The sequence below is a fragment of the Cetorhinus maximus genome, chromosome 10, assembly GCF_964194155.1.
Source record: "Cetorhinus maximus chromosome 10, sCetMax3.hap1.1, whole genome shotgun sequence".
Taxonomy (NCBI): domain Eukaryota; kingdom Metazoa; phylum Chordata; class Chondrichthyes; order Lamniformes; family Cetorhinidae; genus Cetorhinus; species Cetorhinus maximus.
This window is the reverse complement of record NC_135888.1, coordinates 123,988,556-124,060,644: the sequence shown is the minus strand read 5'-3', so window position 1 is coordinate 124,060,644 and position 72,089 is coordinate 123,988,556. Positions and strand designations below refer to the sequence as shown.

At 43.1% G+C, this 72,089-nt stretch overlaps 1 protein-coding gene and 1 long non-coding RNA gene across 8 annotated transcripts; one reads left to right on the top strand and one right to left on the bottom strand.

The window, feature by feature from the left end:
- Positions 1–8,035: 8,035 nt before the first annotated feature.
- On the bottom strand, positions 8,036–19,366 carry LOC144685983 (uncharacterized). Its single transcript, XR_013577829.1, has 3 exons — positions 19,239–19,366; positions 10,676–10,953; positions 8,036–8,313 (listed from the first exon to the last, which is right to left on the bottom strand). It is a non-coding gene; the product is annotated as an uncharacterized LOC144685983 (long non-coding RNA).
- A 14,090-nt stretch (positions 19,367–33,456) lies between these two features.
- g3bp1 (GTPase activating protein (SH3 domain) binding protein 1) lies at positions 33,457–70,442 on the top strand. 7 transcript variants are annotated; one of them, XM_078551075.1, is made up of 12 exons: positions 33,457–33,479; positions 37,053–37,169; positions 38,876–38,957; positions 44,426–44,599; positions 46,528–46,618; positions 50,745–50,838; positions 53,914–54,094; positions 55,758–55,859; positions 56,684–56,786; positions 67,168–67,311; positions 68,659–68,777; positions 69,276–70,442. In XM_078551075.1, exons 2-12 carry the CDS (start codon positions 37,075–37,077, stop codon positions 69,540–69,542), a joined length of 1,452 nt encoding a protein of 483 aa, XP_078407201.1. In that variant the 5' UTR covers positions 33,457–33,479; positions 37,053–37,074; the 3' UTR covers positions 69,543–70,442. The 7 variants fall into 7 exon arrangements, with proteins under 7 accessions (XP_078407201.1, XP_078407202.1, XP_078407199.1 ...); XM_078551076.1 differs by having other exon boundaries at positions 33,478–33,673; positions 67,183–67,311; XM_078551073.1 differs by lacking the exon at positions 33,457–33,479 and adding an exon at positions 33,486–33,673.
- The last annotated feature ends 1,647 nt before the right edge of the window (positions 70,443–72,089 follow it).

The following is a 72,089-nucleotide window of genomic DNA, read 5'->3' as shown; positions in this document are numbered from 1 at the left end:
GAAGCAGAAGGCAACCATTTGGCCCATTGAGTCTGCTCCGCCATTCAATGAGATCATGGCTGATCTGATAATCCTCAATTCCACTTTCTTGCCTTTTCACTAAAACCTTTGATTCCCTTACTGATTAAAAATGTGTCTATCTCCACCTTGAATATCCTTAACAACCCAGCTTCGACAGCCCTCTGTGGTAAAGAATTCCACAGATTAACTACCCTGAGAGAAGAAATTCCTCCTCATCTCTGTTTTAAAGGGGAGACCTCTTACTCTGAGATTATGCTTTCTGGTCCTAGGCTCTCCCACATGGGGAAACAACCTCTCAGCAACTACACTGTCAAGCCCCCTAAGAATCTTATACGTTTCAAATAGGTCGCCTCTCATTCTTCTAAACTCCAATGAGTACAGGCCCAGCCTACTCAACTTCTCCTCATAAGAAAATCCCTCCATACCTGGAATCAACCCAGTGAACCTTTCCTGGACTGCCTCCAATGCCAGTATATCTTTCCTTAGATAAGGGGACCAAAACTGTTCACAATATTCTAGGTATGGTCTAACTTATGCCTCATATAGTTTTAGCAAGACTTCCCTATTTTTATACTCCATTCCCTTTGAAATAAGGGCCAACATTCCATTTACCTTCCCTATTACCTGTTGAACTTGTATATTAGCTTTTTGGGATCCATGCACAAGGACTCCCAAATCCCTCTGTGCTGCAGCCTTCTGCAGTCTTTCTCCATTTAAATAATATTTAGCTCCTCTATTCTCCCTGCCAAAGTGCATAATCTCAAATTTTCTCATATTATATTCCATCTGTCACTTTTTGTCCACTCACTTAACCTGTCTATATCTCTCTGTAGACTCCTTGCATTACCCTCACCACTTGCCTTCCCACCTATTTGTGTATCATCCGCAAATTTGGCGATAGTACATTCACTTCCCTCATCTAAATCATTAATATATATAGTAAGTAACTGAGGCCCCAGCACTGATCCCTGTGGCACTCCACTAGTTACAGGTTGCCATCCTGAAAATACATCCCTTATCCCAACTCTCTGTCTTTTATTAGTTAGCCAATCCTCTATCCATGCTAATATACTACCCCCAACATCATGAGCTCTTATCTTATTGTAGCCTTACGTGCGGTACCTTATCGAACGTCTTTTGGAAATCCAAATATATTAATCTACTGGTTCCCCTTTATCTATCCTGCTAGTTACCTCCTCAAAGGATTCTAATAAATTTGTCAGGCATGATTTCCCCTTCATGAAGCCATGCTGACTCTGCTTGATTAGGTTATGTAATTCTAAATGCTCTGCTATTATATCCTTTATAACAGGCTCTAACATTTTCCCAATGATAAATGTTAAGCTAACTGGCCTATAGTTATCTGTTTTTTGTCTCCCTCCCTTTTTGAATAACATTGGTAGTTTTCCAATCTTCTGGGACTTTTCCAGAATCTAAGGATTCTTGGACGATTACTACCAGTGTATCCACTATCTCTTTAGCTACTTCCTTTACTATCCGAGGATGCAACCCATCAGGTCCGGGGCCTTTAGCCCCATTATTTTCCCTAATACTTTTTCTCGAGAGAAAGTTATTGTATTTGTTTCCTCTGCCTCTTTTGCCCCTTGACTATTTAGTATTGGATTGCTATTAGCTTCTTCTACCATGAAGACTGAAGCAAAGCATTTATTCAACTCCTCTGCCATTTCCCAGTTCCCCATTATTATTTCCCCAGCCTCATTCTGTAAGGGGCCTATGTCTACTTTGGTCTATCTCTTCCTTTTTATATATTTAAAGAAGCTCTTACTATCTGTTTTTATATTACTTGCTAGTTTACCCTCAAAGTTTATTTTCTCCCTCTTTATTATCTTTTTGGTCATCTTTTGTTGGTTTTTAAAACTTTCCCAATTCTCTGGCTTATCATTAATGTGTGGCTTTTCTTTCAATTTGATACTATCCTTAACTTCCTTGGTTAACCATGGTTGGTTTATCCCCTTCCTTGGATCCTTCTTCCTCACTGCGGTATAGTTGTGAGACATGAACTATTTTCTTAAACATCTGTCATTGTCCATCAACTGCTTTTTCTGCTAAAATCCCATCCCAGTCCACTCCAGCCAACTCTGCCCTCTTTCATTTGTAATTACCTTTATTTAAGTTTAGCACAGTTGTTTCCGATCCAAGTTTCTCACTCTCAAACTGAATGCTAAATTCTACCACATTATGGTCACTGTTTCCGAGGGTATCTTTTACTTTGAGATCATTTATTAAACCTGCTTCATTATACATTACCAGGTTCAAAACAGCCTGATCCCTGGTTGGATCCACAACATATTGTTCTAGAAAACTGTCCCACATACACTCTATGAATTCTTGTTTGTGGCTACCACTGCCAATTTGATTTTCCCACTCTACATCAAGATTAAAGTCACCCATGGTTAATGTACTGCCTTTTTTACATGCCCTCATTATCTCCTGATTTATTCTCGGTCCTACAGTATAGTTACTGTTCGGGGGCCAATAGACTACTCCCACCAGTGTCTTCTTCCCCTTGTTATTCCTTACCTCCAACTATATCCAGGCAAGTGGAGAGTATTCCATCACGAACCTGACTTGTGCCTTGTAGATGGACATGCTTTGGAGAGTCTGGTGGTAAGTTACTCGGTCCAGAATTCCCAACTTCTGACCTGCTCTTGTAGCCACAGTATTTATATGGCTGGTCCAGTTGAGTTTCTGGTCAATGGTAACCCCAGGAAGTTGATGATAGGGTATTTAGCGAATGTAATGTCATTGAATGTCAAGGGAAAGTGGTTAGATTCTCTCTTGTTGGAGATGGTCATTGGCTGGCACTTGTGGGGTGCAAATGTGGAGCATTGAGTGCAACTTGATAGGGCGAGAAGCTGGGAATTTGGTATGAGGGAATCTTAAGGGTTAATCTCTTTCTAAAAATTTAGTTTTCTTTGCATTTAACTAAAAATTACTGTTCAAGTTAAGTATAAATTTCTTCCAGTCTTAAGCAGGGATAAACAAGCTCTCTGCTAAAGAGCAGCTGTACTTAGTTAATTAGGTAGCAAGCTTAATCTGGTTTCTGTAGCTGTAATAGAGCTGACTCATCTGAGTCTCAGCTGGTATAAAACTGGGGTCCCAGCAAAACTTGCACTGAGTGCGACTTGCTAGTGTGAGCAGTTGGGAGCATGGTGAGTGAGGGAGTTTGGTGAAGAGGGGAAGGAGGTGCTCCTTTCTTTTTCTACATTTTTCAACCTCCAGTATTTGGTACTTAGTTTGGTACATGGGAAGAAGCTGATTGGTGAGTAACTGGTAAGTTATTCTACATGTCCTATGCATGGTAAATACCTTGTAAAGATATAGCAGGGCAGCTCAGCCAAGTGGAATGAGCATCCTGTTTCAAGTGGGAAGTCATGGATGCACCATGTGTCCTAAACAAACACATCTGCAGGAAGTGCCACCAGCTGCAGAAGCTTGAGCTCCTCATTTTGGAATTTGACCGATGGCTAGAGATACTGTGGTGCATCCGGCAGAGAATTATGTGGATAGCAGGTTTAGGGATGTGATCACACTGTGGGTTAGGAGCATGCCGGCCAAGAGGGAATGGGTGACTGCCAGGCAATCTAAGAGAACCAGGCAGGTAGTGGGGGAGTCCCCTGAGTTGATCTCACTGGCAGGAATGGGAACCTGAGAGGGAGCTCAGATTTGGGGGGAAGTAAAATTTGCAACAGGAAGTATAAAAGTAGTAAGCGAATTAAGGAGGCAGAAAAACCAAAGGCAAGCATCAAATAGGAACAGAATGCCAAATGTTAAAAACACAAAGTTAAGGACACTCTGAACACATGCAGAATTCACAACAAGGTAGATGATTTGAAGGCACAAATAGAGGTAAATGAGTATAATTTCATTGCCATTATAGAGGCATGGTTACAGGGTGACCAAGACTGGGAACTGAATATTCAAGGATATTCGTCATTTAGGAAGGATAGGCAAAAAGGGAAAGGAGGTGGGGTAGCACTGTTAATAAGGGACAAGATCAGTATATTAGTGAGAGAGGATCTAAGATCGAAGGATCAAGATGTAGAATCAGTTTGGGTGGAGCCAAGAAACATCATGGGGAAGCCAACATTGGAGGGAGTTGTTTATAGGCCACTAAGCTGTCGTGGTGATGTTGGGCATGGTATAAATCAGGAAATTAGAGCTGCATGTAATATGGGTAATAATGGGTAACTTCAATTTCCATATAGGCTGGGTAAACCTACTTAGCACTATTGCTGTGAAGGATGAATTCCTGAAGAGTGTACGAGATGGGTTTTTGGAACAGTACATTGAAGAGCTAACTAGGGGTAGGGCTATTATAGATTTAGAATTATCTAATGAAAAAGGACTAATTAATAACCTTGCTGTAAAGGAGCCTTTAGAAAATAGTGACCATAATATGGTAGAATTTTACATTAATTTTGAAAGTGATATAGTTACTTCTGAAAATAGGATCTTAAATCTGAACAAAGGAAATTATGAAGGTATGAGGGGCAAGTTGGCTATGGTGAATTGGGAAAATACAGTAAAAAATTTAACGGTAGACAGACAATGGCTAGTAACATAAAGACAGACTGTAAAGCTTCTTCAGGTATGTGAAAAGGGAAAGATTAGCAAGGACAAATGTAGATCCATGACAGGCAGAGACAGAATTTATAATTAAACTTAGGGAAATGACAGGAAGACTAGATAATTACTTTGTGTCTGTCTTCATGGGGGAAGATACAGAAAATCTCCCAGAAATACAAAACAATTGTGAAAATGAGGAACTGAAAGAAATTAGTATTAATAAGGGGGTAGTACTCAAAACATTAATTAGATTGAAGGTTGATAAATCCACTGGACCTGATAAGCTACATCTCAGAGTGTTGAAGGAGGTGGCTATAGAGATAGTGGATGCATTGGTGATTATCTTTTAAAATTCTATAGATTCTAGAATGGTTCCTGTAGACTGGAAAGTAGCAGATGTAACCCCACCATTTAAGAAAGGGGAGGATTGTGGGGGTGGGGAGAGAAATCAAGAACAACAGGCTTGTTAGTTTGATGGCAGTAAGGAAAATGTTAGATTGTATTACAAAGAATGTGATAACCAGACAATTAGAAAATAATGATATGATTGGGCAGAGTTGATATGGGTTTATGAAAGGGAAATCATGTTTGACAAATCTGTTGGAGTTTTTTAAGGGTGTTACTTGTAGCATACATAAAGGAGAACCAGTGGATGTGGTGTATTTGGATTTTATGAAAGCTTTTGATAAGGCCCCACACAGGAGGTTAGTAAACTAAATTAGAGCACATGGGATTGGGGGTAATGTACTGGTATGGACTGAGAATTGGTTAACAGATAAAAAACAGAGTAAAAATAAGCGGGTCAATCTCAGGATGACAGGCTATTACTAGTGGAGTCCTGCAAGGCTCAGTGCTGGGGCTACACCTGTTCACAATCTATATAAATGATTTGGATGTGGGGACCACATGTAATATTTCCAAATTTGCTGATGACACAAAACTAGATAGGAATGGGAGGAGTATGCAAGGAGGCTTCAAGGGGATTTGGACAGGTTAAGTGAATGGGCAAGAACATGGCAGTTGGAATATAATGTGAATAAGTGTAAAGTTATCCGCTTTGGCAGAAAAAAATAGAAAGGCAGAGTATTTCTTAAATGGTGAGAAGTTGGGAAATGTTGATGTCCAAAGGGACCTGGATGTTCTTGTTCATGAGTCACTAAAAGCTAGCATGCAGGTACAGCAAGCAATTGGAAGACAAATGTTGGCCTTTATTGCAAGACAATTTGAGTACAGGAGTAAAGATGTCTTGTTGCAATTGTATAGAGCCTTGGTTTGACCGCACCTGGAGTATTGAGTATAGTTTTGGTCTCTTTGTCTAAGGAAGGATATACTTGACATAGAGGGAGTGCAACAGAGGTTCACCAGACCAATCCTTGGGATGGCGGGATTGTCTCATGAAACAATTAAGGAAACTGGGCCTGTATTATCTAGAGTTTCGAATGTGGTCTCATTGAAACTTGAAAGGCACCCTTTGGGATTATTAAAGGTGAACATGATTATGCACTTTTTAGGCAAAAATCCATTGGAACTGTCCAGCTGTCAAGGAACTGTCCAGCTGTCAAGGGACTGTAAAAGAGCTAACGAGCAGCCAAGAAACTGTTGAGCTGCCAAGAAACTGTTGAGCTCTCAAGGAACTATAAAAGAGCTGTCCTGCTGTCAAAGCTATCCAGGAAGTGTCAAAGCTATTAAAGAACTGTCCAAGGATACTAGATGAGTTGGCATTGAGGGGCATAAAGGCAAAGGGTGGTGGATGGGGCACATGGGTTGACATGAGTTGGCACTAAGTTGGCATATGGGATATGGTGGCAATGGAGGTGGGTAAAGGGGCATTGGCTGGCATAGGTGGTATGGGGTCATGGGGTTGGGAGACATGGGTTGGCATGGCTGGGGCATGGGGAGTGTGTGAGGGTGAGGGGTGAGGGATGTTCTTTGACTTTTTTTATTTAAGCACAGTGCTGGAGTGCAGAGACAGACGTTGTGCCCCGCCTGTGCATTCATTTCGGGGTCGCCCACCCCGCCCTGTTTTTTAGCCCACCTCCCCAACCGAAAATCTGACCTGCAGGTGGCCATTTTTAAAGGTCGAGTTCGCCAAGCTGGGAAATGTCCCAACTCAACTAACCCGATGTGAGGACGAAAATCTGGGCTGTTGTCTGGGACTTCCACCAATTGCTGTGGCATGCTTGAAGATCCTAGCTGAGAGAAAAGTTGTGAATTAGCACTGGCACATTTAGAATGTTGCAATTCAGCATTAGGAAAATGATCAGTTCACGCGCTGCTGAAATCAAAGGTGACTGAGTGTTGTATGATAACAGGGCCGCTGGTATTTAGTGCTGGGAGATCCAAGTCTCCACAGCACTGATGGTCGGGACTGCCAAAATGCCATGATGCTCTAACGTTTCCTTCCCTGCGGTTATTAACTGGGACCATAAGACCATAAGAACATAAGAACTAGGAGCAGGAGTAGGCAATTCAGCCCCTCGAGCCTGCCCCGCCATTCAATACGATCATGGCTGATCTCATTTCGGCCTCAACTCCAATTTCCCGCCCTCTCCCCATAACCTTTCAGCCTGTTACTAATTAAAAATCTGTCTATCTCCTCCTTAAATTTATTCAGTGTCCCGGCATCCACTGCACTCAGAGGCAGTGAATTCTACAGATTCGCGGCCCTTTGAGAAAAGTAATTCCTCCTCATCTCTGATTTAAATCTACCATGCCTTAGCCTAAAACTATGGCCTCTTGTTCTAGAATGCCCCACACAATGCTCAGGTTCTCACCCCCTCTCCAGTGTTCTGTGATTTCATCTCCTACAACTGGGTGAAGAACAGATCTTTAAGTGACTACACTCTGAATTCCTGCAAACATTTTCCAGTGGAAGAAGTTCAATAAATTTTACTTACCTGCAATCAGGATGCCTGGTCCTGACGTGAGCTTTACATGAGGGGTGGTCTTCACCTCCACCAGGGGTGGCGAACCTGCCTGTGTTTGACCAGGTTGCCCCTTAGCAATTTAATGGCAGTCTGGCTTTTAATTGGCATGAGGTGGGACTTCCACACCCACCCGAGGGGAAGTCCCACCTCTCTTCCCAGTAGTGGCAGCAGGAGCATTGGCTGCTGCTGGGAATACACTGTGTGCCCAGAGGAAGAGAAACCGGGAGCGTGGAAGAAGGTGATTCCAGGGTCGTACTATGGCCAGGCTGAAAGGCGCTGGTAAGGAGGATTGGTGGGAGGGGGGGGATGGGGGGAGGTGGTGGGGGTAGGCGGCCAAGGTGGACAGAGCACAAGGAATTGGAAATGCAGTGCAGGGGGTGGGTGTCGGGGGTTGCTCCGATGGATTAATAAATTGAATTCATAAATCCAAGATTTATAGGTCTAAACAGATGTGTCAAGACACAATTTAAAAAAATGCAAACCTTTCTTGCCTTTGAATTTGCTATTTTATTTTGAAAGTTCGTCCATGGAACTACATAATTGATGACTTACTTTCTTCAGAGTGGTCTTGACATGTTGCTAGATAGTTAATTATGATCTAATCATCAGGAAAACATCATATCTGGAAGATCCTCAGTCAATAAAATGTGACAAATGTCCCATTACCAGGCCATGGTCTCTCAGGATTCTGGCTTGCCTGATCAAATGATGGTACCAATATGGGGACATTCCTGGTGGTATATTTTGAAACTGTCTCCCAAAGTTCCTGGGACATCTATGATAATAAGAACCATAAACATAATGGAAGTTAATTTGAGAACAACAAAAAAGGAGATTGAAGCAAAACAAAAAAATACCTGGAAAAACTCAGCAGGTCTGACAGCATCTGCGGAAAGGAACACAGTTTCGAGTCCGTATGACTCTTCAACAGAACTAAGGAAAAATAAAACAGAGATGAAATATAAACTGGTTTAAGGGGGGTGGGACAAGTAGAGCTGGATAGAGGGCAGCGATAGGTGGAGATTGCCAAAAGATGTCATAGACAAAAGGACAAAGAGGTGTTGACGGTGGTGATATTAGCTAAGAAATGTGCTAATAGGTGACATTCAGGGTAGAAAGCAGGACGAGCAAGGTACAGATAGCCCTAGTAGGGGTGGGGTGGAGGGGAGGGATCGAAATCGGCTAAAAGGTAGAGATAAAACAATGGATGGAAATACAATTAAAAATAATGGAAATAGGTGGGAAAAGAAAAATCTATATAAATTATTGGAAAAAAGGGGAATCGGAAAGGGGGTGGGGATGGAGGAGAGAGTTCATGATCTAAAAAGGAGATTGGCTATTTATCGTAATAATTACTTCTGCCATCCCTTTCCCTTTATAATTAGTTACTTGACTATGAATATCCAAATGCAAGGAATCGGACCTGCAGTTTCCTTGTGCTATAAACTGATCAGTGGTATTTTGACATAATGGTCATGCTTGTGTCAAGAAATGTGTCTGTGCATTGTTGGGTGTTTCAATCTGTACTTCATTACAGACCATAGAAATGGGCTGAGTATCTCTCACCTCATATATCAGCCAATTCAGCACAAACGGAGATTCAACGTGGGAACTCCCTAGTTTGTGTGACTCAGATACTCATTGGAACATAAGAGTTAAAATGTTTGGCCTTTCGAGGCTATTCCTCCATTCAGTTAGATCATGGCTCTTATGTACCTTAATGCTATCAGCCTACCTTGGCTTCATATCCCTTAATATCTTTACCCAAACAAATATCCATTATTCTCAGTTATGACATTTTCTATTGACCTAACCTCTGTAGCTTTTTGGTGGACAAAGTTCCAGATTACCACTATCCTTTGTGTGAAGCAGTGCTTCCTAGCATTATCCCTGAATGCAATTGCTCTAATTTTAAGGCTATGTCCCCTTGTTCTGGACTCCAGCACCTGGAAATAGTTTTTGTCTATTTACCTTGTAAACTTCTTTAACCACCTGAAACAACAAATTAGCTCAACCCTCAATTTTCAATATTTAAGCAAATACAAATCAAGTTTATGTAACTAGTCCTCTTAATTTAACCCTTTTAACCCTGGTATTATCCTCATGAATCTACACTACATCCTCTCCAAGGCCAATATATCCTCCCTGAGGTGCAGTGCCCAGAGCTGAACGCAGGTGCAGTCTGACCAGAGCTTTATACATCAACAGGATAACGTCTATCCCTTTGTATTTCAACCCACTTGAAATAAAGATCAACATTCCTTAATATCCATCATTTCATTTGCATTCATTGGCATGTAGCGATTTTTGTACCTGGATCCCTAAATCTCTCTGTTCCTCCACAGTTTCTAGCTTCTCACAAGTTTAAAAAAAACTCTGATCTAACTTTCTTAGGCGTAAAGAAACCTCACATTTTCCCACACCGAATTTCCTCTGCCACAGGTTCACCACTCTCATAATTTATCAATGTCCCTTTGAAACTTTCTGCTCCAACCTACACCTAACAGTAAACTGCCATACTGCCTTACCCTCTTAGGCAATTGATGGAGATTGGCATGAGTTTTTTTTAGCTTATTTAAATACTTTGTGAGAGATTTTTCAACTAAGTGAGACTGGTGACATTTTTCTGGAGTATAGGTTTCTACTTGCAATCCCTCAGTGAGATATGGATCTAGAAGGGGTCTTCTTGGGGAGAATGACAAGTTGATTTTGTCATGTTTCCCTGGAGTAAAGAGGGATGGTTAAAAATCAGGGCTTTGGCCACCTCTCCATTCTCACAGATTGCTTGATCCAGTTAGCTACAGTGGAACAAGTACAGTCTTGTGAACGGGAAGCTACTATCTGTCCTTGTTGCTCGGGGTATGAATGGGTGTGAACCAAAAATGGGAAGAATGCAACTCAGTATTTTTCTGTACTGCGGGTAGGAAAAGAACAATGAGATTCTAACTTTAGCTTTAAAATCCATTTATATTGGTGTTCAGTATACTGCAAACATCTAATTCAACAATGATGTCTTCAGCTATACCTATAATGAACAATTTGGTCTATTTTAAATTTGAAGGGAAGGGGAAAATGAAACTCTGTCATTCCATATTCTTGGATTTACATTGCTCCCCTCCTTCTCTTATATTCCTGACCTAGATTTGTCAGTGTTGAGAGGTGTGAATCTTGTTGAGCTTAGCTTTGTAGATCTGGTTGTACTGGATCCTGACGATCTTGATTTTTCAGTGGTCTCTGAAGATTCTGAACTTTTTTTGGACCCTGAAGATTCTGAACTTTTTTTGGACCCTGAAGATTCTGAATATTTTTTGGACCCTGAAGATTCTGAACTTTTTTTGGATGCTGAACTTTTTTTGAGCGCTGAAGATTTTCGACATTCACAGGGCCGAGATTCTCTCTAAAATGAAAGGAACTCCTGAACAAAGAGAAGATATAGCAATGTTCTCCTCTGATCAAGAGGTTTATACTACAAATTGTTTCTACACAAAGATGCACAAGTGACAACAAACCACACACAAATATAGCATTGTTTTAATATATTAACCAATAATTGTTGTAGATTTTGATCCCTACTTATCACACATAACAACTTACTTCCTTCTTACAGGTTCCTTTTTTAAGTCTAGGTACTAAAGGCTAAAAATTCAGTAAGGCTTGATTTCATGCTGCAATTTGCCATCTGCCCACGCCCTTTCCCATTGAGGCAGGCAGCATGCAAAACAGGGACTCAACAACATGTGAGGTTAGCACATGTTCTAGTTAGCCTCCCTCTCTTAAAGACAGTCTGTCCTTCTCAAAGGGAAGCTGCTCTGAATCAAAGGAACTGCTGCTGACTGTCGTTGCTTCAATTGGAGAGAATGGAAATGGCAATCCAGAGCAGCGAGAGGGATTTGCACTTCACACATGCAGGGCAGAAGGTCTTGGTCATGAAAATCCAGAAGAGGAGAGACACTATGCTTTTTCATTGGGCCAGAAGGCCCTCTGACGGAAATAGGAGTAGGTGAACAGGGTGGTCGAAGCCCAGAGTCTGATCCTGAGGATCTGGCAGCAGTACCACTAGATGTTTAATGACCTCCTATTGGTGGTCAAGGTCACTGAATGCATCTTCACAGGACGCTTCATAGCCACCAGAAAACTGATCTCTCATGCTGCTCAATGCACCACACTCCATCGTTTACGCACCAGCACTCCCTGGCCCTCAGGACTCACACCTCAAATTCAGGTACTCAACCTTACACATTCAATGAAGTCAAATTCACATCTAGCTCTCGTTGCCTCCACATATCTCCAGCTATTTGGCTATGGCAGTCACGTCGCCCAATAATAGCATAATCACAGACAGACTGCTCCCTCTTTTGCAAGACAAAGTGGCATGAAATACAAGTGGGCAGCAAAGAACTGGCAAGGGTCAAGTATGCCTGCATTCCCTGACCTCGAAGGAGATCATTCTCCGCATCATACGGTCAACTACCACAGAGCACCTGGAGTCACAAGAACTTTGAATATGATTGTATGTTCCTACCGTATGTCCCTTCTCAACTCCAACCTCACCCTTATCCTGCTATATGGCATGAAGTGTAAGCTGCAGATGGTGTGATTATGGACCTTTTGCTTTATAGTCAACACTCTCACCCCAACTCTCCCCTTTTCATTTTTTGCTTCCAGATACTTAAGAACTGCTGTCTGGCCAGCCACTGCAGTCTCAGGATGAAGACAGAGAGCTGCACTAGACCTCCAAGAAAGAAGCACTATCACTTGATCTGATTCCCACAGCCACCAGGTCAGATTCTGTGCAAACTTTAGAGGCTAGTCTACAGTCGGCATCTGCATTTGTTGAGTCACAGGACATGAGTGGGCTGCAGCCAGGCCAGAGGGAAAAGATAATTTGACAGGCAGCTCCCTGAAAACCAAGATCGGAGGTGAGTTCTGCTGCAGAGAACTCAGATGAGGACTAAAGTTATGCAGGGCATCAGCAAATTTTGCAGCCCATCTTTCCCAGTGTGGAAACTATGGTTAGCTCCATGGCAGCACTAGCGACCCAACCATGATGGTAGCTGCTGTCTCAGTTTCCATTTCAGAATGGGCAGAAGTCACCAAATGTGTCAGTGCTCCAGTGGAAGGTCAAACTGTGATCATGAGATCGATGCTGCCATGCGGGCTCAGAAGGGTCAAGGACCAAAGGATACCAATTTAAAGTGATTGGCAAAAGAACCAGAGCGAGTGATTAGGATCTGGAATGCATTGCCTGAGAGTGTGACTTTCAGTTGTGACTTTCAAAAGGGAATTGGATAACTATCTAAAGAGAAGAAAAAATTGCAGGGCTATGTGGTGAAAAGGTAGGGGAATGGAATTAGCTAAATAGCACTTACAAGGAGCCAGCAAGAACACAACGGGCTAAAAGGTCTTCTTCTGTGTTCTAACCATGCATTTATCATATAATTTTTACTTCAAAATCGCTATAGAGCACCACAAGACACAATGCCATCAAAATAACATGGGATTTGGTTCACAAATTGAAGTTGTCCATGGAAGCTTTAAATAAGAATGCTTAGGTGTAAACAAAACTCATAATATAATCTAGGGCGGAATCGTCCAGCCACATTGGCGGCGGGTGTCATGGCGGGCGTGAGCACGTCGGGAAACTAGTTTCAATACTTTAGCATCTCTTTATAAGTCCTGCTCACCGGATTCATGCGCCCATGTCAAATTTACCGCCCAAGTTGGCGTGACTTCAGAACGGCGTGCTTCACGATTGCCTTTGAAAGGTGTGCACCTGGCAAGCTGAACTTCGAAGGGAGCTCGGAGGTGAGTGCACACACCCTTGTGCAGCGCTCGCAAGTATCACCTGTAGGACATCAAGGAAGAGGCGCTGCACAGTCGGCTGGCTTTCAGTGCAGTGCCGGGGCAAGGGCTCCAGTGCGGGTGAGGCCGGGAGGGGGGGGCGGGGGCACAAGCAGCAAAGACTGAAGGAAGTGCACAAGCACATGCCAGCAGGAAGAGATGGGGATAATGGAAGCGGCCGCGCACTTGGAAAAGTTTGTCAAAAGTGAGCATTCTTCTGCAGCTGAGACTGTTCAGCAGCAGCTCCATTGACATGTTAGGAGTCGGGCCTCTGAAGCTTTACTGCCCACTCAAGCAATGCAGAATTATAACAGTACCACCAAATGCTCCAGACTGTAGATTAATGAGCATTTTAGGGGGCAGCAGAACAATTGGCTGACTGGGCAAATTGTAGAATCCCCTTGCAAAAGGCGGCCATGGCGCAGTCACTGGTGGAGGTGCTCAGAGTCTCTTTCAATGTCATTATTAAGGTTTGGACCAATATCCCTCATGGTTCAAGCTACAAGTGCAAACTTGCAGTGCGGGTGAGGAGAATTTCTGCGCCTCAGCTGAGAGCACAGCATGCAGTCCAATGGCTCTAGCTGCCGCCAATCGGTCAAGTGGAGTGCAGCAGAGGTGGATGGGGTTTCAGACAGCCATGAAGCGTACTACACAATGGCCATCCAAGTGGTGGCCAGCACTCTCCTGCATGCGTGATGGGGCCTTCAGATTTAATCAAGAGAGGTTCTGAGGACACAAATGCTAACCCAAGCATCTCTCTCTTTGGTCCTGCAGGAAGCGAACATCAGGATCGTGGAGCCTGGTGATTTAGCAGTATGCCTTGTGGCTTACAGGGGCTTACAGAGAAGAAGAAGAAGAAAAAGTGTGCAGTGGAGGCACCTGGTTTGGCAAAAGGAGAAGCACCTCCCTAGGGGCGTCAGGCCCTGCTGCACACGCAGCTGAAGATCCACAGAGAGCCGTCGCTCCTAGGCACTTCACTAGATCCAGGGTCTATAGACGGTGCCAGTCATTCCTGCAGATGACTGACAGCCAGTGTTGCTGAAGACTGCGCATGTGGAGGGAACTGGTCGGTCACATACGCCACCTGCTACAGGATTTGGCGTCACATGGACTTGGAGGGCATCCACAGCCAGTGGCCATTGAAAGTGACCATGGTGCTCAACTTTTACGCCAGTGGCTCCTTCCAGAGCTCCACAGGTGACCTGTGCAGGATCTCAGAAGCCTCCACGTACAAATGTATCCAAGAGGTCACGGACGCTATTTTGGCGAAGGCACAGAACTTTGTGTATTCCGACCGGGATCAGGAAAGGCAGGAAGCAAGAGCGCTGGGATTTGCGCAGATCTCAGGTTTCCTACTGGTGCAGGGTGCCATCAACTGCACTCATGAGGTGCTTAGATCTCCATGGCAACAAGCAGTCAACTACGTCAACTGCAAGTGCTTCCACTTGTTGAATGCTCAGCTGGTGTCCAACCTCAACAATTCCTACATCCTGAGCAGGTCTCAGATCCCTGACATCTTCCAGGGTCCACAAAAGCTGCAGGGTTGGCTCTTCGGGGACAAGGGCTACCCATAGAGTACGTGGCTGATGATGCTCATGCGGTCCTCAGACTGCAGCAGAGCGACAATATGACGAGGCTCATGCCGTGACCTGGACTTTGGTGGAGCAAACAATAGTCATCATGAAAATGAAGCTCCGGTGCTTCGACAGGTCCGGTGGAGCATTGCAATACAGTCTACCGGGGGTGTCGCGCATCATTGTAGCTTGCTACACGCTACACAACCTGGTGCTGCAACAGGAGGAGGACCTGGCCGATGGGAAGATGGAAGAGCTGCACGTCTCCTCCTCCGAGGAGGATGTGAAAGAGGATGGGGTAGGATGCCGGCGATGAGGCCATCACACTGGCCAGATGAGGTAGGCTCACTTGGGAGGCCCCAATAGCCAAGATTCATGAAGCATGATGATGAGATGCAGTGAGAACAGTCCTGACATCCTCACCTTGTACATCTGGGAGCAAGTAGTTTGTGCAGAATCCTTGGTGTGAAAAAATATTGTTCTGCATGTGTCACACCACTCCCTGTAGATTTTAGCAACTTTAAAGAGTTCTGAAAATGGTCAAAAACTCCACAATCACAGCAAGAACCTCTTGAAATCAATCAGCAATAAACTGAAAGTTGCTGATATTTCCTTTAAAATGCGCTGGTGGTGAAGGGTGGCGGCGAGGGTGTGGTGTTTCCTCCTGCTGAACAAGTGCTCAGCTTTGTGACATTATGAACGGCCATTAGCTAAAACATTAAGCTCCAAAATGGCAGTGCTGGTGTCAAATCAGCATTCCATATGGTCACTAAAATGGCACCCAGGGTAGCTAGCACCAGAAGCATATGCATGTGCCATGGACACCATTTTGAGGAAAAATGACACTTGTAACAGCAAATAACAGGTGCTACACGGCTGAATTACTGCCCTGACTCTGCCACAAAAGTTTCTGGTCTAAAAAAGACTGATGATGCTGTGCCTTAGCCTTGGGCATCCCCTATCCTGTTTGACTGCTACTCACAAAAGATGCTGCTCAACATCTGGTCCCCAGCTCCAACAACTTAGAAAGAAATAATGGCTTTACTAGGCCTCAGGTCTTGGTCTGTTCCAACTCTGTCTTGTGGATAGTAATAAAAGAACTTTTCATGACCTCAGGATATTCCAATACACTTCACAGCCAAAACAGAAATTGAAGGATCAAATCTGTTTATTAGCTTGACAGACACGATGAAACTTTGTTAAAAGTTCAATTTATCATTTCAATGTTCTTGCTTCAGTGCTTCAGCTGCCGAGATCCTAAGCTCTGGAATTCTCTCCCTAAACCTCTATGTCTCCACCACTCTTTCCTCCTTTAGGACTTTTCTTAAATCTACCCCTTTGACCAAGCCTTTGGTCATCTATTTTAATATCTTCCTATGTGGCACAATGTCAATTTTTGTTTGATAACGATCCTGTGAAACGTCTTGGAATGTTTTACTATGTTAAAGGCGCTATATAAATGCAAGTTATGTTGTAATTGTTGTAGTTGATTGACAGAGAAATGTTACCAGAAATGTTACTAGATACCAGTAAATGCATTAGTTTCAATTTTCCAAAATTCCCTAGATTCTGGAAAGGTCCCATCAGATTGGGAAATAGCGAATATGACTCCTCTATTCAAGAAAGGAGGGAGAAAGCAGGAAACTACAGGCTAATTAGCTTAACATCTGTCAGGGAAAATGGTAGAATCTATTATTAAGGAGGTTATAGCAGGGCACTCAGAAAAGCTCAACACAATCAGGCAGAGTCAACATGGTTTTGTGAAATGGAAATCATGTTTGACTAATTTATTGGAGTTCTTTTAGGGAGTAACAAGCAAAGTGGACAGAGGGGAGCCTGTGGATGTGCTGTACATAGATTTCTACAAGACATTTGACATGGTGCCACATCAAAGTTTACTAAACAAAATAAGTGCTCAGTAGGTGTAGAGGGTAATATGGATAGAGGATTGGTTAGCTAATGGGAAATACAGAGTATTTAATTATATTTTTACAACAATTATATTTAATTACAACAATTATATTATAAATGGGTCATTTTCAGGTTGGCAAGGTGTGATGACTGGAATGCCACAGGGATCAGTGCTGGAGCCTCAACTACTTAAAACTTATATCAATAACTTGAATGAAGGGACTGAAAGTATGGTTGCTAAAATTACTGATGATGTAAAGATAGATAGGTAAGTAAGTTGTGAAGAGGACATAAGGAGCCTGCAAAGGGATACAAGTAGGTTACGTGAGTGGGCAAAATTTTGGCAGATGGAGTATATTTTGGGAAAATGTGAACTTGTTCACTTTGGTAGGAAGAATAGAAAAGCAGTATGTTATTTAAATGGAGAGAGATTGCAGAAATCTGAGGTGCAGGTGGATCTGGGTGTCCTGGTACATGAATCACAAAAAGTTAGTATGCAGGTACAGCAAGAGATTAGGGAGGCAAATGGAATGTTGTCATTTATTGCAAGGTGAATGGAACATAAAAGTAAGGAGGGTTTGTTACAGTTGTACAGTGCATTGGAGAGACCATATTTGGAGCACTGTGTACAATAGGTTTTGGTCTCCTTATTTAAGAAAGGATATAAATCTGTTAGAAGCAGTTCAGAGAAGGTTCACTTGACTGATACCAGGGATGGGCGGGGTGGGGACTTATCTTATGAGGAAACGTTGAATAGGCTGGGCCTGTAACCAATGGAGTTTAAAAGATTGAAAGGTGATCTTATTGAAACATATAAGATCCTGAGGGGAATTGACAAGATGGATGCTGAAAGGATATTTCCCCTTCTGGAAGAGACTAGAACTAGGGGACAGAGTTCAAAAATAAGGGGTCTCCAATTTAAGAGTGAAATGAGGAATTTTTTTTCTGAGTGTCATTAGTCTTTGGAACTCTCTTCTCCATAGAATGGTGGAGGCAGGGTCATGGAATATTATTAAGGCAGCAGTAGACAGATTCCTGGCTACCAAGGGAGTCAAAGGATATTGGGGGTAGGTGGGAATGTTGAGTTCAGGCCACAATCAGATCAGCCATGATCTTATTAAATGGCAGAGCAGGCTCGAATGGTCTACTCTTGCTCCTGATTCTTATATTCCTATGTTCATATGCTGGAAAGAGCTCCCTTATTCTTCTTTGAACAATGATATGGAGTCATTTACATCGACCTGAGAAATCTATTTCCCAAGAATTAATATTTAAAAAGTGCTGTAGCATAATCGAGTAGCTCACTTGGTCACTTTAGAGAGCGGTTAAGAGTCAACCATGTTTCTGTGGGCCAGGAGTTAAGTATAGAACAGACGAGGTAACAATGGCAAATTTCCTTCCCTGAAGGCCATATTAGTGAACCAGTTGCATCTTTTCAACAATGCCCTTACTTGTGTTGGCTTTTTACTTATATATATTTAAAATAAATGGTTCAAATTCTTATATGCTGTGGTGAGATTTAAACATCTTCCTGCTCTTCTTCAAAATAGCATCATGGCTTTTATATCCACTTGAGAGGGCAGATGAGGTTTCCTTTTATGGTTCATTTGAAGCACAGCAACTCTGACGGCACAACATTCTTTCACTGGCATATCTGCCTAGATTTTCTGCTGAAATCTCTGGAGTATATCACTCGAGTGGAACTAGATCCCACAAACTTCTGACTCAGGGGCAAGAATGCTCCAATTGAGCCAGGATAGGACTACTGCACTACTTTACCCCTTTATGAGTTTTCAGCAGCATTAATCAACTATCAAAACACAGTAAGAGCCTTTTGTATGTACTCAGGAAGTTTGCCTTGAACATTTGATTAAAATTCTAATGTTTCACTTCAGTGCGTCTCCTTTTGCAACTCCCATCTAATTCCTGTTTGAACTTGCGTGATGTGATATTTTTCAGTATTTTTCAAACACAATTGTATCTATTACTATATTTTCATATCTAAAATAATAAGTTCGTTACCTAATAGGAATAACAATCTGTATAAGTCATGTTTAATTTGGATTTTACTGTAAAATATATTGTTTTAGCATTGAGTTAATAACAAAGCAAATCCAGATTGGTAAAATCCCAATGCATATCTTGGCATTCATTCTAACTTGATGCATCTGTGAAATACATTACCAACATCTGCAATCTTGAATTCTGTTGAACTGGGTCTATCTAGAGTTGACAACATTATTCAGTTTATCATCATCAATCTTTATTCTTCTTAGATTAGCATTTGTACAACTATAACTGTCAACAGTACCCAGAGTTATCTGTACATTTCCTGTTTCTACTATTATAAGGCTCAGCTAAAAGTCATCCTTACTTCCAATTGTTCCATGGCTGCAATCCTCCTGTCAAGGAATTGCTGCTTTCTTATGGCTTCCATGTGGAATGCTGCCATGCTCAGATATCTAATGGCTCATGTAGATCTGGTCATGAGCAAGGATGATCTGAAACTTTAAGTTCACATTGTTAGTCATTAACCAGTTGTTACTATAGTAACTGCAGGCAAAGCTCCATGTTTGGTTATTTTCTGATTTATGGTATCTCTTAGTAACTTAGTTTAAATTACTCTCCAGTGTTTGTTCATGAAATTCATAGTCCATGGAGAATTATTATTACCAAATGTCTAAATCAGATCACAGAATCAAACAGCACAGGAGGAGGCTATTCAACCCACAGTGCCCATGTTAAACTGTAACTAACATTTATAGCAACAATAATAGCACATGGGGGATTAATTCCTACAGGATGTGGGAGTTTTGAGTAGCAGATATTGACTTGGCCAAAGTGTGAGATTGTCTCCAACTGAAAGTATTTTCTGAGCAAGGGGTTAGAATTTGGACTGCACCATTTTCTGAGCAAGGGGTTGTGATTCACAACCTGTCCCATGCCCAGTGAGGTGAGAGTAGACAGCATGTAAATTTAGTGCTTCTACTTCATTTACCTTATTGTAGCATTGGGCTGAGGGGGTTCTGCAATTCTGGGTGCCTCAGTGTTCAGCAGGGAGCCAAACAGTGTGTGCTAATCACACATGGTATAGCCAGCCTTCTGTTCTTAAAGGCAGTTTATCCCTATTAAAGGGAAGCTGCACTGAGTTACAGGGGGCTGCTGCTGAATGCTACTGCTACAATTGTAAACAAGGAAAATGGAACACCAGGACAGAGAGGGGACTCCAGGGTTGTGGATGCAGTGCTGGAGGCCTTTGTGGTGGACCTGGACAGGACAGGTGATGCCATGGTTTCGGGGGCGGGCAGTCAGGAGGCCCTCAAGGGCCCCCTCAGAAGGGATTAGGAGCAGGTGACCAGGGAAGTCAATTCCCAGAATCAAGACATGAAGACCTCGCAGCAGTGCCACAAGAAGTCTAATAACCTCATACCGGTGGTCAAGGTCAATGAATGCATCCTCACATGACATCTCCAAACCACCACACCACCATCCTCTCACACTGCTCAATAAACCACAGCAGTGCACTCTGGTACTCAGGATTCACACCTAACATCCAGATAGTCCACCTCATCTACCAATGCTGCCAGCCTCACACCCAACTCTCAGTACTTTCACATACCTCCAGTTATTCAGTTATGGCAGGCACATCAACCAAATGCAGTGTGTTATAATCACTGGCATTCTTCCCTCTCTTTTGCAGGTCAAGGATGCTTCACACTTAAATGGGTGAGCTCTATCATTTGCAGTCCAGCCAAGCGTCCCAGATGCTTTGTTGTCTCCCAGGTTCTAGTGTAAGAGACATTTTAGAGCGACTTGCAATGATTATGGGAGGGGAGGGAGAGCAGCCAGCCTTTGTGGTCCCATTTAGGATGACAACATAACAAAGGGAAGACCTGAAATCCTGCAAAACTGGTTTAGGAAATGAGGAAGCAGATCCAAAAGTGTCAATCTGCAGATTACTTCCTCAGCTATGTATTAAAAGAGAGGATTGCAAAGCTATAGGGAGCTCAATGAACAAAAACAAAAATACCTCGAAAAACTCAGCAGGTCTGACAGTATCTGCGGAGAGGGATACAACTGACGTTTCGAATCCGTGTGACCCTTCATCAGAACTAAGACATATAGAAATGAGATGAAATATAAACTGGTAGAGGGGGGTGGGTGAGACAGGTAGAGCTCAATAGGGGGCCAGTGACAGGTGGAGGCCAAAAAGAGACTGCCAAAGATATCATAGACAAAAGGACAAAGGGGTGTTGACGGTGGTGATATTATCTAAAGGATGTGCTAATGGGGACATTAAGGGTAGAAGGCAGGACGAGCAAGTGGTAGTTGGCCCTAGTGGGGGTGGGGTGGGGGGAAGGGATCGAAATGTTTTAAAAGGTGGAGATGAAACAATAGATTGAAATAAACTTAAAAATAGGAGGGAAAAGAAAAATATATTTGTAAAAAAGTTATAAACTATTGGAAAAAGGGGGATCAGAAAGGGGGTGGGGATGGAGGAGAGAGTTCATGATCTGAAATTGTTGAACTCAATATTAAGCCCGGAAGACGGTAAAGTGCCTAGTCGGAAGATGAGGTGCTGTTCCTCCAGTTTGCTTTGAGCTTCACTGGAACATTGCAGCAGGTCAAGGACGGACATGTGGGCATGAGAGCAGGGTGGTGTGTTGAAATGGCAAGCGACAAGAAGGTCTGGGTCATGCTTGCGGACAGACCGAAGGTGTTCCGCAAAGCGGTCACCCAGTCTGCGTTCGGTCTCTCCAATGCAGAGGAGACCGCATTGGGAGCAGCAAATGCCGTAGACTAAATTGAGGAAAGTGCAAGTGAAGGGCTGCTTCACTTGAAAGGAGTGTTTGGGCCCTTGGACGGTGAGGAGGGGGGAAGTAAAGAGGCAGGTGTTGCACCTTCTGTGGTTGCATGGGAAGGTGCTGTGGGAGGGGTTGAGGTGTAGGAGGTGATGAAGGAGTGGACCAGGGTGTCCCGGAGGGAATGATCCCTGCGGAAAGCCGCCGGGAGGGTGAAGGGAAGATGTGTTTGGTGGTGGCATCATGCTGGAGTTGACGGAAATGGCAGAGGATGATCCTTTGAACGCGGAGGCTGGTGGGGTGAAAAGTGAGGACAAGGGGGATCCTTTCATGGTTCTGGGAAGGAGAGGAAGGTGTGAGGGCGGATGCGCAGGAGATGGGCCGGACACAGTTGAGAGCCCTGTCAACCACCGTGGGTGGAAAACCTCGGTTAAGGAAGAAGGAAGACGTGTCAGAGGAAGTGTTTTTGAAAGTGGCATCATCAGAACAGATGCAACGGAGGCGAAGGAACTGAGAGAATGGGATGGAGTCCTTACAGGAAGCGGGGTGTGAGGAGCTGTAGTCGAGGTAGCTGTGGGAGTCGGTAGGCTTGTAATGAATATTGGTGGACAGTCTATCACCAGAAATTGAGACAGAGAGGTCAAGGAAGGGAAGGGAAGTGTCAGTGATGGACCATGTGAAAATGATGGCGGGGTGGAAATTGGAAGCAAAATTAATAAATTTTTCCAGATCCAGACGAGAACATGTAGCAGCACTGATGTACCGGAGAAAGAGTTGTGGGAGGGGGCCTGAGTAGGACTGGAACAAGGAATGTTCCACATAACCCATAAAGAGAGAGGCATAACTGGGGCCCATGCGGGTACTCATAGCCACACCTTTTATTTGGAGGAAGTAAGATGAGTTTAAGGAGAAATCGTTCAGTGAGAGAACAAGTTCAGCCAGACGGAGGAGAGTGGTGGTGGATGGGGTTTGTTCGGGCCTCTGTTTGAGGAAGAAGCGGAGAACCCTCAGACCATCCCGGTGGGGGATGGAGGTGTAGAGGGATTGGACGTCCATGGTGAAGAGGAGGCGGTTGGGGCCAGGGAACTGGAAATTGTTGATACGATGTAGGGCGTGAGAGGAATCACGGATGTAGGTGGGAAGAGACTGGACAAGGGGAGAAAGAATGGAGTCAAGATAGCAAGAAATGTGTTCCGTGGGCAGGAACAGGCTGACACAATCGTGTGTGGTTATAGCATGATTTCTGGAAGAGGGGTTCTGTTTTACATGCCTTTGACTTCACTCTGAAGAAGATGGGAGCTTTTTTGCAAAGATTGGTACATTTGAACAGGAGACGAACTAATATGAACAGGAGAGGGACTAATGTACAAGAAAAATGGTGCAGTAATTTAAACTCAGAAGGAAGAGGGCAGGAAAAATAAAAACAAGAGCAAGCATAAATGTAGATGAGGTTAATACACAAATTTAGAAAAAGGGATCGCATGTAGAAGAAGCAAAGGGAATAGAGGGAGAAAATCAACTGATTGATTAAAAGACTAAAGCCGGAATTTTCCAGCCTTGTTGGTGTCAGGTATTGGGGGGGGGGAACCGACGACAATATGGCGAGAAGGCCAAAAATCAGTTTTATGCCGTTGTGAAACCAGTTTGCAATTGTCCGCTCCACCATCAAAGGTGGGTTGTGTTTCCTATTTCTGCACGTCAGGAATATAATTTTAATACATTTGCATCTTATTATAAGCCCTGCTCGCCAGAATCATCCCCCCCATGTCAAATTTATCACCCAAGTCGGCGGGACTTCAGAATGGCGAGCTTCATGGCTGCCTTTAAAAGGCGTGCACCAGGCGACCTGAACTTCGAATAGGAACTCGGAGGTGAGTGCACACAACCTTGTGCAGCACTTGCGAGCATCACCTGTAGGACTTCAAGGAAGAGGACTGCGCATTCATGGGGGGCACAAGCAAGTCGCTTTTTCCCAGCTGGCTCTCAGTGCAGTGTCAGGGCAGGGGCTCCAGTGCAGGTCAGATCGGGTGGGGTGGGAGGTTGGGGGCAAGGCAGCACAGACAAACTAAAGGAAATACCAAAGCACATGTTGAGGGGTGGGGAGGGGACAGCAGGGGGTGGTGGGGGCAAGGCAACACAGACAGGCTGAAGTATGCAGCTGAAGATCCACAGCGAGCCGTCACTCATAGGCTGGACCCAGGGTCTATAGACGGCGCCTGTCATTCCTGCAGCTAAGAACCAGTGTCGCCGAAGACTACTCATGTCTATGGAACTGGTTGGCCACATATGCCACCTGCGGCAGGATTTGGCGCCAAGGAGACATGAACAGCATTCACTGCCAGTGACTGTGAAAATGACTGCGGTGCTCAATTTTTACGCCAGGTGCTCCTTCCTGGACTGTACAGGTGACCTATGTGGGGTCTCGCAAGCCTCCAGGTACAAGTGTCTCCAGGAGGTCATGGATGCCAGCTTCGCGAAGGCACAGAGCTTTGTGCATTTCGTCCGGGATCAGGAAAGCCAGGGAGCAAGAGCACTGGGATTTGCGCAGATATCAGGTTTTCCGCAGGTGCAGGGTGCTGTCGACTGTACTCAAGTAGCGCTTAGATCTCCATGGCAACAAGCACCTCAATTACATCAACTGCAAGGGCTTCCACTCGCTGAGTGGATGGGGAGGCAGAGGCATAGTGGTATTGTCGCTGGACTAGTATTCCAGAGATCCAGGGTAATGCTCTGGGGACCAGGGTTCAAATCCCGCCACGGCAGATGGTGAAATCTGAATTCAATAAAAATCTGGAATTAAAAAGTCTGATGATGACCATGAAACCATTGCCGATTGTTGTAAAAACCCATCTGGTCCACTGCTGTCCTTACCTGGTCTGGCCTAAATGTGACCTACATGTGACTCCAGACCCACAGCAATGTGGTTGACTCTTAAAAATGCCCTCTGAGTGAGAGCAATAAGGGATGGGCAATAAATGCTGGCTGAGCCAGTGACGCTCACATCTCATGAATGAATAAAAAAAAATGTTCAGCTGGTGTGCGAACACTGCAAACACATCTTGCAGGTCTGTGCATGATTCCCAGGGAGTGTCCACGATTCCTACATCCTTAGCAGGTCTCAGATCCTTGACATCTTCCAGGATCCAGAGAGGCTGCAGGGTTGGCTCCTCGGGGACACGGGCTACCCGCAGAGAACGTGGCTGATGATGCTGACGCCCATGCGGCGGCCTCAGACTGCAGCAGAGCGACTGTATACAGAGGCTCTTGCTGCTAACTGGACTTTGGTGGAGCAAACGATAGGCATTTTGAAAATGAGGTTCTGGTGCCTCGATAGATGGAGCATTGCAATACAGTTCCCAGAAGGTGTTGCGCATCACCCTAAATTGCTGTGTGCTCCACAATCTGGCACTGCAACGGGGAGAGGACCTACACATATCCTCCGTTGAGGACGACGTCGAAGGGAATGACGGTAATGAGATCCTCAAAGGTGAGGATGCCGGCAATGAGGCCATCGCACTGGTCAGATGAGCCAGGTGCGCTCAGGAGGCCTTCATAGGCACAAGATTCCTGGAGGGTGATGACGAGATGCAGTGAGGACAGTCCTAACATCTTCACCTTGCATCTGTGAACGTTTGACTCCTGTGTGGCTGATGACAGTGCATATACCCTCAATGCTCAGGCTCATGCCATGGAGACTCAGTTGATAGTCGCCAAATTCCAAGAGGATGATGACATGCAGTGAGGACACTCCATAGCTCTTCACATTGCCTCTGTGAATATCTGACTCCTGTCTGGCTGAGGGCAGCTCGCTTGAGCTCTCTGATCAGGGCCATTGCATTGAGACGGAGCTGTGAAACTTTAAACGCACCCGATCCTTTGTTAGCTTTCAGCACCTGACACCTTCAGGAGCACAGCATAAATGGTCACAGATGCTGAAGAGATAGGGGGCCAGCCCCATCTCAAAGGTACTGAGAGCACACAGAGAGAATGACGGAACTCTGTGATGCCTGCCCACGATATTCTGGCAGCAATGACAAGCACTATCAAGGTGCAGGCATCACTATTGTATCCAGTGAGTGTGAAGGCAGAATGGTCTGAAGGTTACCCACTGCACAGGGAAGAGGCCCTGGATTGATACACCTGTCTTGCGCAGGAACCAAGGTTTCACATTTGAGCAACACGAACACTGCTCATCATAACAAGGAGCCAGAGGCAAGGAGACATTCTTGGGAGTTTATTTAGAAAATGAACATTAAGTGCTAGTGATTAACATCCATGCCCACACTGTGCAACCACATCTCCTTAACCTTCCTAATCTTGCTGCTACATCCTGCTGCTCTCCTGACATCCACAGAGGAGATGGAGGCAGCCTGCTGACCGCTATGCCCTGTCTGTGCTGACCTTGATGGGCATCCTCTGGAGGACCGAGACCTGGAAGGCTCAGCCTGCTTTCGGGGTCCTGCTGTGTGGCAGTGGCACCCTCCTTGGCCTGTGGAGCTGGAGCTGCGGGGGTCGGAGGAAGAGGGGATTTGGATGGGCCGGACACTCCCGGAGTCATCTGGGTGCATGGCCCCGGAATGTGCACCTGCTGACCTTCCTCCCTATGGGTGCCCAAGGACCCCTGACTGACTCCTTGAGGAAGAGGGAAGTTGGAGTGAGATCGAGCTGCCCTGCACCCCTCTTGTGTTGATACTGTTGCAGGGCAACAATGGCATCAGCGATGGAGTTCCACCCGCGCATCAATGCAGGACCGATGTCCTGGACCAATGTCTCCATGGCAGCTTCCATCCTACCAGTGTTGACCTCGCTGCTTTGGAATGCTGGCACTATTACCTCAGACTGAAAGTGGACAAACTCCTCCAAATTGCCTTGAAATCTGAGAAGTGTAGCGGACATCCCTTCCTGATGTTTCCGAGCTTGCCTTTGCAGCTCCAGCAACTGACCTATGACCAAGTCCACCTGACTTGGACTCTGCAAATTTCTGGCCTCCAACAGTCCTCAGGGTGCCGGACACCTGGGAAGTCCCTGCTGCCGCCTGCTGTAGAGCAGACAGTGCGTTGTGCTCATCAGATTGTGACCCCGAGGCTACTTTAAAACTAGGTCCAACTGAGGTGTGTCCCTCTGTGCTGGTGGAGGGTGTGGGTGAGCACTGTGACATGTCTTCAATTAGGGTGACATTAGGTTCTTTTTCCGAAGTGCCTTTGGGGCTTGAGTCAAGGACCTGGGTCATGGGCCCCCTCGGCTGCTTCCCAGATGTGCCTGCAAAAGCAAGAAGAGATAATCAGTGCATGGCAGGGGACTGCGGAACAGGGGAACTGACTCACATGGTTGTCTGATGGATGTTGCACTGCTCGATTCACACTTGGTTGAGCACCGCTGACCTCACCGTCAGCACAGGGACGGTCCAGATCGTTGCCGGCCAGCTGGATGATTCTATTTTCAAAGTCTGTGAGGATCTTGATGTCGGGCATTCCTCCACCAGTCTGCGACCTCTCCCTTTTATTGTGTGCCAACTTGTCCTGCATGAATACAAATGGCGAGAGTTTTAAAAAATTATTCGTTCATGGGATGTGGGCGTCGCTGGCTAGGCCAGCATTTATTGCCCATCCCTTAATTTCCCTTATTCAGAGGGCACTTTAAGAGTCAACCACATTCCTGTGGGTCTGGAGTCACACGTAGGTCAGACCAGGTAAGGACAGCAGATTTCCTTCCCTAAAGGGCATTAGTGAACCAGATGGGTTTTTACAACAATCGACAACAGTTTCATGGTCGTCATCAGACTTTTGATTACAGGTTTTTTTATTGAATTCAATTTTCACCATCTGCCATGGTGGGATTTGAATCTGGGTCTCCAGACCATTACCCTGGGTCTCTGGAATATTAGTCCAGTGACAATACCACAATGCCACCGCCTGTAAGCAGGACACCTGCCAGGCCAGATGAGAAGGGTTGCCTGGCATATTGGGTGGTGAGTGGTGCCATGGATGGGATAAGGATACAATCCGCAAGGCAGATAAAGGTGTGTGTGTGAGAGAGTGAACGCTGAACTGGCAGTGAGTGAGATCCCTGTGGATGTGTGACGGGTTTATGTGTGTGTGAGTTGAGAGTGATGAGAAGAATGACTTACCCTGGTGAAATGGAGGAGATAATTGATCCTTTTTCAGCACTGGGTGGCTGTCCTTTTTTGCAGGGTGTTGATGCTGACCACCACCTCCCATCCTGGATTGGTCACCTTGCTTGCTGGTCTTTGCTCAGAACAGGGGTACAGGATTTCATGGCGGGCCTGCGCAGTGTCCAGAGGCACCTGAGAGAGGTGTCGCTAAATTTGGGGGCAGGATGTTTCCTCCCTTGAGCAGCCATGACTTTGGAGCAGCTTCCGATACCTTAGAACGTTCTAGCTCTGTGCAGGGGTGCCCTTTAAATATGGCACCCAGGTTACCAAAGGCCTGAAGTGATGGCAGGATGGGCGAATTAGAGGCTGCCCCACCAGTGACCCGGCATATTTCCCGGGAATGCATTACTAATGAGGCAGAATGTGCCGGGAATGAGATGACACGGTGTGAACAGCTGCTATTGTGGTTGGCGGGTAAAATTTATTTTTTTCCCGCCCGCTACCGCACTTTGTGCAAATCTGGGATGATTCCGCTCTAAGATAAATGAACAAGTTGTTAGCTTGGACAAAAAGAATTAACGGAAAAGAAGCGACATTTTATGTTCAAACGAAATATAAAGTGAAAGCATCATTGTGCTCAGTGTTGGAAATAAACCCGGTGAATATGAAGCAATTATTATAGGGAGATAAAGATTTCCTACCATGAAGAGAAACTTTGGCTGAAAACTGGGCAATAAATGGCAAATAAACATACTAGGTTGTATATATTTTTAGGAGAGACTGAGTAGATAAAAAAACAGTGGTGATACAGGTGAAGGTGGAAAAGAATGTTACAGAAAAGACTCCTTTAATAGCATGGCCTTCAACCTTTATAGCTCCTTCCCAAACAGAACTGCAGTGGGAGGCCTATTATTTTGGCGTGTTTTTGTTCCATGGAACATATTTCACCAAATCTCAACCCTATTTTCTTCCCCCCACTCTTGTCCAATTTCTTCCAATGCCCTCCAGCACATCAGCCGGTTCCAGTTTCCTGGTGTTAGCTGTCTCCTTTTCAGCATTAACTTCCAGTCCCTCTGTGCGTCCATTCCCCCACTAGGATAGTCTGAGAGCCCTATGCTTCTTCCTTGAACAGAGGTCCAACTAGTTCCCATCCAAGATCACTCTCCACCACCTAACTCAACTTTTTCCTGCAGTGAACAACTTTTCCTTTAACTTATTCACTTCCTCCAAATAACAGGTGCTATGTGAATCCACATGGGTCTAGGCTATGTCTACCTTTTCATGGAATATGTGGACCATTCTTTGCTCCAGTCCTATGCAAGTCCTCCTCACCTCTTTTTCCAATACATTAATGACTATATTGATGCTGCTTCCTGTTCTTGCCTTGAGCTGAAATAACTCATCTGCTTTACTTACAATTTCCACCCCACACCATCCCTTGCCTTCACATGGCTGCCTCTGATTCTTTTCCTTCCTCCATTTCGTTATCACCATTTATGGGGATAGGTTGTCGACCACTATCTGCTAGAAGCCCACCAACTCCAACAGCTAACTTGATTACTCTTCCTTCCAGTCCAGTTTCTTTCAGGATTCTATTTCATTCTCTTAGTTTCTCTGTCTCCATTGCACCATGCTCTGATGATGCCACCTTCTGCCCCATGCTTCTGATATATCTTCCTTTTCCTCAAAAAAGGATTCCTTTTTACCATGGCTGATCGGGCCCTCGACTAATTCCATTCCGTTATCCTGCATTCCTGCTCTCATCCCTTCCCCTCTCTCCCAGGATCACAATCCCCATTACTCATCTTTCACATTCAAAAGACCACCCGCTGACATTTCTGTCATCTCCAGTGTGTTGCCTCCATCAAACACATCACCTCCCCCCGCCATTCCCCTTCAGCATTCCAAAGGAACCTTTTAGTCTATGACATCCTGGTGTACTCTTCAATGGCCCCCACAATTGCTCCCTTTCCCTTGGCGCCTATCCAAGCAAGTGTGGGAGATGCAACACCTGCTCTTTTACCTCCTTTTGCCCAGAGCCCCAAACACTCTTTTCAGGTGAAACAGTGGTTTACTTGCACTTCTTTCAATTTAATATACTGTATATGTTGCTCATGATGTGGCTCCCTCTACACTGGGGAGACCAAACCCAGATTGGGTGATTGCTTTCCTAAACACCTTCTCAAGCATGATACTGAGCTTTCAGCCACCTGCCTTTGTAATTCTCCATTTCACTCTCACTCTGACTTCTCTGTCCTTGGCCTCCTGCACTGCTCCAATGAAGCTCAATGAAAGCTCAAGGAACAACACCTCATCTTTCCATTAGACATTTCACAACTTTTCAAACTCAACATTGAATTCAACAACCATAAGCACTGCAACCATTTTTTCACACAGCAGGTGCTAATGATGGTTCTGCTGTTACCACTTACAGCTCCTCTTTTTTTTATTTCATTGTCCCACCATCATCATCTTTTGCCTTGCACTATCATGCCTTTTGTCATTTAATTATCACAGCTGACCAGGAGATCCTGAATATATCACCAATAATGCCCTGATAGGATTCAAAAAAATTGAGTGCGATGGCCACTTTCGCAGCCACTTATAATGCATGACCACCAGATCTTTCTCTGGGAGCCTGCAGATGTCTAACATCCCCTGACATAACAACCTTAGCCTGCGGAAGTATTGTTCATCGGAGAGGTCGAGGAAGTTGAACCTCTGCCTGTGAAGTGGGTAGTGTCTCCTGCGAATCCAGCCTCTCTCCTATGTGCCTTTCCCCTATGCATGTGCTGATCTCACCACAGCACGTCATCACTGTCATGGATGATGATGGTCTTCAACTTCCAATGTACTGCCAAACACAACCAAGGTGTTTCGCAATCTAACTTTGTCAACTTGAAATCTTCAAAGGCCGAGAAAAGCTGTTCTACACAGGCACTTTTTGCCAAGGTTTGCCAGAGGGAACTGAGAAACTAGCTGCAATAAGTGAGCTTTTATTCAGATGGGACAATGACAAGTTTAAATTCCCATCGAACTACTGCTCAAATTTGTCTCTGTTTCCCTGGTCAGTTTCCTGAATCCTAGGAAATATGTCCTGCTCAGGTTAAATTTGGAGCCAAGTTAAAAACAATTTAAAGAGGTTATTACCATTTCCTAAGTACCACCACATCCAATTAGGAAATCTCTGACTTTGGTGAGTAGGTTTCTCACCGGCAACCAAACAGGCGTCCATTAAACCCAGGTGGAGCCCAGTGGAGCTAGACTGTGTCCCTCTTGTAAAAGAATCACTAATTTTTACATTCTAATCTCTCCCAACTCATCCATACTTGGGGGTTAAAATTCCCCTGTTAACTCTGTTTCCCTCTCCACTTTTGCTGCCTGACCTGTTGAGTATTTGCAGCATTTTCTGTTTTCATTATTATAGAAAAGACTGATGTACAGCAAAAAATATCAATAGAGATAAACATAAAAGGGATTGTTATATTTGTGGGATTCTACTGCAAATGCTTTGTTTTTTAAATAAAAATGTTCTTCTTGAGATGTGGATGATACTGGACAGCCAAGGCAGTATTGATGCCCATCTGTACAAAACACTAAGATAAAGGCAAAATACTGCGGATGCTGGAAATCTGAAACAGAATTAAAAAATGCTGGAAAAAACTCAGCAGGAAAAACTCAATTTCTCCACAGAAGCTGTCAGACCTGCTGAGTTTCTCCAGCATTTTTTTTTGTTTCTGTGCAAAACACTAGTTAGACCACAGCTAGAGTACTGTGCAAATTGTTGTTGTTAATAAGGCATGCGGGATCTTGGTTTTTATAAATCGAGGCATTGAGTACAAGAGCAAGGAAATTATGGTGAATCTTTCTAAAAAAAAAAACTAGTTTGGCATCAATTGGAATATCATGTCCAATTCGGGACACTGTATTTTAGGAAGGATGTGAAGGCATTAGAGAGGGTGCAGAAAGAAACTTTCAAGAATGGTTCTAGGGATGAAAGATTTCAGTTACTTGAATGGATTGGAGAAGCTAGTTCTGATCTCCTTAGCAAAGGCAAGTTTGAGAGGAGTTTTGATAGAGTTGTTCAAAATCATGAGGGGTCTGGACAGAGTAGACAGGAAGGATCAAGAACCAGAAGGCACTGATTTATGATGAAAAGAACCAAAGGCAACACGAGGAAAATATTTTCACACAGTGAGTAGTTAGGATCTGTAATGTACTGCCTGAGAGTGTGGTGGAGACAGGTCCAATTGTGGCTTTCAAGAGGGAAGAGAAGAAATTTCCAGGGCCATGGGGAAAGGGCACAGGAATGGGACTAGTTGAGTTGCTCTTGCAGAGGGATGGCATGGGCACGAAGTGCAGAATGGCAGCCTCCTATGCTGTAAATATTCTAGAATATTACGTGTACAATTTTGGTCACTTCTTTACATGGAGGGTTTGATTGAACTAGAGGGTACAGAGATTTATGAGGATGGTGCCAGGACTGCAGGATTTTTTGGAAAGATTGGTTGGGGTTGTTTACTTTGGAACAGTGAAGGCTGATAGAAAGAGAAGAAGGATAACAGAAAAATATGTGGAGAGATTCAACAGACGAGATCTATATCCCACAGAATTTTGAAGATTGAGAGGTGATCACATCGAACCATATAAAGTTAAGATGTTGATAGGGTAGATGTGAGGATGCTGCTCAAAGCTTGTAGATCTTTGGAATTTTCTGCCCTAGAGGGCTGTGGATACTCAGTCGTTGAGTCTATCCAAAATATAGATCACTAGATTTCAGGGTACAAATAGAATTAAGGGATATTTGGATAGTGTTGATTTGAGGTAGATCAGTCATGATCGCAAAGATTGGTGGAGCAGGCTCAAAGGGCTGAATGGCCTATTTCTTATCAGCATGAGCAGAGCACAGTGGACTGAACACCAGCAATTAGAGGAAGCAGTACCAAATGACTTCAACATCAAAAATTAATGTGATAATTAACATGCACAGCATACCCTAACTGGCAAAGGTGGCATGATATTTCCTTCAAGCAACAAACTCACTTATTATCCATTACCTTCTGGAACGAATCGTTTTTTTACTCAGGTGAAGAGAATGCACTGGCAACTACTTTGACTCGGACACAGCAATGGAGTTGATATGTTAAATTGTTGTACATTGAGAGGATATATAAAATGATTCACTAGTGACGCTGTGCTTGCCTGATTACAGCATTTGTGACATAACGAATCATCCCAGCTGAGAAGTATAAAAGCAATTGCAAGCTTCTCTTAGAGGTTGGAAACTTGCTTCAAATCTACTTTTGGCATATTTACTATCATAACTTGCACGATTCTTCCTATATTAAAAAAACACTTTTACGACATTTTACTGATTTTGGGCTCTGAACTTGCACCCACCCCAAGTTTGCACACAATCCTTATATGGAGACAGCTGGTCTCAGACAGAGCCCGCCCCCTAATCTGTCAGTCAAAGTTGATTCCGAATACGATTGGCTACCCGGGGAGAGTGGTCCTCCCCCTCTACGGGGTCTCCCCCGCAGCTCCTGCAGCCTTCGCCGGTCGATCTAACCTGCTGGCCGAGCCCCGCCCCTCTCGTTTCCCATTAGCTTACCACCGCGAGAGCCCACGCCCCCGCTGCGCAGGCCGACCCGCCATTGAGTGCGGGGGCCGTCAATCAGGCCGCCTTTTCTGCCAGCAGGTTAGTGTGCGATCGAGCCGGCACTCTCCTCGGCGGTGCGGGTGTTTTATTTTTTTTTGAAAAAAAAAGGGCCAAAAAAAAAAATCCCCAACTTATTTCAGTGCGCGGATTGAGAAAGCAGAGGGTTCACCCTCCCTGCACGCTCGAAAGTTCTCGCTCGGTCTTTCCTTCCTTCCTCTCCCCGGATTCTTGCGGTGAGTGAGTGGCTCCTGTGAGGCTCGGGGACCGGGAGCCGGGGGAGGGAGGGAAGGCGGCCGCCGCCGCCGCCATTTTACACAGAGCCCGCGGCGGGAACGCGGCCCTGAGGGGAGCGGCCATTCCCCCGGCTGCATGGCTCGGCCGAGCGGGTGTGGTATGTGGGTTGGGTTCGGTGGGGTGTTTGGGGGGGGGGGGGGGAGTCCAGGCTTGTTACGGCCTTTCCGCCGGGACAGAGTCGGGGAGGCTGGGGGGGGGGGGGGCGGTGAGTGGAGGGTAGGGTTCCGGCCTTTGTTCCTGTCTCGGGTAGTGGGTAATGGCGCAGGGACCTCGGCGTGACCCTTGAGCCGCTCACCCCCCCCCCCCTCCTCCCTCCCTCTGTCCCAGTCCTTGTCGGTGGGCGGCCTCCGCTTCACATTCCATCCGAGTTGGGCGTCCAGATCGCACGTGGTTAACACCCGGGGCCCCGATTCCCGCAGTGGAGCCGGCGCCGCAACACGGGCCCCGCGGCCTGGCTTCACCAAACCCCCCCCCCCCCCGCGGCCTGGCTTCACACTCCCTTTCCCTCCCCACGGGCCCCGCGGCCTGGCTTCACCCCCACGTGCTCGGCCTCGGCTTTACCTCTTGCCGCACTGAGCCTGCTATCGCCGCCCCGCACTCGGAATTGGATATTGGATCCCCTTATCAACTGTCCACATGTGGCAGGGTGGAAAGGGTGTTGAGGAGCCAGGCATTGTCTGGCAATCTCTCTCTCTCTCTCTCTCCAGTCCCCCGTCTCCTTTCTGTGGACTCGATTCCCCTCCCGATCACAGATGGTTATTTCAGGGGAACAGGAATCTTCGACTTCACCATGCTTCTCCTACGAGTTGTGCGAATGAATCCTGCAGATCAAATTGGAAAGAGCGAGAACAATGCCTGGTCCTGTCGTTCAGCATTTTAAAAAAATCTTGTTGTTCACTCCTTTGCAAAAATGGCCAAATCTCTTGGAGTCTTTCATTTCTTTGGGTGGCGGGTTCAAGTGGTGAAGCCCCCCCCCCACCCCCCCCCAAAATGTAAATCCTGTATAGGGCATTCCCTTGTAAATTAATTATTTGGTTGTGTGAGAGTTGCCTAGATTCAATGTTTGATGATTGACTTTGCGAGCAAACGTTGGAAATGGACTCTCCAGAAGTCCTTTAGTGATTGCAGAATTGTCCAGGATGAAATTAGAGACTGAGAAGACCTGTTCCTGTCTGTCATGATAATTTAGGGAATGGGGGAAACAAAAGGAAATCAACGTGCTGCGGGGTTTTGAACACTGATTAGAGGTGTTTCTAATAGAACCACATAACTGCATTTATTTCTCACTATTGGAAGTCCATAATAGAAAGTTTCAACATTTCTTGGCAATCCAGCAATGCCAATTTCAAAGAGTCACAGAGGTCTACAGCACAGAAAAAGGCCCTTCGGCCCATTGAATCTGTGCCGGTCAAACAAGTACCTAACTATCCTAATCCCATTTTCCAGCACTAGGCCCATAGCCATATGCCATGGCACCGCAAATGCACATCCAAATACTTCTTAAATGTTATGAGGGTTTCTGCCTCTACCACCCTTTCAGGCAGTGACTTGGTGTTTTATGTTTCCTTCTGAGTAGTATTTCTCAGAGCAATGATTCTCCAGGTCTGTTCGTACAATTTGTTTTATTATAAAAGTAAGTAAATATTTCTCTAGCTACTGAATACCCTGATGAGTGATTCTTTGTTCTAACAAAAAGCAAATGAGCTTAGAGAATATCAGGGAAAGTTCAAAAGTAATCTTGAGCTAACTGATTTCAAGGTACAGACTTCATGAAATGAATAACGCTATTATTAAAGAGGCAAACCTAAAAATTGTGCAAACTAGGGTGAGGAAAATGATGCATGCTCAATGCTGTTACCTTACAGGTGCAGCCTTTTTTGAAATTGGGCGGGTTTAGTGAGCTGCAACTGCCTTCTGCCCACATACTGTACCGTCCGATCCACCTTCCACACACTGTTGTAATGTAACATACAATCCTAATGGGCTCACCATGGCGTTAATTACTCCAGTGACCTGAAGGCAAGACTGACTTAGATGTATCAACTTTCTAGTAAAGTGCTCTATGGTGGAATACAGGTGCATTATGTGATTAGTGTAATAAACTAATAGATGTATTTTCATTGTTTTTATACTGCCTAGCCTTTTGCCCTATACTTTCATTAACATTTTGGCATAGAGGAGATGTGATCACATCATGTGATTCAACTGCATAATTCGTCAGATATAATGAATTCAAAAATTGTTAGGCAGAAAAGTTAATGTTTTAGAAAAGTTGATGTTTTCTAAATTAAGAAGAGAAGACATAGTATTGAATTTCAAAACAGGTTGCATAGAATTTACAAAATGGAAGCAGGCCCTTCAGCCCTACTGGTCCATGTTGCTGTTTATGTTCTACCCAAGCAGTCTCCAACTCCTCTGTCTAACCATATCAGTATATATAACTTTGTATTCCTTTCTCCATATACTTACCTGACTTTCTCTTAAAGGCATCTGTTATTCGTCACAACTACTTTATGTGGTGGAATGTTCCAGTTCTAATCACTCTCTGGGAAAAGAAATTACTTCTAAATTCTTTCTTGGATTTATTAGTGGCTATCTTCTATTTATTGTCCCTAGTTTGAGTCCTGTTCCAAATGTTAGTTCATGTGGCATTATGGGGATTATAATCGGTGTTGCCTGCTGCTGTGGGTGAAATTGAGTCATTTTGTGGATTATTCTCAATTGTTGTACAGAGAGGTACATTCCCCATTATCTTCAATCTCAGATGAGCCCACTATTGAAGCATTTAGACAGCTTTCTATTTTCTGCTTTATCCTTCATCTATGACTTTAGATGAGATTGCCAATTTCCTAAGTTTTGTATTATGGATCTGTGTCTGCTCGAAGCTGGGCTGAAACTTCCCAATCTTATTTCGCATAGGAATTTTAAAACTGTCATTCTGTTCATATAGGCTGGAATTAAATCCATGCCAAGATTAGTGAGCACCTAGTCCCTGCCTTCAAAAATGTGTTGACTTTTTAATAACTGTTTATCCAGGTAATGGATAATAGAGCTGGAGTATGAGGTACTTGGGGTGGGTCAGCGCTTCCATAGTCAAGTGCAGAAGGAAGTCCCCTTCACTCTATCCAATCCCGGATAAGAGTCCATTGCACCAGTTTTTACAATCCTTATGCCTGCCTGTGTTACATTTGTGAATTATCACTGAATAAGTAGCTTTATGTTTTCAGCTTGATCCCTTTGAACTAATATTAGTTGAGCAGGTTAGTTTATATAACCCTATCAAGGTATCCCTGATTATTTTCTAAATTCTTTTTGTAGCAATTCTCAGTTGACCAAAGAGATGGTGATGGAGAAGCCAAGTCCCCTGCTTGTAGGGCGGGAATTTGTGAGGCAGTATTACACGCTGCTGAACCAGGCCCCTGACTACTTACACAGGTAAGTTGGCACTTTTTGCAAACATCTGCTTTTCTGTGCTGAATGAAAACAAGGGCATGTTTGTGACCGAGTCAGCTAAATCCTGGGAAAGTGATTGTAGGTCATTCAGGTGTGGAAATTATAGCAAGAAAAAGTGAAAGTGGGTGACCAGTTTCATGCTGAATGAGACAGCCTGTTTGATCTGTTTCTGTCCGCCCAGAGTGTCAGTTACTGTATCTAATACTGGTTCATTTTGGCCACGTCAATTGCATTCTGAAACCTAGATTTAAATTACAGTATATTCTAGTATCTGCATTTCAGCTCAGTACCTTCTTCCTCTAGGTTGATAACATATATTCTACTAATCCGTCAGGCCCTCTGCAGAATTAATTAGAACTTTAAGGAAAATACTTACTGGCTCAGAAGGTAGCAAGTTAATAAAAATTATATTTCACAAAGGCTCATGAGACTTAAAAATGTTATTTATTATAGACTAGATGAGTTATTTAATTGGATGTGTGTGTAACTGGCAGTCTAATAAAAACGTTGATATGAATTTTCCATACAACATGCTCATATCATACATGATATTTTGCAAACTTCAGTTTGGAAGAAATACAAACTAATTTCTTACTGAAATATTGCCCCATGAGCTATGAATTTGAAGAAAATATGTTCTTCTGAGACTGGCTAATCGGTCTGCCAGTTGCAGGCAGTAGTTATTTCCTTGTATGCTAGTACCCTGCTGTTTTGAGTGGGGTGTTCTTTCCCACTGCATGTTTTTGGTGTGTCTGCAGTTCTGTAAATAACGTTTTGTAATTTTTCAGTTTTAATATTTTATATAACATAGTTTCTGTTAACTCATCAATTCATTGGGGCTCTAAATTAGTTCTAAAATGTGCTGCTGCCAGCCTACCTGCAGACAGTGTATTCCATTACAGTTAGGAATTACTGGTGAGTGAAAATAGTGCTTATACTCAAGAGTAAAAAAGATGACTAATCATAGCCATACAGCACAGGAGCAGGCCATTCAGCCCATTATGCCAGCTCTTTTGAATGGGAGGTGTCCAATCAGTCCCAGTCAACTGCTATTTCCCATTGCCCTGTAATTATTTTCCTTTTTCAAATATATATTCAATTCCCTTTAGAAAGTTACTATTGTCTCTGCTTCCACCACTCTTCACTTTCATTGCAAGTTGTCTTAATTTGAAAGCCAACAATTGCATTTGTTATCCATCTTCATTTGAGCTATGATCAATTTTGTCATTTACTATTTTTATTTGACATTAACTGCATTAGGAAACTCTTTCCATTTTAATGTATCAGTAATGTTTTGTGAACTTTGTTATTAACCAAGGGTGTAAGAGTTTTTTCATAATGGATGTTGAAGCTTCCATTCAATGGATCTAAAATTCTGTTACTCAAAAATATCCATGAGATGATTATGTGGGAAGCTTCATGGATTGAGTTTTTTGCACAGAACTGAAGTTCTTCCCTACCTTCCTGAATCCGTATATGTCTTTCAGACTGCATATATTTTTAAAATCAAAAGCTAAAATATTAATTCAAATGAGGCACATTTCTTGTATTTGACTGTTTTTCAACGTTGTTTTAAAATTGGTATCCTTTCATAGCAGACTTGTCTGTTCATGGTGATGTGCACTTTCTCTCTTGTACACAACGATAGGGATGTTCCACTTTTAAAAAAAAAATGTTTTGTGTTGTAGGTTTTATGGAAAGAATTCTTCATATGTTCATGGTGGTTTGACTTCAAATGGAGATCCAGCAGAGGCAGTGTACGGACAAGCGGTAATATTCTTTCTTGTACATTTACAGATGTATAAAGTTGCGTGTGAAAGCATCCAGTAAGCCCAGCTATGTGTGAGATTTGCAGCTGCTTGCTGTAGCTCTAGATTAAAACCAGAGTGCACTAGGCACTGTTACTATAGGGGGGGGGGGGGGGTTTGCAATATGAGCTCTGCTACCTGAAATAAGACTCTTGTCATTATGGCACTTTGAATTCAATGCTATAAATGTCTTGGCAGACTGAGCAATCTCCAGATTTGCTTTGAGGTTCTGTTACTGGATTACTTATGTATGTAGGCGTGTATAGCCTAGACTTTAATATTCCATTACCTAATAATCTGACTGCTAAAGAGAGCTTGTTCCAATTGTCTTGCTATTTCTTTAGGTAATTATACTTTTTCTAGTTAGCAGTAAGATTTTTTGATCTAATCATTCCTGTTTGAAAACTTATACTAATTTACCAGTTGATATATTTTGCTCGCCAATTCTCCCAATTTACCTTGTTATTTACCTTTGGCAGTAGGAATGGATTCAGTAATAAAATTTCCCACTGAGCTCCTTAAGACTGACTGACATTAACAAGAGGCAGTGTTAAGGCCACATGTAGATTCTAATTCTGTATCTAATTCTAATTAAAACTGATGAGATTATTCATCAGGGTCCCACATTAAAATGCTCAAATGTTAACTCTGTTTCTCTCTCCACAGATGCTACCAGACCTGCTGAGTTTTACCAGTATTTTCTGTTTTTTACTTAAAAGGCTGATTAAACTCTTTATTAAGTACAGATGTAGAAACTTGAGTTAGTGACACCCAAGCTATGAGGCACAAATTTGGAAGTGACTTCTTGCAATTCACTTACTGCTGGAAAGTATTGTAGAAACAATCCTTAAGAACAAAATGATACATTTGCTCCTCTCCCTCCTTGGAATAACTTGATAGTACTCACTTTTTAATTTGGATAAGTGTAGATATTTAGAACTATAATCCCAGAATGAGATTATAAAGAGAAATAGGCCATTGGGTTTTTGAGCTTGCTCCTCCATTCAATAACACCATGGCTCATTTATCTCAGCTATGCCTTCCTATATTATTGCCATACCCATTGATTCCCTGAATGTTTGTAAATGTATTGATATCTGACTTGAATATACTTAATGACAACATCCATAGCTCTCTGCAGTCAAGAATCCCAAAGATCCACAATCTTTTGAGTGATGAAATTTCTCCTCATCTCAGTATAAAATGGCAAACCCCTTGTTCTGTGACTGTGACCCTAATTTGAGACTCCCTGACCAAGGAAAGAAGCTCCCGGCATCTAGCCTTTCAAGCACCTTAAGAATTCTGTTTCAATGAGATCCCCTCCTACCAGGAATCTGTTTAGTGAACTAAAGCAAGTATAACCTTTCTTGGGAGAGGAGACCAAAACTATACACAGCATTTGAGGTGTGATCTTACCAAGACCCTATACAGCTTCAGTAAGACTTCTTTCTCTTGTGCTTCAATCCCTTTACAACAAAAGGCAGTTTCCTGATTACCTGCTGTACCAGCATGACACCCTTCTGTGATTCATGAACAAAGACATTCAGACCTCTTTGAATATCAATATTTCCCAGTTTCTCATACAAAAAAAAAATCTGCTTTTCTATTTTTCCCTCAAAAATAGATAAGTTCCTACTTAAAGTTTTATTTATATTCCATCTGCTGCATTATTACCTGCTCACTTTACCTGTCTATCCTTTTGCAACCTTTTAATGCACTCTTCACAACATATGTTCTCTCTTAATTTTGTATCATTGAGAAACGTGAAAACATTAAACTTGGGCCTGTCATCTAAGCCATTGATGCAGAGTATAAATAGCTGAGACACAAGCACTGATTCTTATATGCCTGTCAACCCATTTATTCTTTCATGGGATGTGGGCCTCGCTGGCTAGGGCAGCGCTTATTGCCCACTTGTAATTGCCCTTGAGAATGTAGTTGTGAGCTGCCTTCTTGAACCGCTGCATTCAATGTTGAATGAATGCCCACTGCTGCTAGGAAGGGAGGTCCAGGATTTTGACCCAGTGACAGTGAAGGAATGTCAATGTAGTTCCAAGTCAGGATGGTGTGTGTCTTGGAGGGCAACTTGGTGGTATTCCCATGCAGCTGCAGCCCTTGTCCTTTGCGGTTGTAAAGGTCGTGGACTTGGAAGGTTTTGTCAAAGGAGCCTTGGTGAGTTGCATCTCCTAGATGGTACATACTGCTGTCAGTGTGCATCAGTGATGGAAAGAGTGAATGTTTAAGGTGGTGGATGTGGTCCCAATGAAGGGGCTGCTTTGGCCTGGATGGTAACAAGCTTCTTGTGTTGTTGGAGTTGCATTCATCCAGACAAGTGGAGAGTTTTGCATCACACTCTGGCTTGAGCCTTGTAGATGGTGAACAGGCTTTGGGGAGTCAGGAAGTGAGTTACTACCTGCACAATTTCTAGCCTCTGACCTGCTCTTGTAGGCACAGGATTTCTTTGGCTGGGCCAGTTCAGTGTCTGGTCAATGGTAACACCCAGGATGCTCATAGTGGGGGGGATTTAGCAATGGTAATGCCATTGAATGTCAGGGGGAGAGGGTTAAATTTGTTCATGTTGGAGATGGTCATTACCTGCCATTTGTGTGGTGTGAATGTTACATGCCACTTATCAGCCCAAGCCTGAATATTGTCCTGGTCTTGCTGCATTTGGACATGGACTGCTTCAATATCTGAGGAGTTGTGAATGGTGCTGAACGTCATGCAATCATCAGCGAACATCCCCACTTCTGACATTATGGAGGGAAGAACATTGATAAAGCAGCTGGAGATGGTTGGGGCCACGGACACTACACTAAGGGACTCCTGCAGTGATGTCCTGGAGCTGAGGTGACTGACCCTCACCAACCACAACTGACTTTCTTTGTGCTAGGTATACTGCAACTTGTGGGGAGTTTTCCTCCTGAATCCCATTGCCTCCAGCTTTGCTGGGGTTCCTTGGCACCACACTCGGTCAAATGCTGCCTTGGATGTCAAGGGCAGGCACCCTCACCTCACCACTTGAATTCAGCTCTTTTGTCCACGCTTGGACCAAGGCTGCAATGAGGTCAGGAGCTGACTGATCCTGACGGAATCCAAACTGAGCATTAGTGAGCAGATTATTGCTGAGTAAGTGCCACTTGATAGCACTGTTGACATCCCCTTTCGTCAGTTTGTTGGTGATTGAAAATAGACTGATGGGGCGTTAATTGGTCGGGTTGGATTTGTCCTGCTTTTTGTGGACAGGACATAGCTGGGAAATTTTCCACCTTGCCAGATAGTTGACAGATTTGGCTAGGTGTGTGGCTAGTTCTGGAGCACAGGTCTTCAGTACTGTTGCCAGAATGTTGTCAGGCCCCAATGCCTTTTCAGCATCCAGTGCTTTCAGCTGTTTCTTTGTATTACATGGAGTGAATCGAATTGGCTGAAGACTGACATCTGTGATGCTGGGGACCTCAGGAGGAGACCGAGATGGGTCATCCACCCAGCACTTGTGGCTGAAGTTGGTTGCAAATGCTTTAGCCTTATCTTCTGCACTGATGTACTGCGCTTCTCCATCATTGAGGCTGGGGAATATCCAACAATGTGCAGCATCTTTCTCTGGTTAGTTGTTTGATTATCCATCGCTGTTCACTACTGCATGTGGCAGGACTGCAAAGCGTCTTTGATCTGATTTGCTGGTTGTGGGATCGCTTAGCTCTATTGTATGCTGCTTCTGCTGGTTAGCATGTAAGTAATTCTGTGTTGTCACTTCAGGTTGACACCTCATTTTAAGGTATGCCTGGTACTGCTGCTGGCATGCCCTCCTGCACTCATTGAACCAGGGTTGATTCTCCAGCTTAATGGTAATGCTGGAGTGGGGGATGTGCTGGGCCATGAGGTTACGGATTGTGATTGAATGCAATTTTGCTGCTGCTGATGGCCCACAGCACCTCATGGATGTCCAGTTTTCAGTTGCTAAGTCCGTTCGAAGTCTTTTCCATCTAGCACAGTGGTAGTGCCACACAACACGATGGAGGGTATCTTTGGTGTGAAGACGGAACTTCGTCTCCACAAAGACTATGAGTTGGTCACTCCTAATATTGTCATGGACAGATAAATTGGTAGGGGCAAGGTCAAGTAGACTTTTCTGTCTTGTTGGTTCCCTCACCACCTGCTGCAGACTCAGTCCAACAGCTGTGTCCTTTAGGACTTAGCCAGGTCGGTCAGTTGTGGTGTTACCAAGGCACTCTTGGTGGATGTTCAAACCCCCCCACCATGAGTACATTTTGCGTCTTTGCCACCCTCTCCGCATCCTCCAAGTGATGTTCGACATGAAGGAGTAGTGACTCATCAGTTGGAGGGGGGGGTGGCACGGTATATGGTAATCAGGAGGTTTCCGTGCCCATGTTTGACCTGATGCTATGAAACTTCATGGGGTCCAGAGTCAACGTTGAGGACTCCTAGGGCAACTCCTTTCCAACTGTGCCATCAATGTCTGGGACATTATTTGTAAGGTCTGATTCTGAGAGTATGACATAGTTCTGCCTTATGTTGCTTGACTAGTCTGTGAGACAACCCTCACAATTTGGGCACAGGCCCCCATATGTTCCCAAGTTCGACAGGGCTGAGTTTGCTGTTGTTGTTTCTGGTGCCTAAGCCAAGTGGTTAGTCTGGTGTCGTAATTCCTTATAGGCTGCTTAGTGGTTTGATACAACTTGCATTTTAAGAGTTAACCATATTGCTGTGGGTCTGGAGTCACATGTAGACCAGACAAGGACAGCAGATTTCTTTCCCTAAAGGGCACTCGTGAACTAGGTGGGTTTTTACAACAATGGTTTTGTGGTCATCATTAGACTTTTAATTCCAGGTTTTTATTGGACTCAAATTCCACCAACTACCATGGTGAGATTTGAACCACGGTACCCAGAACATTACCCTAGGTCTTTAGTCCTGTGACAATACCACTACGCTACTGCCTCCCCACAAACTATCAACTCTATAAGCTCTTAAAACAGCACCTAATTGATAGCAAGTGAAAAGCAAATAATGCATATGTGCTAATTAAAAGCAGGAATAGAAAATGCTGTTCTTAAAAAAAATAATAATACTGCAGGTCAGTCAGCATCTATAGAGAACAGACGGGTTACATTTCAGATGTGGCTGGTCCTTCTTCCCCTATTTTCTATTTTGGCAGCAAATTCATATTGGCAATTAAATGATGTGGAATTGTAACAATATGAAAGACAATAGCTTGTGAAGGAATCTGTGCATGTAGATACACCATTTGAAATGTGAAACTTAAATTTAAGGATTGACTGCGTTATTTCCATCTGAATAGTCTTCGTGTTTAAAACAATAACCAAAAGACAGTTTTGCAAATAGTGATAGGATTTTGAAGTTTTATGATCCCATAATATGAAAACTTTAGCTTGTCTTTTTCCTTTATAGGAGATCCACAAGAAAGTTATGTCTCTTCAGTTCCGTGACTGCCACACGAAGATCAAACATGTAGATGCTCATGCCACGTTGAACGACGGAGTGGTAGTACAGGTTATGGGTGAGCTGTCAAACAACAGACAGCCCATGAGACGCTTCATGCAGACTTTTGTTCTAGCTCCTGAGGTAAGAGAGCTGGTTCTATATATACTGTAATGCATTTACCTTGTCCCCCTTTTAAGTGTAAGACCCCAGATAGCTTCTGATTGAAATTGATATAGTGACTCGCTGAAGCTTCTTATTTAATTTTTGCCCTGGTTTTTGTTATATTTCTATAAACACATGATTTAAATAATTAAATCATGCCTGGAGTTGAAAGACTTTGAATCTGGGAAATGTTTTTATTCATAAGAAATAGGAACCAGAAGTAGGCTATTCAGCATATTGAGCTTGCTCTGTCATTCAAAAATATCAAAGCTGACCTGGTTGTGGCTTTAATTCTGCTTTCTTGCTGCCACCCCTGCCACTGCCCTCCCCCCACCTCTCCAAACCCTTGGCTTTGCAGATCAAAAATCTGCCTATAACTCTGCCTTGAATATGTTCAATGACCCAGCCTTCCTCTGCTCTCTCTGAAGAGAATTCCAAAGATTAATGATCCTCAGAAGAAATTCTTCCTTATCTCCATCTTAAATGGGGACCCTTTATTTTTAAACTGAGCCCCCTCGTTATAGATTCCACCATGAGGAGAAATGTACGCTCAGCATCAACCCTGTCAAGCCCCCATGGAATTTTATATGTTTGAATAAGATTGCCTTTGTTCTTTTAAACTCCATTGATATAAGCCCAACCTGCTCAACCTTTTCTCACAAGATAGTCCCTTCATCCCAGGAATCAGCCTGGTGAACCTTCTCTGAATTGCTTCCAGTGCAGGTATGGAGTAAGGAGACCAAACTGCAGAGTACTCTTGTTGCAGTCTCACCAATGCCCGGTAAAGTTGTAGCAAGATTTCCCTACTTTTATACTCCTCCTCCCACTTTGCAATAAAGGCCTGCCTTCCTAATTACTTGCTAACTTCTTGGGATTCATGTACAAGGATACTTAGATCCCTCTGTCCTGCGGCTTTCTGCAATCTCTCCAATTAAATAACTTGCTTTTCTCCTCTTCTTGCCAAAGTGGGCAAATTCACATTTTCCCACATTATATTCCATCTACCAAATTTTTGTCCACTCACTTAACCTACCTAGATTCCTTTACTGACCCTTGTGTCCTCGCAATTTGCTTTCCTACTTATCTTTATATCATCAGCAAATTTGGCTTTAATTCAGTCAGTCCCTTCATCCATTCATGTAGATCGTATATAGTTGAGGCCCCAGCACTGATCCTTGTGGCACTCCACATTTTGCCAATCTGAAGATGATTGGATTATCCCGACTCTGTTTCCTGTTAGTTAGCCAATCCTCTATCCATGCTAATATCATACCCCCAACATCATGAGTTCTTATCTTGTGTGGTAATCTTTTTATGTGGTACCATATGAAATGCCTTTTAGAAATCCAGATACTTTATATCTATTGTTTCCCTCCTTGTTACGTCCTCAAATAACTCTACATTTTTCAAACACCATTTCCTTTTCATAAAACTGTGAACAATGCATGCCAGTACTTGATAAGGTTAGGTTGATTATTTTGGTGCTATTGTATCTCCTGTACTGTCTGGTTAGAATTTTTTTTTCCTAATGAGTCTTAAAACACAAGGACCCATGTTCCCGATTGCCAAACTGCTGAAAGTGCACTTGACAGCACAATGTGTGAGAACAGGATCACAGCTTGTGTACTTGTGGAATCCTATTCCATCAAGGAATCTTAGCTTTTGAGAACAGGGGTGGGGAGTAAGAACAAAGAGGAAAATTGCCCAAAACTGACTTCACCTTTCCATACCCACTCTTTATTTCCAGTTATACAATACTACCCGAGTATGAAACCTGTGGTTCTAACATTGGGCACGGTACAGAGTGAAGTCCAGACTATAAGATTTTGTAAGGGGGAAGAAAATGATTAATGTTCATTAGTGTGATTTGTCTTTCTTTGTTGCCCCATCTTTGTTTCTTTTCTCAGGGTTCAGTTGCAAACAAGTTTTATGTCCACAATGATATTTTCCGCTATCAAGATGAAGTGTTTGGGGATTCTGATACTGAGCCCCCGGAAGGTGAGCAAATATACCTCAATAATTTCCCAAGTTAACTGAACAAATCCAGCCATATTGTTCACTCACTAATTGAGTTTCACCTTTACTGTACTTTTTACACTTTATTTAACCTATAGTTTTATGGCTGTCTGCAATGCTGTTGAAGATCATAATAAACAGACATAAGACATCAACTGTTGGATATTTCGAATGTCCAATGGAAAGGTTTTTCAGAGAAATCCTTGGATGGGAAGGCTTTAGAGTGCAGATTGCAGGTCCTCGATTCAAAAATCCTCCTGTTCCAAAAAGCCTGTTTCTGATTTTTTTTAAGCACTTAACCATTGGTGCATCTAACAGACATTTTCATTGTGTTAATTTTGGGTTTTCCTTTCTCAAAGTTTATTTTTATCACTTGGACTGTGATTTGATCAGAGGGTTGCAGTAAACCTGTTCCTCACTGACCTGTGTTGGCTCGAATTATTTCAGTGCTCAAATTTTAAATTCTCATCTTTGTTTTTATCTCCTTCTCTCTGGCCTCATTCTTCCCTACAACTTCCTTTGTCTCCCTGACTTTGGTCCTTTGTCAAGGAAGTAGCCTGTTTTAGGAAGTTTAATGCAACAGGGCCATAGTTCATTGTCCAAGTGTGGAACGTTGTATATCATTTCACCTGACATACAAAGACTTTTGTATGTCTTGAAGAGGATGTTCATGATTTTGAAATGGTTGTCCTTTTCTATCAACTCTTGGTTGACTCTTCAAATGAAATCTGATTAGTTCTACACACTTTTTCTAAACCAAATTATATATTAATTGTGAATATTTTTAAATGTTTTAACTATTTCAGATCCTGCAGGATTTCTGGAATATATAGCTTGATATTTTCCACAAGTGAGATTCATTGTTCTGTGAAAGAATGCTACATGGACTAGTCTAGCTGCTTTCAGCTGGAGTTCCAAAATGGCCACTCTGATCCAATTATATATCTTGGCCAATATATATGATGTGTTAGAAAAAGAACTGCCACAGTATACAAGTAGAGCCTAAATTTCAAATCAACAAACTTTGTGATTCTAATGGTAGTACATTGGCACAGTGTACAGCATTTGGAGCAGGCTGTTGGTGTAAATGTGATTCGTATGTATTGGATGTTGAAAACCACATTAGCCCCAACTACCCTTTAAAGAATGTGGACTGTGTTAAAGATTACCCTCCAAAGGATGCTGTGTGTGTTAAAGGCACATTATTGTGTCCTTTCTGTCAAAGTGTACTTTACCCCAATGAGCCAGTTTCATTCCTAAACTAATTGCTGCCTTTTTCCTAGAGGATCAAATCAGAGGAGATTTAGAAGCAGTTTGAACTTGCCCATCAGTCTCCAGCTATTTTGTTTTAGTCATTTTGACATGAAGTATGTATTAAAAACATGTTAATTCCACCCTGTTTTTTCCAATCTGGTACGGAAATTTTTTGCCAACTGTGTGCGAGTGTCTCAAATCTGGCTCAGTGTTTGACGAAATTGACCAACTTATGTTGAAGAGGCAAGGTGTTGGTAACATGTTTCTTGTGCAGGAAAAGGCTCAAAGTTTTAAGTTAAAAGTATTATGCACCATATGCATATGTGTACCTACCTCGCCACTGCCACCACACAACCACCCTGCCCTGCCACTCATAGTTAGTTTACTACATAGTGACTTCCACCTTTTTTATTGTGATTTGTGCAAAATAAGTGAGTAGAATGTTTTTTTGTTTTATCAAACTCGTTATGCCATTGAAACGTCAGGATATTTCAAAGGATTTCAAATATTTCTCCCATTAGCAATGAAAGTTTAAAGAGCAATCTATGGCTGACTTTTACATTCCTTTCTGTCTTGTGAATTAGATATCAATAATTGAATTGAATTTGCAACAGTCCCTTTTTAAATACCTTTGGGCCATATTGCTTGTTTACAGGCATTCTCTCACCAAGGATTTGGCCATAAAAAGTTAAATACACTGAAGAAAGCTTCCTCTGATCTGAAAATGGGATCATAGAGGAAATGTTACAATGATCACTCATTCACTGCATTGCAGTGTTTCATGCACTGATAGACAATGTTTCTCATGGCAGTTAAACAACAGCACAATACAGTTGAATACAGCAGCAGTTGTGCATCACCTTAAAGACTATGGTGCAGCATTTAGTTTTTTCTGTCTCTGCTGCTTCACTCTCTCCATCGAGCCCATCAGACCAAATTTCCTCTAAGGTTTCCCTCTGCCCTAGCCCTGAACTTGCATCCTTCTCCAGTTTCTCTACTATTTTTCTTCATGCCCTGGCTGAGCTCACCTTGCCCATGAGACCCAACTCCTGCTCCCTCAACCCTATTCCTACTAAACTGCTGACCACCGATTTTCCTTCCTGTCTCCGATGTTAGTGATATTGTTAACAGTTCTCTCAGCTCGGGTACTGTGCCTCTCTCCTTCAAATCTGCAGTCATTGCCCCTCACCCCATAGGAAACCAACCTTCGACCCCATCTCAACCTCCCATTTCTCTCCAAAGTCCTTGAACATGCTGTCATCCAAATCAGTGAACGCCTTTCCGAAAACTCCATGTTTGAATCCCTCCAATCGTGTTTTCCCCCCCTTGCTGTAGTACCAACATGGCTCTTATCAGAGCCAAAAAAAATCCTATATGACTGACTGTGGTAAGCGATTCTCCCTTGACATTTTCATCATTGACCGCACCACCCACCCATGCCTCTGCTGTTGTGCAATGAGTGAGACTATACTCACCTGATCCCATTTTTATGTATCAAATCATGGCCCAAGAATTACCTGCAGCTTTTCCAGCTCCTGCAAGGATCTAACCTTGACCCCTCCTTACATCTGAGCTATTATGTTCTCCCTCGACAGCATCATTTGAAAACATAGGAGTGGAGTTCATGGAAACACTCTGACACTTCCCCTGGCTACTTTTGAGGCTGAACCAGAATGTTTGCAGCCTGTTTGACCCTGAGGTGAATTTCCAACTACAGGTCTGCCATATCACTAAAGCCCACCTTTTTCAGCCTCTAACATTGCCTAAATTCGCTCCTACCTCAGCTCCTCTGCTGAAATCCTCATCCATGTCTTTGTTACCTCTAGACTTGACTATTCCAGCGCACTCTTGGCTGGCCTCTTATGTTCAACCCTCTGTAAACTTGAGATCATCCAAATCTCTGCAGTCCTTATTCTAACCCACTTTGTGTTCACCCATCACCTCTGTTTGCTTAATTGCGAGTTAATGTGGATCAGCAAGGCTTCAATTTTAAGATTCTCATGTTTGTTTTAAATTCTTCCATGGTCTTGCCACTCCCTATATCTGTAATCTCCTCCAGCCAATAAACCTCAGATCTGTGCTGCTCCAATTCCAACCTCTTGAACACCCCCATCTTTAATCAGTCCATATTGGCTGTCATGCCTTCAGCTGTAGAATTTGCTCCCTGAGCTTCTATGCCCGTCTTTCTTTCCTTTTAAGGCACTGCTTTTTACCAAGCTTTTGGTCAACTTCCCTCAAATCTTTTTACATGGCCCAGCGTCAAATTTTGTTTTGTAATATTTCTATGGATTTCCTTGGTCTGCATTTCACTGCATTAAAGGCACTATAAAAATGAAGGTTTTTTTTTCTTCATGCTTTCCTGGGATGGGGATGTCGCTGGCAAGGCCAGCATTTGTTGCCTATCCCTAATTGCCCTTGAACTGATTGGTTTGCTAGGCCATTTCAGAGGGCAGTTATAAGTCAACCACATTGCTGTGGGTCTGGAGTTGCATATAGACCAGACTGGGTAAGGATGGCAGTTTCCTTCTCTAAAGGACATTAGTGAATGAGATGGGTTTTTATGACAATGATACTTTCATGGTCACCATTACTGACACTAGTTTCCAATTCTAGATTTATTAATGGAATTTAAATTCCACCAGCTGCCATGCCCCTAGAGCATTAGCCTGGTCCTCTGGATTACTAGTCCACTGACATTACCACTTTGCCACTGCCTCCATTCTTTGTCTGATGGTTCAGGAAGGGAACAAATCTGGGCATTGCGCAAACATCTATGGACATGTTGCCTCTTTAGGCATTAGTATGAGGGTTTGTATGGTGAGAGTAGAGTTGCTTATTGGTTTATTTATTTCAGAGTCTGAGGAAGAAGTAGAGGAACCTGAAGAGCGTCAGCCATCACCAGAAGCTGTCCAAGATGACAGTGGGGTTTACTACGATGCAGCTGTGAGGTAGAGGAATGTTCGTTGCTTTAGGTTGATTTTTCTTTTTAGTTTTAAGTTCTGGGACTGCTTATTTGAGGGTTCTGAGTATTTGAGTTTGGGACATTAGATTACATAGCATATACGGCACAGAAACAGACCATTTGGCCCAACCAGCCTCTGTGTTTATGCTCCACTTGAGTCTCCTCCCATCTTTTTTCATCTAAATTTACCATTGTAACTATCTACTCTCTTCATCATGCTTGTCTGGTTTCCCCTTAAAATGCATCTATACTATTCAACTACTCACTACAACTGGTAGTGAGTTCCATATTCTTAGCATTCTTTGGGTGAATAAGTTTCTTCTGAGTTCCTTTATTGGACTTCTTGCTGACTCTTTTATATAGATGGCCTCTAGCTATGCTCCTCCCCACAAGAGGAAACTCTGGTATCTACTCTATCAAAACCTCTCATAATTTTAAAGACCCATAATTTTAAAGATCACCCATCAGCCTTTTTTTAAGAAAGACAACACTCAGCCTGTTAAACCTTTCCCAGCTTGTCAACCCTTTCCTGATATATATGCCCCGCATTTTTGGTATTATCCTTGTAAATCGTCTTTGCTCCTTCTCCAGTGCCTCTATAATATGGCGAGGGTGGGGGGTCGTCCGACCTGACTGTCTACGCCTCTTCCATGGCTATGTTCATGGCCAGGTGCTTCTGGAGAAGGAGCACACGGTGTCTGCCGGCACTGTCGAGGTCTTCCGTGCTCGGGCACTGCGGGGACTGGGGTGCTTTATTGACCCTTTTAATCACATTTTGATTTAATGTTCGTAAGTTTCCTTGAAATTTTTAATATTTTGTTTTTGCAGTTTCCCTTTAAGGGGCTGCGTTTATTTTGTCCCTAATTTTGTTAATTTAGTTTATTTGGTTGACTCAAAAGAGTTATAATGTGGCAGCCAGAACTGAACACAGGGTTGGTGTAACTTCTATGCTTTTCTATTCTATCCCACTAGAAATAATGGACAGTGTTTGTTTTTTTATGGCCTTGCTAACATGTGGTGCAATTTTTAGTGATTGATGTATTTGTACTCTGAAATCCCTCTGTTCCTCTACCCCACCTAGACCTGACCTTCCAAGTAATAAGTGATCCCCCTACTCTTCCTGCCAAAGTGTACAAACGTACGAATTAAGAGCAGGAGTAGGTAATTCAGCCCCTCGAGTCTGCTCTGCCATTCGGTATAATCATGGTTGATCTGATTGTGGCTTCAATGCCACTTACCTACCTACCCCAGATACCCTTAGACTACTTTGTTAGTCAAGAATCTATCTACCTCTGCCTTAAAAATATATTCAATGACCCCTACTAGCTCATGTTTATCTGTGTTGAACTTTATTTGCCTATTCTGTGATCCGCTAGTTACATTTTGCCAACCTGAAAATGCTTCTTATCGAGATTGCAATTGCGGCCCCCATTATCGACTGCCCCCCCTCCACCCACCCCAATTTAGTGTCATTTACAAAGTTATAAATTGAGTTTTTGTTTTCAAAGTCCAAGTCATTAATGTAAATTGTGAACAGCAGTGGTCCCCGCACTTCCCACCTCTGCTTTTTTGTCTTGAAGCCAGCTAACAATCCATTCTGCCACTAGCCCCAACTCCACATTCTGTGGCCTTGCTCATTAGTCTATTATGGGATACCGTATTGGAAGGCCTTTTGAAAATCCAGATAAATTGCAGCTACTGCATTACCATTGTCTACTCTCTCTCATCTTCAAAAAAAATCAATAAGATTAGTCAAGCAAGATTCTCCCTTTTGAAATCACCGCTGACTATTTGTTACATTTCTCATTCCTGGATGTTCATCTATCCTTTAGTAAAGATTCTAATATTTTTCCTACCACTGATAAGCTGACTGGTCTATAATTCCCTGGACATGTTCTGTCCCCACTTCATATGTAATTTGCATATTTTAGCGATCTGCCAGTCCTCTGGCACTACACTTTTTTCTATAATTATTGAGTAGTAATTCTTCTGCTATCCCTCCCCTAGATTATTTTTTAAAAAGTGGATGCAATCCATCCGGGCCCAGGCCCCTTGACCTCATTGACTTTGTTTAGTCACTCAGTACATCACCTTTTTAAAATTTTAAATGGACTTATCTCATTACACAATTCAATGTCATGACCACCTGTCCTATCTCTGTGGTAAATACTGAAGTGAAATAATTACTTAATATTTCTGCCATGTCTTCAATGTTACATGTGTTATCCTGTCTATTCCTTAATGGCTCTATTGCCATCGCAGCCGCCTTTTATTTTATTGATGTGCTTGTAAAATATTTTACTGTTTTGTTCCTTGATAATTTAGTTTCATAGTTCATCTTTGCCTTCCTGATTGATTGTGCTAGAGAAAGTTACTGCTCATTATTCAATCTTATCATATAGCTGGGACAACCCTGTACCAGGGGAATGGATGTATGGATTGACAGATTAAAGAGGAGCTCTCTCTTTATCATGGTTGTTATTAAAATTGAAGTTGTGCAATTTAACAGTTTTTTGGAACTCAAGTCTGGCTCTTAGAAGCCATGGCAATTGAATTTCATTTTGGTGGGGGATACAAACAATATTGTGACAGTGTAGTAGAAAATGAAGCCACTTTTGTTTAGATTACAGTAATAAGGTTATCCTAGATTTTGCATGTCACAACAATTTTGACTGCTCATATGATGTGCTGCAGGTGTGTACATTACCTGTGTTCTGCGGAGGGATTTGGGTGATACCAGTGGTTCTTGGTATTTAACCTCCTCTTCCTTCAGTTTGAGTGGCCTGCTACTGCTCCTAATTCGTATGTTTCCAATCAGGGCTGAGAAATGAATAATTTAATCCCTTGTGCTTTTTCTCTCCAAGTATGCTCATTATTGAAAGGTGGTAGGAAGGTTTTGGGGATAAACAAGCATCTTGTTAGTCATGAAACCAAGCTAGCTTGGTCTACAAGGCACATTATGACTAATTATACTAGATTAACGGCACTAATACTTAATTAACTGCTTAATTGTATCAGGATGCATTGGTGTGTCTTGACTTTTTGCACTGTCCAATTACAGCAACGGGTTAGAGGAACCCTTGGAAGAACACATTGTTCCATCAGAACCAGAACCAGAGCCACCTGTGGAGGAAGTAAAGCCTGAGCCTGTATTGGAGGAGGAAGTTGCTGAGGATCCTGTGGTAAAATCTCCATCCCCTCCACCTGCTGATCCAGCACCAGTTGTAGCTGAGGATTCCAGGGTATGAGCAATTTCCTTTTGGTTGCTGTAGAAGAGCCCTTTTCCAGTTCCACGGGCCATTTATTTCTTGTATCCTTAATTTCACTTCTATTAAGCAATATGCCACTAATCATTTTGCATCATGTTTGGAAACCATTTGCACAGTAACATACAAAAATAAAAAATGCTGGAAGAACTCGGCAAGCCTGGCAGCATCTGTGGAGAGAGAAACAGAGTTAATGTTTTGAGTCTTTATGACTCTTCAGAGCTTGCACAATAGCATAGTTTTTTTACTTTTAAGAAAAAAATCCAACCCCAGTATAATGGTTCCTGGGATGTGGGGATTGTCCTATAAGGAGGGACTGTGTAGACTAGGCCTACATTCACTAGAGTTTAAAAGATTGAGGCGAGCTAATTGAAATTAACAATTCTTCAGTGGCTCGTCAGGGCCGATACTAGGAAAATGTTTCCTCTGGCTTGGGAATGTAAAACATGGGGTCATGATTTCAATAAGGGGTCAGCCATTTAGGACTGAGATTAAAAGTATTTTCACTGGAAAGGGTTGTGAATCTTTAGAATTCTCAAGCTTAGAGAGTTGTGGTGGCTAATACGCTGAGTATATTCAAGAAAAAGATCTATAGGTTTTTGGATGTTAAGGGATATGAGGATGATGTGAAGTTGCGATAGATAATCAGCCAAGATCATGTTAAATGATGGGGCAGGCTTGAAGGACCATGTGGCCTACTCCGGCTCCTATTTTGTGTCCACATTCTTGATCTATGAATTTATTGTTTAAATGACAGTTTTAATTTGCATGTCATTACACTGCGTCTGATTTTTTAACCTATTCAAAGCCTACCCACTTTCACAGAGTTAAAACTGGCCCCATAGGTCCAGAGCTTCCGATCTCTGGGTGGGTCGTACCGCGGAGGTACCCCAGAAGGATGCGCTGGGGGACCCTCTAGAAGTCCTCATGCAAGGACAGCACAGGAAGCTCAAACTTCCGATGAGCAACCCTGTACCTGGAACCATCTGATTTAAATAGGAGACTTCAGATGGTTCCCACTGTCTTAGCAGAATAGCTATCCAGGGAAAGAAGGATTAAAACTACTTCTAATTCCTGGTTAACTTGGTACTGACCCCCTAGGCGCACACAGCACCCCCACCTGACTACTCTACTGACTACCCCCACCCCCCTTTTTCCTACATGCACACAAAACCCCTCCCCATCCACTTAATTTACTCTTTCTCCCTGGCTTCTCAAAGTGGCTGAGACCTTTTAAAACCTGCCCAGTTTACAGCAGTTGGGTATAAAAAGGGGGTGTGGCTTCTCTTCCCCTGCTGTCCTGTTTTGAAGAGTTCCAGGAGTTGGTACGCTGCACATTTCTCACCAGGCCCAAGTCTGAAAGGTGGGCGAGAAATGTGCAGCTCCCGACTAAGTTAAGTGAAAAGGAGTGGAGTGGCAATCTGACTGTGATTGCCACTCCTCGGAAGTTTAGCTCTATAATGTCTGAGTTTTGGACGTTTTGTGATTTGGTGCACCTAATATTTTAGATACATGGGCTGTTACGTTATGCAGAACATTTAGATATTGTATATTATTGCTGTGTGCATCGTTGGCAAATTTTTTTACTATGATAACTTGTTTTGGGTTTCTGACTATATCATAACTGCTTTCTCTCCAGACGTTCTCCTGGGCTTCAGTAACAAGTAAGAATCTGCCCCCTAGTGGCATTGTCCCCACTACTGGAATTCCACCTCATGTTGTCAAAGCCCCAACACCACAGGTAATGCTGGCACTGAAGTTCCTTAAAACAATTAGGTTCCCGTTTTCTTCTCCCACTCATTCCCTGATGACTGCTTACTGGGGTATAGTTCAGTGGGTGCCACTCCACCAGTCTCGCACTCCACCAAAACGGCTGTTGATCATTTGTAGGCCCAATCCCGCCTTCAGTTAATGTATACACATCCACTTGCAACAGGGCTTGCTGGATAGTGACCCTGAGATATATTTTTCCCCTCACTAACTGCGTAGCCACTGAAGCCGACTGTTGAGTACCTCCAACTCAAGCACTTGGCATAGGTGGAAGATCCAACCTGAAACCCGTTTACACTCTGAGTTACAGATAGCTCAAAGAACTTGAGGTCTAATGGGATCTGTATATTTAGCTTTTCACCCCCCACCCCCTCTGCCCCCTGATATAAGCCATCTTGGGGTAGAAAAATCATGTTACACTGCTGTGAAAGTCGATGCTTTTCTGTTAATAAATCTTGTTTTCATTTCTCAAACTTATCTAACAGTACAGCACTTGTGTACATTTTGCTAGTTATGCTTTTCTGGCTGGGATGTGCTCAAATTCATGCTGCTGAGTTCTTTTCGAACATTTGCAAGTTTCTAAATTTTTCCAAAGTGAATGAGATTTAAAGTCAATGGAACTCTTGCAGTTCCACACGTATATTGCTGCTTTAAGGTTGAATTAATATCGAACACTATCCTCCGAGTGCGAAAGCTCAAATTTACAGCATTTCTGTGATTTTTATCTGAATTGGTTTGAGAATTTTTTTTTTTAAGTTGTACAGTACGAGAAGAGTTATTTGTGTTTGTTTATAGCCCCGACCAGAGACAAAACCAGAAATACAGATTCCACCCCCAAGACCTCGTGATCAGCGAATTAGGGAACGGCAGGGTGTGCCACCACGGGGTCCCAGACCAGGTAAATTGTTGTTCTGTAAGAAGTTAGTGATAGTAGTACAGTTTTTATTTGGAGTTGGCTGGATATCTACCAAAAATGGTAAAACCATGACCCTATTTGACGTTCCAAGTCAAGCTGATAAATGTACACTGAACTTAACGGCATGCATCCAGAGAACAAACATATGAGAGAGTAAGTAACCTGCTTGATCTAGCCCATGCCAGTCTACCTATCGCTGCGTTGTATTTTGTAGCAATTTCACAATGCTAATTGGTATGAATAAGAACTGATTCAACGGCACAAGACATGGCCATAGTCATGAGAAGCTGTTGGCCAGCAATAGCAGCAGAATTGTATACCGATACAATCTTATCAGTTCATGATTAAGACTGAAAAATAATTCAGCCTATTTTATACTAAATGATTAACTTGTAATTTATATGCTAAATTTCATTTAATATTAAATTAATTTGTGAAGATGAAATTGAAAACTCTGTTTACCACAAGTTATTGCAGCAATCTTTTAAGGCCCAGCTTGCACATGCTTAAATTTAGATATCCTTTTCACACTAAACTGGAGACTCTGTGGTTTGATGCCATAGCTCCTATTGTGTCCTACTGACCCTAAAACAATATTTTTCTGTTTAACTTGATGTCAAAATGGAGATTGGCAGTAGAAGAAAGGTCGTTGAGGAGGTTATCTAATGATCTTTTAGCCAAGCTTAAAAACAGCATTTGAAGTAGGTTGCTGGATGAAGATAGTGTGTGCATCAAGTGCAACCAGTGCTATCATGATGATTAGCCATGAGTAGTTTCAGGTTTAATCCTAAATTGCAAGCAGTCAACCTTGGCCTACAGGCACAAGTACCGTAGTGTTATAATATAAAAATGCACATTCCTAACACAACTTGGTGAACTTTGTGGACAATTGAGGAACTTAATTGAAGGAGGCAGCTCCAGGGACACCATACTCCTCAATGATGGTGGAACCCAGTAAACAAGCAATAATGCTGAAGTGTTTCCATCAGTCTTCAGGCAGATGTGTGGAGTGGATAATCCTCCGTTCTTCCCCTGGGGTCCCTGCCAACAGATATGCCAGTTTTCACACTGCCTGACATCAAGAAATCACTGAGTGCACTGGTCATAGCAAAGGTTACTGACAATATTCTAGCTACATTGCTGAAGATTTGTGCTCCCGAACACTTAGCTAACCTGATCCAGTACAGCTACAACATTAGCTTCCACCTGATGACATGGTAGATTGCCCAGGTGTATCCTAGCCACAAAAGGTATGATACACCCAACTTGTCTAACAAACGACCATTGGCCTACACCTGTTTATCACCAATATGATGGAAGGAGGCAATGGTGCCATCCAGCAGGACTTGGCAACTAATGATTAATAATGTGATTATTGACGCTCAGTTGGGTCCTGCCAGGATCGCTTGGCTCTAAAGCCTATAATGGTTGTGGCCCAATTGTGGATCCAAGAGAAGAACACACAAGACCTGAATTCCAGAGGTCAGGTGAGTGGCACTACCTTGACCTCAAAGCAACATTTAACCAATGTAGTATCAAGGAGCCCCAATTAAACTGAAGTCAATGGAAATCAAGTGGAAAACTCCACTGGCATAAAGGAAGAAAGTTAATCCTCTGAGCTCCAGGGCATTGTTGCATGAGTTTCTCAGGGCAGTGTCTTAGGCCCAGCAATCTTCACTTGACTCATCATCATGTTCCCTGCATTATAAAATGAGAAGTGGTGCCAAATGCTGATCGTTTCTCTGTTCAAGTCCATGTGCATTTTCTCAGATCTTGAAGCAGTCCATGCCCAAATGCAGGAAGACCTCAGGACCCAGAACTCAAGCCCTTGATCTCAGGAACAAACATCTTCAGCTGCTTCACCAATGACCATCCCACCATCATAAGGCCAGAAGTAGGGGCGTCCGCTGACGATTGCAAAATGTTCAGCACCGTTTGCGTCGTCTCATATCTTGAGCAGTCAGTGTCCATATACAGCAAGGCCTGGACAATATACAAGGTTGGGCTGACAAGTAGCAAGTAACATTCGTGCCACACAAGTGCTGGGCAATGGCCACCTCCAACAGGAGAAAATCTAATCATCTTCCCATGACATTCAATGGTATTACCATCACTTAATGCTTTCACAAGATGTGCGTATTGCTGGCTAGGCCAGCATTTGTTCCCCATTCTTAATTCCCTTTGAGAAAGTGGTGGTGAGAGAACTTTTTGAACCACTGTAGTCCATGAGGTGTACATACCCCCACAGTGCTGTTAGGAAGGGAGTTCCAAGATTGTGACCTGGTGACAATGAAGGAATGACTATATAGTTTCAAGTTAGGATGGTGTGTGGCTTGGAGGGGAACTGCTGGTAGTTGCATTCCCATACATCTGCCCTTGTCCTTTTAGGTGGTAGAGGTTGTTGGTTTGGAATATGATGTCGAAGGAGCCTTGGTGTGTTGTTACACTGCATCTTGTATGTGGTGACACTGCTGCCACTGTGTCAGTGATGGAGAGTGAATGTTTAAGGTGTTGTCTTGAATGGTGTCGAACTTCTTGAGTATTGTTGGAGCTGCAGTTGTCCAGGCAAGTGATTCCATCACACTCCTGACTTGTGCCTTGTGGATGATGGACAGGTTTTATGTAGTCAGGTGAGTTACTCGCTGCATAATTCCCTGCCTCTGACCTGCTCTGGTAACCACTGTATTTATATGGTTGGTCCAATTCAGTTTCTGGTCAATGGTTTAAACCCTCTATACCCTCTGGCCCAGATGTTGATAATGGGGGATTAAGTGATGGTAATACCATTGAATGTCAGGGGAAGATGATTAGATTTTCTCCTGTTGGAGATGGTCATTGCCCGGCACTTGTGTGGCACGAATGTTACTTGCCACTTGTCATCCCAACCCTGTATATTGTTCAGGCCTTGCTGCTCAAGTTTTGAGGAGACTCAAATGGTGCTGAACATTGTGCAATCATCAGCAAGCACCCCGACTTCTGACTTTATGATAGTGGGATGGTCATTGGTGAAGCAGCTGAAGATGCTTGGTCCTGAGATACTACGTGCAGTGATGTTCTGGGACTCAGATGTTTGATCTCCAACAGCCATAAAAACCATGTTTCTTTGCGCTACGTATGGTTCCAGTGGAGAGTTTTCCCTCCAATTCCAACTGACTTCAGTTTTGCTTGGGCTCCTTGATGCCACACTCAGTCAAATGCTGCCTTGGACATCGAGGGCAGCCACTCTCACGTCACCTTGTTTGGACAAGGCTGTAGTGAGTTCAGGAGCTGAGTGGTCTTGGTGAAACCCAAACTGACTGTCAGTGAGCAGTGCTGTGTAAATGCTCTTGATATTACTGTCAGAGACACCTTCCATCATTTTGCTGATGATCGAGAGTAAACTGATGTGGTGGTGATTGGCCAAGTTGGATTTGTCCTGCTTTTATGGGTAGGACAAATAGTTTCCACATTGTCAGGTAGATGTTGGTGTTGTAGCTGTACAGAAACAGCTTGGCTAGGGGGTGTGGCTAGTTCTGGAACACAGGTCTTCAGTACTACTGGGATGTTGTCAGGGTCCAAAGCCTTTGTAGTATCCAGTGCCTTTAGCTGTTTATTGATATCACATGAATTGAATTGGCAGAAGGCTGCCATCTTTGATGCTGGAGATCTTGGGAGGAGACCGGTTTAGATCATGCACTTGGCACTTCTGGCTGAAGATGGTTGCAAATGCTTCAACCTTGTCTTTTGAACTGATGTACTGGGCTCCACCATCATTGATGGAGATATTTGTGGAGCATCCTCTGGTTAGTTTAATTGTCCTCCACCATTCACATGACTGTTGATCTTTTGATCTAATCCATTGATTGTGGAATTGCTTAGCTCTTCTATTGCATATTTCCACTGTTTGACATTCAAATAGTCCTGTGTTGTAGCTTCATCAAGTCGACACTTAGTTTTAGGTATGCCTGGTGCTGCTGCTGGCATGCCCTCCTGCAATCTTCGTTGAACCTGGGTCGATTCCCTGGCTTGATGGTATTGCTAGAGTGAGGGATATGCAGGGCATGAGGTTACAGATTGTGGTTGAATACAATTCTGATGGCCCACAGTCCTTGAGGATGCCTAGTTTTCAGTTGCTAGATCTGTTTGAAATCTGCCATTTAGCATGGCAGTGCCACATAACACAATGGAGACTATCCTCTGTATGAAGCTGGGACTTTACCTCCACAAGGACTGTGCAGTGGTCACGCCTACCAAAACTGTCATGGACAGATGCATCAGCGATAAGTAGATTGGTGAGCACAAGGTCAAGTAGGTTTTCACCCTCTTGTTGGTTCTCTCACAATCTGCCAAAGGCCCAGTCTAGCTGTTAACGCCCTTCAGGACTCAGCCAGCTTGCTCAGTAGTGGCGCTACTGAGCCACTCCTGGTGACGGACATTGAAGTCTGCCACTCTCAATGTCTTGCCACTCTCGATGCTTCTTCCAAGTGGTGTTCAGCATGGAGGAGTACTGATTCACCAACTGAGTGTGGGCGGTAGGTGATAATCTGCAGGAGGTTTCCTTGCCCATGATTGAGCTCATGCCATGAGAGTTAATGGGGTCTTGAGTCAATGTTGTTGAGGATTCCCAGGGCAACTCCTTCCTTACTGTATACCATTGTGTTGCCAGTCTGATGGGCCTGCTCTGCCAGTGGGACAGGACACATCCAGTGATGGTGTCTGGGACATAGTCATACTCACTGAATCATACCTGACAGACAATGTCAGGCTGTTGCTTGACTAGTCTGTGAGACAGCTCTCCCAATTTTGGTACAATCCTCCAGATGTTGGGAGGACTACAGGTTTTTCCATTTTGGATATTGGTGAGTGAGATGGTTCCTCAGAGGACTGTAGCAAGAGCCAAGCACATGGCATCACAGGTGGCTCAGTTGCACAGGAGGGGAGGAGGAAGAGTGCAAGTGCTGTAGTAGTAGGGGGTCCCATAGTTCGGGGAGCAGACAGGCGTTTCTGCGGCCATAGACGTGACTCCAGGGCGGTATATTGCCTCCCTGGTGCCAGAGTCAAGGATGTCACAAAGTGGCTGCAGGACGTTCTTTTGGGCAAGGGTGAAGAGCCAGAGGTCATAGTCCACATCGGGACCAATGACATAGGTAGGAAAAGGGATGAGGTCCTGAAAGCAGATTTTAGGGAGTTGGGAAAGGAGTTTAAAAAGCAGGACCTCACGAATAGTAATCTCAGGATTACTCTCAGTGCCACATGCTTGTGAACATAAGAATAGGAAGATTGAGCAGTTCAACACGTGGCTGGAGAATGGAGTAGGAGGGAGCTTTATATTTTTGAGGCATTGGTATCGGTTCTGGGGCAGGCAGGACCTGTCCTCGCGGGGAGGTTTGCTAGTGCTGTTGGGGAGGGTTTAAACTTCATTGGCAGAGTGATGGGAACCTGGGGGGAAATTCAGAGTGCAGAGAAGAAAAACTGGCAGTGCGAAGTAGTGAAATATTAACTGATAACAAGGGTATATCAGAGTTGCATCAAGATAGAATACTTGGAGAGTTTGTTGGAATTGGAATAGGCAACAGTAAGTCACTAGATGGGGTCAGAATAAGCGGGTAATTAAAAAAGCCTAAATCGGAGCTAATGTGCATGTATGCGAATGCACAAAGTGTGATTAGTAAGATTGGTGAACTGCAGGCACAGGTTGACCAATGGAATTATGATATTGCTATAACAGAGACCTGGCTCAGAAGGGCAGGACTGGGCGTTAAATATTCCTGGGTACAAGGTGTTTATGGGAGACAGGAAAGGAAGAAAAGTGGGGAGGGGGATGGCAGTATTGGTTAAAGATGGCATTACAGTACTGGAAAAAGAGGATGTTCCAGAGGGGTCAAGGACAGAATCTCTCTGACTGGAGGTAAGGAGTAGGAAATGTGCAATAACATTGGTGTAGTATATGGACCACCATATGGAAGGGATGTGAAGAAACAAATTAGCAAAGAAGTTACAAGAGGTACAAGAGTTATAGAGTAATCATAATGGGAGACTTCAATTATCCAAATATGGACTGGGATAGGAATAGTGCAAAAGGACAAGAGGGGAGAGAGTTCCTCGAATGTGTTCAAGATAATTTTCTACAGCAATATGTTTCCAGTCCAACGAGAGGACATGCACCTTTGGACCTGGTTCTGAGGAATGAGTTGGCCCAAGTGGATCAAGTATCAGTGGGAGTCTTTAGAGGACAGTGACCATTGCAACACAAGGTTTAGGTTAATCATGGAAGAGGGCAGGGAATAATCCAGAGCAGGGATAATTAATTGGGGGAAACCAACTTCAATGGGATGGGAATGCATCTGAGTTGAGTGAATTGGAATCAAATGTTGGCAGAAAAGACAGTGGCTGAACAATGGGCCACCTTCAAAGAAAAAGTACTGCAGGCAATATCAAGGTATATTCCCTTGAAGGGGAAAGGTAGGACAAATCAATCCAGAATGCCCTGGAAGATGAAGGAGATAGTGGTAAATGTGAAAAGGAAGAAGTGCACATATGGCATGTCAGGTAGAAAATACAATGGAGAATCAGGCTGAATATAGACAGACCAGAGGGGAAGTGAAGAAACTAATAAAAGCATGAAAAGAGGCTGGTAGCGAACACGAAAGGGAACCCCAGGGTCTTCTATATGCATGTAAATAATAAGGTGCTAAAAGAAAGAGTAAGATTAGGGGCAAAAAAGGGAACTTGCATGTGGAGGCTGGAGAAATATTGAAAGTGTTGAACGAGCACTTTGCACCTGCCTTTACAAAGGGAAAACTTGCTACCTAGGCTGAGGGGTGAAAGGAAGTAACTCGTACACTAGAAGAACTTTCAATCGAGAGGAAGGTGGTGTTGGAAAGGCTATCTTTATTTAAAATAGATAAGGTACCAGGACCGGATGAGATGCATCCAAGGGTGCTGAGGGAAGTGAGTGTGGAAATTTCAGAGGCACTAGTGATAACCTTCCAGTCTTCCTTAGACACGAGAGGTGCCAGAGGACTAGAGAACTGCGAATGTTACACTCTTGTCCAAAAAGGGGTGCAAGGATAAAGCTGGCATCTACAGGCCAGTCAGTTTGACCACAGTGGTAGGGAAACTTCTGGAAACTATAGTACCGGATAAAATCAATAATCACTTAGACAAGTGCAGGATAATTAAGGAAAGCCAGCAATGATTCATCAAGGAAAAATCATGTTTAACTAACTTGCCGGAATTTTTTGAGGAGGTAACAGAGAAGGTTGATAAGGAAACGCTGTTGATGTGTATATGGATTTTCAAAAGGCATTTGATACAGTGCCACACAATAGACTTGTGAGCAAAATTCTAGGTCATGGAATAAAAGAGAAAGTAGGCACTTGGATAAGAAATTGGCTGTCAGGAAACAGAATAGTGATAAATGATTGTTTTTCAGACTGGAGGCAGGTTTGCAGAGGAGTTCCTCGGGCCAGTGTTAGGACCCTTGCTCTTCCTGATTATATATTAATGACCTAGACTGGTGTGCAGGGTGTGATTTCAAAACTTGCAGATGATGTGAAGATTGGCAATATCGTTAACTGTGATGGGGGGTAGTCGTGACATGTTGGTGCACTGGGCAGACGAGTGGCAGATGAAGTTCAATGCAGAGAAGTGTGAGGTGATTCGTTTTGGCAGGAAAGATATGGTGAGACAGTACAAAATAAAGGGAGAGCCTCTAAAGGAGGTGCAGGAACAGAGGGACCTCTGTGTATATGTACATAGGTCATTGAAGATAACAGGGCATGTTGAGAGATAAAGCATATAGTATCTTAGGCTTCATTAATAGAGGCATTGAGTACAAGAGTAAGGAGGTCATGTTGAACTTGTATAAGATAGTAGTTAGGCCTCATCTGGAATTCTGCATCCAGTTCTGGGCGCCATACTTGAGGAAGGATGTGAAGGCATTGGAGAGAGTACAGAGGAGATTCACAAGAATGATTCCCGGGCTGAAGAACTGTAGCTATGCGGATAGATTGTAGAGGTTGGGACTGTTTGCCTTGGAGAAAAGAAGGCTGAGAGGAGACTTGATAGAGGTATTCAAGATCCTGAGGGGTATAGACAGGGTAAATAGTGAGAAACTGTTCCCACTCAAGAGCATCAAGAACTGGAGGGCACAGATTCAAAATAATTGGCAAAAGGAGTAAATGTGATACGAGGAAATTGTTTTTCACCCAGAGGGTGGTTGGAGTCTGGAACATAATTCCTGAAAGGGTGGGGTGGGTTCGATCGAGGTATTCAAAAGGGAATTGGATTGCTACCCGAAAAGAGAAAATGTGCAAGGTTATGGGAATAAGACAGGGGAGTGGAACTAGATGGAATGCTCTTTCAGAGAGCCAGTGCAGACTCGATGGGCTGAACGGCCTCCACTGTTTTTAAAAATGTACTGTGACAGGGCTGGAAATGCCGTTGGCATTTCTGGTGCCTAAGTCAATGCTGGGAGGTCCCATCAGGTTTAATTCCTTTTTGACTTTGTAGCAGTTTGGCACAACTGTGGGGCTTATTAGGCATTTTAGAGGACATTTTAAGAGTCGGCCACGTTGCCGTGGGTCTAGAGTCATGTGTAGGCCTGACTAGGAATGGACGGCAGATTTCCTTCCGTAAAGGACATAAGCAAACCGGGTGGGTTTTTACGACAGTCTTGGTCACCATTACAGGGGCTTTTAATTTCAGATTTATTTACTAGTTGAATTTAATTTCCACCAGCTGCCATGGTGGAAAATGAACCTGTGCCTCCGGAGCATTTGCCTGGGCCTCTGGATTACTAGTCCAATGGCAATAGTACTACGTCACTGCCACCCCTGATGACATGTGGGCTTGGACTGATGAGGCAATTGATATTTGTCATGTAAATGCCAGGCAGTGACCATCTCCAACAAGAGGGAACTTAACCGCCTTCTCTTGACATTTGTTGTGTCACCTGCCATCAACCTGTGCTTTACCATTGACCAGAATCTCAACTGTGCTGGCTACAGCAGGTCAATGGCTGTGTGTTCTGTCACGAGACCATCAATATCTAACATCCTAATGCACAATGTGTGAAGGGAATGCAGTCCACTTGCTTAAATGGGTGTGGCTGCAATAATAGTTAAAAAGCTGGGCATATTTGAGGCCATAGCAATCTGCTTCATTGGTACATGGTGTACTAGTCTAAATGTAAACTCCCTTCCATCTACACACTAGAAGATGCACAGTGGCAACGTGCCATGGCAACCTCCAACACATGTAAGAAGGGTAGCAGGTACGTGAAAATGCTGTTGCCTTTGTTCCCCTCCAGTTGGACACTATCCTAAGGTAAATGTACTGTTCCTTCTTTGCTCAGTCAAAATCATGGAAAACTCCGACAGCATTGTGGAAAAATACTTTCACACTGTCATGACTCCTTGAAGTGGTACAATCACCAGCTTCCCAGGATAGCGAGGGATGGGCCTACAGTAGCTCCTAACACCTGATAATTGTTAATTATAAAGAAAATGAAAATAAACACTTGTAGGGTTTCTATTTGTCTGATATACTGTGCACATAAGCTCTTTGGATTCTTAGAAGTGAGTTAGGAACAGGTAGAAGGAACCAAGCCTAAAACTGCACAGCTTACTGTAGCTGCTTCCTGCTGATTGTCTGGGAATTCCTACCTGTATGGGCCAATAAAGTATCCCTCAAATGGAGCATTGTGCAAGTTGAGATGCAGAATTCTCCAGATTTATGCTTTGAGTCTCAATTTTTATGAAACAGTAGTTTTAAAGGCACTTTTTCAAGTAAAATATGAATAATTTATTATAACAAAAGTAATATGTACAGCACCATTTAACTTATTATTGTCCTGAGTATTTTACGTGATGGGGGATTAAGTAAAAGAATAAAGAAGTGGAGCTATGAGAGTTGAAGAGCTGATCAAAAAGTTTGGTGATGTTAGAGTTTTTCTGAAAAATGATTTTGAGCTGTTAATTCGGAAGTATCTTTTAATGCTGTAAGAGAAATGGGCCCAGGATAATCTTGAGAAAGCATTCTTGAGGAAGACATTGTGGATATGACTGAACAGTGAAAGTATCCACCATATTTTCCTAGTTGGTTACAGTACTGTCTTGTGGTATGGAGTGCACCTCTATATTTCAAAGCTTAATTTAGTGAATTGAGTTTTATCACTGTGTCTAAATGCTGAGCAGGTTAGATGAAGTGACCTATAGATTTTTAGTTAACTAACTAATGGAGACAGAAATACAGCTGGTTTGTAGAAGTTTGCAATCTTCAAGAAATATATAGCATTCACAAGAACAGGTTAAACACCACAGTTTGATAACATGCTATTGTAGTTGGTGTTCAAGGACACGCTGGAGGATCTTGAAAGTAGGTTTTTTTGTTTCAGGTCGCAGTGAAAATGAACCGGGGGATACGGAAACACGGCGGACAATTCGATACCCAGACAGTCATCAGTTATTTGTCGGGAACCTGCCTCATGATATTGATGAGACAGAGCTGAAAGAATTTTTCACAGGTTTGTTGAATTTTTTTTTATTGTACGTGATTATAGTGTATTAAGAAGCAGGACTTGCTTTTTAAAGTCTCATCACTTTTTTGTCTGGATTTTTTCTTTGACATATAACTCAACATTGTATTCACAGCATTAAGATTAGATTGCAGACTTCAGTCACAGCCTGTTAATTTATTTTTCCTTTTTTTTTTAAAACTTCCTTTAGAGACACTGTTGTTAAGCTGCACTGTCACACAGCCTTCCAATACCATACCCAATTGTCCATTCTTCAAATGTGAACCTAGTTATTGCCACCAGGCTAGTCATGTGAGAACATTGCAATTGAGTCTGATCCTGTTCTTAACTGAGATCTACATGCACAGGAGTATGCAGGGCAATTATCACACTGCAGGTGTTGTACTAGCTGAGATCAGTTAATTAAGGACAGGCTGAAGGCAATACTTGCAACCTTCTGGTTCATGTGGCTTAAAGCTATATACTGTAGTCCAACGACTATTGTGTTATGATTGTTGACTGTTTGGTCACATGGTGCATCACTGAAGCCACCAAGGAAACCATTTTATTTAGGGAATTTAATTCTGTCTTAAGTTACCGTGTGTTATCAGCACCTATTGGTTTCTTCAGCCATGTTTGCCTGCACTCTTGTGCAATGCTTACATGGGTTAAAACATATGCCTCTTATTTCCTGAGCTAATTGACAGGAAAATTCCGTGTCCACTGTGCATTAATCTGATAAGTGTTGGCTTGTAATTGTTGACTACTTCAGGCATTAAGATGTTCAGTGATATTGTAGGTGAGATCTTGAGTTTGAGATCTTGGTTCTTGTCTCAGAAGTTTATTGGATCTCCAGGCTCAGCCTCCTATTCTTAGATAATGGCACGATATACATTTATTTGCGATTCTTAAAAGATAAATGCCTGAAGAGGTGACTTCATATTTATTTATTGTTTTAACTGTACATCGATTAGAATTTAAGCTGGATTTGTTTTATCTCTAAATGAACTAAACAGCAACATTTTTTGCATTGCAAACTCGTATTGAAGTGAATACTACTAACATGTCTATTGAATACTTGCTCCTATTGTTGAATTGTTTGCCATGACAATAACATTCATCTTGTTAGAATATGTAGAATAACAGGATCTCCGGCTAGTTTAAAGGTGAAATCTGTGTACTTAAGGTTATAAACAGCTGCTGGGAGAAAATTGGGTGTGGACAGTTTGTCATTGTATAGCTAATCCACATCACACAGTGCAGGACATCAACTAAGTACCTTTGGAGCTATGACATGCATAATAAAGTTGAAACGGTATTGGGTATCATGATGTGGCAATTCCTTTTTTTTCGCAGGATATGGCAATGTGGTGGAACTCCGTATTAACACCAAGAGTAGTGGTGGAAAACTGCCCAACTTTGGCTTTGTGGTTTTTGATGATCCAGAGCCAGTTCAGAAGATCCTGAGCAGCAAGGTAACGTATAATAGAGAGCACTCTTGTACTCCAGGAATGTAAGCTGTTTGTCACATTTCTTTACTGTTGATTATTTTTGAGTTTAATATGGCTGGAGCATTTCCTTCATCTCCTTAGCCATGCTCACTTTCGAAATAGGATTTGTTTTCCTATTTATCATTCATCATAAAATGTGAAATACAATTGAGGGAAACCTATCCCATTAAACTTAACATTTTGTGATTTGAGAATGTAAACATCATTTTGCTTAATAAAACCCAGAAAGTCCGATCTTGCTGATTTACACCTAGTTAATTAGAAAGTACATGACTCTTCTGAAACCCCACGTTTATACTGCTGTGCTGAAATTGGGTTGAAGATTATCAGTATTTCATACTTGTGAGAGAATTTGTCGACTGATTTTTAAAAATTCACAGCCAAGTAGATTGCATTGTTTGCATGAAGGAGACTGGGAAGCATTTTGCCAAAACTACTTTTTTTCTCTCTCCTTCCCTATAGCCCATTAAGTTTCGAGGAGAGCTCCGACTAAATGTGGAGGAGAAGAAAACCCGGCCTATTCGTGAAGGTGAACGTAGGGGTGATGACCGCCGAGAAAATAGACCAAGAGGACCTGGTGGACCCCGTGGTGGTCTTGGTGGTGGCATGATGCGTGATCGGGAGGGCCGGGGTGGTCTTTCTAGAGGAGGGCTAACACAGAAACCTGGACCAGGAGCTGGAAGAGGAGGTGGACAAGGAGAGCCTCGGTTCTCAGGGCCACGCCACTGAAAGTATCCTCACTGGTTATTGGTGTGAGCTGATGGTACAGATGTTCTCTCTCATGCTCTTGTGATTCAGCTTTGTTTTTGGAATGTGATTTCGACCTGTACAGATTATCATTTTTTTCAGTACAGAAAATGGCCTTTTTTTTGTTCTCGACTTGTGTAGTAGTCGTCGTCCCACGAAACATCCTGTCTGAAATTTTTATTTGTTTAAGAAAAATGGATTTTAAAACCAGAATCTCTTTATTGAAGACAGATTCTGACTCCAGTGGATTGGGGTGACTAACAGCTATGAACTGGATTTTAGTACCTGCTGCCTCCCAGGAACGTGTTGGCCCTTATTGACTGAAATTTGGTGCAGATTTTTTAAATTGGAAACCAGGTTGCTTTTTGTTTTGCACAGACATCCATCTTCGGAAAAACGTAGCACTCAGCAATTTTTAAAGCACCCTGTCTACTTGGCACAGTGTTCTCCAATTCAACAAAGGGAGCACAGTGCTATCTGTATTTGGAACGGAGCCGATGTGATCACTAAATGGTTGGTAATAAGCTGCAATGCTATAAACTGGAGAAAGTTATCAGTTCCTGTGCAGAACTGCTGTGCTATTAAGATCAGGAGTGGACTAATACAATAGATGTAAGTCTTCAACTTCTTTTCTTTTAACTTTTTTGTTTTCATCATTGGAAGAATCTCTTTTACAGTGGGACTTTTAAAAAACATTCAACTCTGGCATACTTGACATCAAGACACGTTTCCTCTGGAATTGTGAATTTTTTTTAAAACTGTAAATTGCAGAAAACTTTTCTGGTTTAGTTTGTATTGTAAAGCGTATGGTTGTGCCTTCTATTTATCTCTCATTCCAATCTTGGCAAAGTTGTACAAATAAATGTAGATTGCTTTATTCAATATGCACGGCTTTGTGGTGTTTGTTCAGGGAAGGTGGCCATTTGGGATGGGTGTTTGGCTGGCTGACCGAGTAAATCTGTAGTGAAAATATTAAAAGCTGGGAAGCCTTAAACTGGGCTGCATTGGTTCTTAATTCAGTTACTTTTTAAACTGTGCAAACCAAAGTTCCTTAATAGCCTTAACCCTTAAATGGTTTGTATATAATATTTGGCTGTTGCAAAAGAAACCTGGTTTACAAATGATTTTTTTAAATACTCTGGAATGGCAAGCACAGGTCATGAACATGAAACCCAAGTCATGTAGCAGCATTTGGCACTTGGCTGTGTTGGCAGTTTTACATAACAATAGTCCTGTAACAAACAGCAATAATTGCTGATAAGCAGCTTGTATAGGTCATAGTAGTTCTTCCATTGCTTTTGTAGGAGCTTACTCCACACATGCATTGTATGTTGTTTCTGTTTCAATTGCTTGCGAAGCAATGTTTGTTCCGTTCTTTGAATAAAATGGATTTTATACCATGTTTTCAACTGAGCTTCAGCTGAGTTTGCTTTTAGAATATGAAAAGTTTTCTGTTCATTGGGAATTAGTTATATTTAGCAGTTTTCAATTTGTAGGGCATGAATTGATCTGCTGAACTTGCTTATGTTAAAAACAACATTGTATTATGCTTTTTAAAAATGTAGCACTCAGTGTAGTACCAGGATCACAAATGTTTGAAGACTTTGTTTTCTGGTATTTTATTCTTCCCTGTTCCTCAATTGACATAACCAGAAACTAGAATCAAAGTAGAACAGAAACTAACTGACAACAGTTACTTCCTTCACCAAAACTGATTTTAAGGTTTTGTAATAGAGATGAGGGGAAGGGCTATGCAGAAATATTGAAAACTTGACAGTAACTATTTTTTTTTAAGATTATTGGGAGTGGTGCGAATAATAACCCAAACTGAAAGGAAATACTTCAAAACTCAAAATTGAGGCTTCTTGATTGGTGGGGGTGGGAGCTGTTTTCCATTGGTTGATGAAATGATAACCAGAGAACATCAATTTAAAATCAGAAAAACAGAGGGAGAGGTGTAATGAGAATTTATTTGCGCAGAAGGTTGTTAGGACAGGACATGCCCAACTAGAAATAGGTGGGGAATAGCAAAATCCATTATAAAAGGGAAGCGTATAAATATCTGACTCCCTTTAAAGGCTTCAGGATAAGACTGGAGGAATTGCAATGAATGGAAACTTTCAGAGCTGCCACAGGCATATAGCAGGTCAGATGGCCTCCAGTGGTGTAAAGCTCCCTGGGTCTATGTTGGGCAAAAATATAACATCCGTATATCTGTACAAAGAAAATTTGGATTTGGGCCGGCTAATGGCTGAGTGGATAGCACACTGATGAGAGATTGAGAGAATGTGGACCAGAAAAAGTATGGTATGTGGTCTCTTACTTAGTCCGTGCTGAGCGAACCTGTAAAAGCTGGGGTAATGATGGGAAGTGCTTTTTAGTTGTGAAGAGGAGGTACATTGGTGAAAAGATGATGGTCACTTCTGAAGCTTCACAAATTCCAGACTGACTATTGAAAGGCCAGCTGGCCCTGCATGGTGCTATGGACACAGTTTGGGTTTTGGAATTTAGTGCTAAAGTTGGTGTTTA

What these genes read in the sequence shown, in the direction of transcription:
- g3bp1 (XM_078551075.1), top strand. Translation starts at nt 37,075, where the DNA reads ATGGTGATGGAGAAGCCAAGTCCCCTGCTTGTAGGGCGGGAATTTGTG. An exon ending in CTTTTGTTCTAGCTCCTGAG is followed by an intron (nt 44,600 to 46,527) that starts GTAAGAGAGCTG and finishes TTCTTTTCTCAG; the next exon opens with GGTTCAGTTGCAAACAAGTT. An exon ending in TGATACTGAGCCCCCGGAAG is followed by an intron (nt 46,619 to 50,744) that starts GTGAGCAAATAT and finishes TATTTATTTCAG; the next exon opens with AGTCTGAGGAAGAAGTAGAG.